Source organism: Jaculus jaculus, chromosome 17, assembly GCF_020740685.1.
Source record: "Jaculus jaculus isolate mJacJac1 chromosome 17, mJacJac1.mat.Y.cur, whole genome shotgun sequence".
In the NCBI taxonomy this organism is placed as follows: domain Eukaryota; kingdom Metazoa; phylum Chordata; class Mammalia; order Rodentia; family Dipodidae; genus Jaculus; species Jaculus jaculus.
In genome coordinates this window covers 56,176,905-56,242,296 of record NC_059118.1, presented here as the reverse complement: position 1 = coordinate 56,242,296, position 65,392 = coordinate 56,176,905, and the positions used below count along the sequence as shown (strand labels likewise).

General features: G+C 46.8%; 1 protein-coding gene across 1 annotated transcript; it reads left to right on the top strand.

Annotated features, from left to right (window-relative positions):
- The first annotated feature begins 13,263 nt into the window (after positions 1-13,263).
- Cd83 (CD83 molecule) lies at positions 13,264-35,306 on the top strand. Its single transcript, XM_045136612.1, has 5 exons — positions 13,264-13,301; positions 13,388-13,503; positions 29,046-29,277; positions 31,430-31,536; positions 33,741-35,306. The coding sequence occupies exons 1-5, from the start codon at positions 13,265-13,267 to the stop codon at positions 33,867-33,869; spliced, it is 621 nt and encodes a 206-aa protein (XP_044992547.1). The 5' UTR covers position 13,264; the 3' UTR covers positions 33,870-35,306.
- The last annotated feature ends 30,086 nt before the right edge of the window (positions 35,307-65,392 follow it).

Genomic DNA, 65,392 nt, shown 5'->3' with positions numbered 1-65,392 from the left:
TGGTGAAAGTGTTTCTAGAAAGGATTAACTGAAGGGACAAAAGACCCTTTGGGTGGCAATACTCAGAAGCTTCTTGTTGCAATCAGGTTTGCATTGCTGGCAGAAATCACCTGATCAGGAGCAGCTTGTGGGAGAAAAGGCTTATTTTGGCTTACAGACTTGAGGGGAAGCTCCACAATGGCAGGGGAAAACGATGGCATGAGCAGAGGGTAGACATCACTTCCTGGCCAACATTAAGGTAGACAACAGGAACAGGAGGGTGTGCCAAACACTGGCAAGAGGACACTGACTATAATACCCATAAGCCCAACCCTAACCACACACTGCCTCCAGGAGACGTAAATTCCCAAATCTTGATCAGCTAGGAACCTGGCATTCAGAACACGTAATTTTATGAGGGACACCTGAATCAAACCACCACCTTCTATCCCTAGCCCCCATAAACTGATAAACATCCATGATGTAAAATACAATGCATTCAGCCCAACTTAAAAGTCCCCATAGTTTTTTTTTATCAATCCTAATAATGTGCAAACATCCTCATAATCCAAGGTCTTTTAACTGAGCCATAATACCAAAAACATCCCCCCCCAAAAAACTCATAATGGCACAGAATAACATTCACACTGCAAAAGATGGCATGCAGCATAGCAAAGGAGTATTCAACCAATACAAGATTTAAACAGGGCAAACATCAGATTCTGTAGCTCCAAGTCCAATAACTCTAGTCAGTGACAAATCTCCAAGTCTGATAATTCTAACCAGCAATGAGCCTCTGGAGTTCCAATTCCACCCCTCCAGCTAGGCTACTCATAGTCCTGGAAAACTTCATCCAGGGCTGGCAGCTTTTCTTAGCAGCCGTCTCATGGTCCTGGCATCTCCACTGGGTCTCTACTGCAATCTGTGGTCCATCCTCATGGCTCCACTGGGTCTCCATGCAGGCATCCAGCAAACCTGCTTCACACTGTCCATGGCTGTTTCCAAAACATAAGACTGTGTTGCAAACTCAATGACCCTCTCTTTCCTGCATTTCTTATACTTTATAATATAAGGTGGGGTGCCAATTTGTTAATCCAGGGGGGAATAAAACAGACTTTGAAGAACAGGGCATTCCTTCAGCCTTCAGGTCCCTTTCAAAGACTGCATTCTTTCTTTTGTCCCAGTGCAGGTCAGCTGGCCCAATCTCAATGGTTGTCATCTCTCACATAATTGCAGCTGAATGGGCAGAAATTTCAGCCTAAAGATTTCTTTCTGTGCTATATCCCTCTGCTCACACCTGTCCATTTCTATGCAATGCAGCCCTGCACAAATTCTGAGGACATGGGCATAACAGCAAGCCTCTCACACAAACTGCTTCTAGCCCTGTCCAAGCAAAGCTCTTTCTCACCATTACAAGCCAAACCTCACAGTCCCTAGCTCTTACTTCATTTAGATCTTTAAACTGACCAGAATAGTCTATCAAGCTGTACTTACAGCATTGTAAGGCATCTCTTAGGCCAATGTTTCAAATCCTTCCACATTCCTCTTGAAAATCAGCTCCAAAAGGCCAAAGCCACACAGCCAGGTATCTAGCTGCAACCCCACTTCTGGTACCAATATTACTGTTGCAGTCAGGTTTGCATTGCTAGTAGAAATCACCTGACCAAGAGCACCTTATAGGAAAAAGGTTTATTTTGGCTTACACACTCAAGGGGAAGCTCCATGATGGCAGGGGAAAATGATGGTATGAGTAGAGGGTAGACATCACCCCCTTGCCAAACCTAAGATGTACCATAGCAACAGGAGAGTGTGCCAAACACTGGCAAGGGGAAACTGGTTATAATACCCATAAGCTTGCCCCCAGTGATAAACTGCCTCCAGGAGGCCTTAATTCCCAAATCTCTATCAGCTGGGAACCTGGCATTTAGAACACCTAAGTTTATGGGGGACACCTGAATCAATCCACCACATTGCTCTTCAGAACACAAGCAAAGGGAGAGAGGCAGAGGCCAGCAGAGTGCAGGATTCTCCTCTCTGCTTCCTAGTCCTCTGAGATATGAGGATTTCCAGCCACATGCTTCCACCACCACGGTTGCAAGCTGCTTCTGCCACCATGCCTGCCCTGCTGGGAAACTGGGCTAAGATAAATCTCTCTTCTCTTAAGTTGATTCTTGGCAGATTTCTGGTTTCAGAGAAGAGAAAATTAACAAATGTAGTGCCAGTATCTGACAGAACCCTTACCAGTGAAATGCACTGTTCTGACTGGCCACAACTGCCACATGTCCACCACGTATGGCATGTGTGACACTCCTGGGCTGAGTATGTGAAATGTTTTCCAAGGAGAGTCAGGCTGTGACCCCTCCCCCCAAAGAAGGGCAGATAGGTAAGTTTCTTATAGATTTTTTTCTCTTTTGTTAGACAAAACATTAAGGTGCTATCTAAAGTCAAGACCACGGGAACAGGAGCCCATGCTCAGAGAAACATCACACCATCCAGTACCCCATCCCCCACACTCCACAGAGGAAACCAGCTATGGGAATTTTCTGTTCTTCCTGCATTTCTGCTTGTAAAGAGAGGCAGATGGACTCTGGCCTTGTTATCTCCATTCTTTCTTTCTTTTTTTAAAAATTCTTTTCTCTTGTCGTGAATGCATATGTGTGTGATGCATGTTCATGTGTGAATGCATGTTTGTGGGTGGAGGTGGGCGTGTATGCATTTGTATGTGCATGTGTGTGTGAGGCCAGAGGTCCATGTTGAGTGCCTTCCTCAATTGCTCTTCAAGTTATTTATTGAAAGTCTCACTGAACCCAGAACTCACCAGTTTGGTTAGTATAACTATCCAGCTTGTTTTGTGGATCCCCGTCTTTACCTCCTAAGGGCAAGGATTACAACTAGGCCACCATATCTGCCTAGCATTGACATGGGCACTGGAGATCCAAACTCAGGTTTTCACACTTGCACACAAACACCAATTGAGCCATCCCTCCATCCCTCTATTTTAATTTAAATGTGGTCATTTATAACATATATTGAGAATACCTTTCTGTCAGGTTTCATTGTGTCTTAACTACGCTTTGGGGTTTTTCTCTACCGTTTCCCCCCTTGTTGGTGGTGAAATTTACCAGTCTCTCCTTTGTAGCATTTTGACTTTGAGTCAGTCAAATTTTCCCAGCCAGCTACAGCTTTATGTCATATCTGGGTCTCCAAGTCACTTAGTAATTATTTTGTGTAGTTTGAGAAAAAAGAAATATGACTTTATAAATATGAAACCTGGAACTCACTGATTTAGCTCAAGGAGTTAGCCAGCAAGCCCTAGGAATCCTCCTGTCCCTGCCTCTCCAGTGCTGGGATCAAAGGCACACACTGCCATGCCTGGCTTTTGTATAGATCATGGGTTCTCACATTTGAGCAGCCAGCACTTTGCTGACTGAGGCATCTCTCCAGCCCCCAAAGTGGGTATTTTACCACCCCCACTGGAATTATCATAAGGATTAAATGGTCTGATGTGCACGTCTGATGGGTCTCACTCAGGAGATGTTGGTGTCTTTTCTCTCCCTGGCCCTTCTGGAATGTGTTTTCCGTGGCATTGCTGACACACGTTCTTGTAAACGCAGCCCTGAAGTGACTTGAAGTGCTTTTGTACATGACACAGTCTCACTGCCATCTCAATTAATGACAAATCCTCTCCAGTCTCAGCTCTTCCTGCTAACAGCTGCTGTCGGGTCTGCTGGGGTGGGGTGGGGGAGACCTTGTTGGCTTTCCTCTGAACCATCACACTCGCAACCTCCCTAGGGCTGTGCTCAGCAAGGAACGGAGGGAAAGCAAACACCACCTGGCCCTAAGCAAACAGCATCATCTTGCCGGTGACTCGCTTTTGGAATTGTGATGCTTGCACACACACACACACACACAGAGACATCAACATCAGGACTGGAGAGGGGAACGGAAACATCTGGAAGCAGTCGTTGGATTTACCGACAGCCCTGCTGCATCTAGGGCTGCCTTCCACTGCAAGGAACTTCTGATGTTCAAAGGTTTTAGTGCTGAACAGATAAGAAACTCTCATTGTCCTTTAAAAGAGCCACTTCTAGGCTGAAGAGATGAGCTCTGTGGGTAAAGTGCTTGCTTTGCAAGTGTGAAGCCTGGAGTTTGGATCTCCAGCACTCATGTAAGTGTCCAGAAGGCATGATGGCCCAGCTGTAATCCCAGTGCTGGGGGAGTAGAGATAGAAGGATTCATTCCTAGGACTCACCGGCTGCCTAGTCTAGCCAAATTTAGCAAGAGACCCTACCTCAGAGAGTGAGGTGAAGAGTGACCCACTGAGATGCCAACGTCGATCTCTGCCTTCCACGTGCATGTACGCATAGGTACATGCACGCCCCATACATCAGCACACATATGAACAGGCATACATGTATGTGCATGGACTATGCACACCCATTTAAAAAGACCCAATTCTGGGGCTGCAGAGATGGCTTAGCGGTTAAGGTGCTTGCCTGCAAAGCCAAAGGACTCAGGTTGGACTCTCCAGGACCCACGTAAGCCAAATGCACAAGGTGGTGCATGAGTCTGGAGTTCATTTGCAGTGGCTAGAGACCCTGGTGTGCCCATTCTCTCTCTCCCCCACAAATCAATCAATCAATAAATAAGACCCAACTCTGCAACTGCAAGAGGATGCTGGAGGGTTACCACCTAGGGTGGTACCTCGTGGGAAGGAGCACATGTGGGGGCTGGGATAGCATGCCCATCTTGCTCCTTAGCCCTAGCTAGAGACCATCTCTGCTGGTGGTTCCTGGTGTGACGTGGAGTTCCTGAAGTGTCTATATCACATGCAGAGTTTGTACGAGATGAAGATGCTTTGCCTGCTTATTATGAATGTTGCATTTCAAAGAAGGAAAATGTGAACACCTCGTGTGGTAGCCCTTACATGTCTCCACCGAAGCCATGATGGAGATAGCCACGGCTCACATGGTGGAGAAGTCTACCTTTCGCATATATTTGCCATGTCTTTTCTCCTCTTAGTGGGGTTGCTTTTGCTTTCAAGTGAAACCCATCACTCAGCCCCACACGAGGCCTCCTGTTGAACTCCTCCTATGGCGCCAGATCATTGAGGATGCTTTCCCAAAAATGCACACCCCACATTGCACCCCATGACATACAGAGGAGACTGTGTTCTGCAGTCACGAGCACATCTGTTGTCTTGACAATACTTTGAATTGTGTGCAGCATTTCAGAAATTTCATATTGGGGCCTAGATAGTTCAGTGGTTAAAACAGTTTTCTCCACGAGCCTTCTGATCACAGTTTAGTGCCCCAGCACCCATGTAAAGCAGGACACAAAGTGGTGAATGTGTCGATAATTCCAACCTGCCTATGGCAATGGGAGACAAAGGGTCAACTAGTCTGGTTTTCTCAGTGGCAAACCTTCCCTCCAGTGTGAAGGTTTCTTCCTCCTATTCAAACCTGAAATCACTAATGTCTTTTTTTTTTGGAGATGGCCCAGGATGACTTGGAATTCTCTGTGTAGTCTCAGGGTGGCCTCGAACTCATGGTGATTCTCCTACCTCTGCCTCCTGAGTGCTGGGATTAAAGGCGTGTGCCACCATGCCCTGCTACTAGTGTCTTAAGGGAAGAAAGGGTAGAGGGGGGGCTGGAGAGATGGCTTAATGGCTAAGGCATTTGGCCATGAAACCAAAGGACCCAAGTTTGATTCCCCAGGACTCATGTAAGCCAGATGCACAAGGGGCACATGCATCTGGGGTTCGTTTGCTGTGGCTAGAGGCCCTGACATGCCCATTCTCTCTCTGTGTGTCTCTCTTCTCTCTCTCTCTCTGTGTCTCTCTGCTTGTAAATGAATAAAATTTAAAAAACAAAACAGAAAAAACACCAAACTGACAAATGTGGACAATAGAATTATTTCTACTAGTTTATTTGGTCCATTCAGTGAACAGATAAGTCCCTAGCTGGAAAGTACAGGGTGACTAAGACGTAACCCTGAGGGAAAAACCTACTGGGGAAATTTGTCTAAAAAATTCTGATACGCCCACGCGCGAGGTTTCCCTTTCAGTCCCTCTGTGGTTCTGAGGATGTGTGTGTGTGTCGGGGGGTGCTCAGGCGTCCAGGCTGCTGGACGAAGCGTGGGAGGCGTGCGTAGCAGGTGAAGGTCACTTTCTTTAGGGGAGGGCTTGGGCTGAGGACCTGAGACCTTGTGGCCAGCAGACTAGAGTTTACCACACAGGTTGCTGGGGGCAGATGGTGACCTCAGCGCTTTGTCTTGCCAAGGGCTCTGCTGGCAGAAGCTGGTGTGGCGATTTTGTCACCTGAGCTGCTCAAGGGCTCTTTCTGCCCCAAAGCCCTGCTCTGAAGAAGAAACTCAGAAGTCACACTTGGGGCACAAGGGGGATCTCCCTCCTGTAGGACTTCCTCATCTTTCAGGCCAGTCAGTCAAAGAGGAGAGAAGGGGAGATGTGGGTTCCGGGACGGGGGTGACTGTGGGTGTTGTCCCCCACCGCCAGCCCTTCTCAGGGAAGCTGCTGTCAATCAGCCTCCAATAGTTCAAGAACTTGTGCTGACGTCTAAAGACCACCACAGATGTGCCACACGCCTTCCTGCAGGACTCCTCACAGGGCGAGTCACATTCTCACTTCCTCCTCTCTCCCCTCAATCCCCAAACCATCAACTCACATATTTCTTCTTTATTTTTAGAACTGTTTATCCTCCAACCCTTCTGCCTTGCCCCAGACCTCTTCCCCAGACCTCCAGAGAGAAGTTGTGCAAAGTGGAGCAAGCCATGTCCACAACGGGAAACTACCCTCCTGTGAAAACTTCGCAAGGACACTCTTTCTCCTGGGCATCCTTCCATGACGCTTAGTAAACACTGAGCAGTGAAGTAAAACACCCTCCTCTCCACACTCATCCCCTCAGCCCCTACCTTGAGGAGGAGAGAGCATTACCTTCTAGCACTTTCTTCCTTGGCCTCCAAACTGATGAGGTTTTCAAATGGCTATGTTCAACATCTTACGACATGCTCCCTTGGTGTGCTTTCTAAGAGAAATAAAACAACATGAACCCCGATGTTTGAATCAACCAGACAGGAAGGTGTCAACGTGAGCAGAGACAGTGGCAGACACAGGCTGGCTTGGGCTGTGCCCAAGGTTAATGAGCGTCTTCCCTTGCAGTGAGAATGTACAACCACAAGGTTCTCTACTGATTTTTTTTTTTTTCCTTAATACAGAGCAGGAAGAAGCAAAGGTGATGGCTGATGGTTCAGGAAAGCCAGAGGCACTTCATTTTTCTTTATATTCCCTTTTCTTGGTCCTTCATATTACAGAAGCCTCTTGAAGGCAGACCTGGCCCCAGTCAGGGATTGGACTGGTGGCTTTCCTGCCTCTGAAACATGCTGTGAAAAACTGTTCAGTTTTCACTGAAATGTGGCCAGAGTTGCCCTAAAAATGAGTCATACAGAATGATCTTCACCAGCAACAGCGTCATGCTCAGCGCGGGAGGATTTAGAGCCTAAGGAAGAGAAGGAGAAGTGTACACATGTGACTTAGGGCTTCTGTGGGGAGAATGGGGCTGCTGGGCACCATACAGATTGGATACTTCTGTCTTCAACAACAAAGGTCTCTGTGGGTTATGGAAAACATGTTAGGTTGTTTTCTAGAACTGCTGAGTAAAGTCTACCACATCCACTGCTACAGCAGCAAGAGAAGAAGAGATGTCTGAAGAGTCAAAAATGAATGAAGAGCTGAGAACCAGCCTGAGCTGGCCTGGGCTGTGGGGAGTGAAGGGACGTCAGTGGCCAGGCTTGGGAATTGGAGAGCTTGGGCCGGAATGACCAACAGGAGCCCAAGAGGATCGCTAGGCTAAGAAGAGGAGGAAATTAGAGCTGATGTCCCTCTTTGAGGATGAACCGGAATCAAGAATGGTTCACATGGGAGGTGACAGGGATGCTCATGATTAAGGAGAAATGCTCTCCTCACAATTCATGGCCAAGTCTGTGCTCTCACATGCATAGGATATTGAGTTTTTATTAGGCTGTTCTAGGAAATTAATACCAATTAATAACAAATGCTGTCACAGGCTGATGTTATTCTTGGAACACAGGTTGACAAAAACACGAGATCTCTGGGAGGTCACAGTCTCATCCAAGGTCCTTTGACATTCCCACACGTGTGAGGTCCCAATTGAAGATGAACTCACCATTCAAAACCACCAAATGCATCAAGAAACAATTTAAGGGCTGGAGAGATGGCTTAGTAGTTAAGGCACATGCCTGCAAAGCCTAAGGACCCTGGTTCGATTCTCCAGGTCCCTTGTAAGCCAGATGCACATGGTGGCACATGCTTCTGGAGTTTGTTTGCAGTAGGAAGAGGCCCTGGTGAGCCCATTCTCTCTCTTACTCCCTCTCTCTGTCTCTAATAAATAAATAAAAATTTAAAAAATCTTTAAAAAGAAACAATTTTATAAAGCAAGAGTTAGCAAACAACATTAAAAGTAATTTTAAATCTCAAAATCATCTGATAAGGCCAGATGTGGTGGCACTTGTCTTTAATCCCAACACTTGAGAAGCAGAGGGGCAGAGGTAGGAGGATTGCAGGGAGTTCAAGGCCACCCGGAGACTGCATAGTGAATTCCAGGTCAGCCTGGACTACAGCGAGACCCTACCTCGAAAAAACAAACAAACAAAGAAGCAAAAAAAAAAAAAAAAAAAAAAAAAACCCAAACCCAAACCAAAAACAAAAAACCCATTTGATAAGGTGTAGTTACCAGGTAGATTATCAAATAAGTGTTTAATAAGATAAAAGTTACAGAGGACATAAGCCATGCTGGGGAAATGGCTCAGAGGTTAAAGGCACTTGCTTGCAAGCCTGCTGGCTGGAGTTCAGTTCCCTAGCACCCACATAAAGCAGACACCAAGCAGGGTGCATGGGTCTGTGGTCCCCAAATGCCTACATCAATGAGAGGCAGAGCCAGGAGGACCAGGAAGCTCGTAGACCAGCTAGTGCACACACACTGACAAAGAAAGAGAGACTCTGTCTTGAAAACAATGTGGCAGGAGAAGACAAATACCCTATGGTTGTCCTCTGACCTCCACACATGTACTGTGACATGTGTACATACACATCCACATGTACAGACACATATACAGAGTTTTTAACATTATTTTTTTATCTTATCTTAACTTATCTTATCTTATTTTATTTTGGTTTTTCGAGGTAGGGTCTCACTATAGCCCAGGCTGACCTGGAATTCACTATGGAGTCTCAGGGTGGCCTCGAACTCACAATCTTCCCACCTCTGCCTCCCGAGTGCTGGGATTAAAGGCGTGAGCCACCACGCCTGGCTTAACATTGCTTTATTTTTGAGAGAGGGATAGAAAGAAAGAGGGGGGGGGATGGGTCCCCTGGGCCTTTCCACTGCTATGAATGAACTCCAGACATGTGCACCCCTTGTGTGCATGTACAACATTGCGTGCTTGCATCACTGTGCATCTGGCTATGTGGGGCCTGGAGGTTTGAACATGCGTCCTTAGGCTTCACAGGCAAGCACCTTAACTGCTAAACCATCTCTCCAGCCCCAGTTTTTTTCACTTATTTTATTTGCAAGCAGATAGTCAGAGAGAGGTGGGACGGCGGGGGGTGGGGGGGGGAGAAAGAGAGAGAGGGAGAGAGGGAGGGAGGGAGGGAGGGAGGGGGAGAGAGAGAATGGGTGCACCAGGGCTTCTAGCCACTTCAAATGAACTCCAGATATATGTGCCGCTTTGTGTATCCAGCTATATAGGTTTTTTATAGAACATAATTTCATTAAAAAAGACCCAGATGGAGTTAAATAAGAAAACATAACTCAGAACATATATAATGACTAGAGAGCAGAGAGAGATTTGATGAGAGGAGGTGGGAGCCGGGCGTGGTGGTGCACACCTTTAATCCCAGCACTTGGGAGGCAGAGGTAGGAGGATCACCATGAGTTCAAGGCCACACTGAGACTACACAGTTTCCAGGTCAGCCTGTACTAGAGTGAAACCCTACCTCAAAAAACAAAAAGGGGGTATGCATGGGAAGAAGGCTTCTTACCAATGAATGAGGGGTGTGAAGGCCCACACACATCTCTTCCAGCTGCTCCGGACAGAGAAAATCAAGAGAAAGGCAGTCAGATGATCTCTCAGGAGGGAACACATGAGAACAGATAAAAGCTGTGCCTTCAAGACCCAGCACAGAGCAAACATCCTGCATCAGGAGGTCGCGATCTCAGGAGCGCTAGCAGAGGGCAGCCAGTTGCCATGTGAGCTGTGTGGATTGTGCGGCAGCAACAAAGGAAAACAGAAGACAAGGAAACAAGTTATTCAGTGTGCTTGGAGGGAAAGGCCACCACCCAGGGCTATCATTCATGAACATGTTGCGGGGGAGGGGTAGGGGAACTCTTCAGACAAATCCTAAGAGTGTAGGACACTGAGATCCTTGCTAAAGAGTCAATGTAGAGTATTCCTCAGGAGAGGCTAGCCCCCAAAGAACCGGGGAGATGTGCTTCCATAGTGTGGTGGTTTGAATAGGTGGCCCCCAATATATTCAGTTCTTTATTGTTTGTAGTTTGCATCTGTAGCTACCTGGCTGGAGGCAGTGTCACTGGGTGGATCTTAAGGTGTGGTGGTGGGTTTCAGGTTTCAATCTAAAGATAGGCAAAGTGTGCCTAGCTGGAGTTCCTGAAGTGTGCTGTGGCTTTTGGCTTTTGGGTTGTGGCTTGTGGCTTGTGCTTCTCTCGCTCTCTGCATGGTCCTGTGAAGGCAGGTCAGTTGCTTCTGCCATTATGGAACTTCCCCTGGATCTGTAAGCTTCAATAAATATCCCTTCCTCCATAACTGTGCCTGGTCCGGAAGTTCATCTCAGCGAACCTGAAGCTGTCTGCTACACATAGGTACACATGACCAAATAGTTAATATGTAATGAAAAGTATCACAAAGAGGGTCTGAAAACAAGGTGTGACAACACTGGCTGTCATAGCATGAGAGGGTACGCAGGCATTCAGGTGTTTGAGATACAAGGGTGGCAATCCTGGTTGATTTTAGAATTGATGACGGCAAGACTGCTTAGGAAAATATATGGTGGTAATGGCCCCAGAGCGAGAGTAGCTAGGTGTAGTTTGTATGCCTGGAATCCCAGCTGGGGAAATGGAGGCAAGAGGATAGGGAGTTCAAGGTCATCTCTTGCTATATGAAAAATAAAACAGCCCCCATTAAAAAAAAAAAAACAAACAGAAGAGCTGGGGCGATGTTTCAGAGGCTGGGGAGAGTGAGGCAGGAGGATTGTGAGTTCAAGGGCAGTATGGGTTCCTTTGGGTGTCTCCAAACAGACAGGGCAGGGGGAAAGGAAGTGGCATTAGAATGGCTGGCTGGTCATATAGAAAAAATAAGTTCATCAAGTCATATAATATGCAACATGCATGGGTCGAAATGTGTTGAAAGAAAATGAAGGAGAATGTTTTTATGATCTTGGGGTAGGAAAAATTTTGTTAAACATGTCAGAAACACAAACCATAAAGATGGACATGTTTGGCTAAATATTCTTAAACTTCTTTTGAACACTAAAAATGTCATAAACAATGTGGAAAGCACAAACCTTAAACTGGGAGAAGGAATTTGGCATGCACCTAATCGAGAAAGGGTTGGGGACTGGGGAGATGGCCTAGTGGTTAAGGGGCTTGCCTGCAAAGCCTAAGGACCCAGGGTCTATTCTCCAGGTCCCATGTAAGTCAGATGCACACTGGAGGCCCTGGCATGCCTATTCTCTCTCTCTCTCTCTGTCTCAAATTTAATATAGATAGATAGATAGGTAGATAGATGGATAGATAAAAGAAAGGGCTGAGCCTAGCATTTATGGACAGCTCTAATGAAAGCCCAAAGGCTCTAAATAAGCAATGAGAAGGGACACTGGGCTGAGAAGATGGCTTAGTGGTTAAAGCACTTGCCTGAGAACTCAGGTTTGATTCCCCAGTACCCTCATAAGTCAGACGGCCAAAGTGGTGCGTGCATCTGACTTACATGGATACTGGGGAATCAAACCTGGGTCATTGGGCTTTTCAGGTAAGCACCTTAACCGCTAAGCTCTCTCTCCAGCTCTGCATACTTATTTTTGTAAGCCTCAGCATTGCCTGGGTGGGGGTGGGGATCAAGAGAAAAGACAGTCCCAGCATAACTCACAGGACAGTGTGTTGGTTACAGCCAACTCCAGGGGCAAATTGAACCTTGTTTGATATCCTCTTTAAGTTCTGAGATGGGCATTGATGGCAAGCCACTGAAAATATGCTGAAATTTTTTTAAAAAAACTTATCTATTTGAAGCGGGAAAAAGAATGGATATTCCAGAGTTTCTTGCCATGACAAACGAACTCCAGATGCATGCTCCACTTTGTGCAACTGGTCTGACAGGGTACTGCAGAAACGAGCCTGTGATGGTGGGCTTTGCAAGCAAGTGCCCTTAACTCCTGAGTCATCGCTGTAGGCCAAGATGCTGAGACATTTCATGTTGTGGACTGCTTGCAAAATATTAAGCTAAGTAAGATAAAGGACAAAATAGCCAGAAGAGTCAACCATTTAAAAAGATAGATACCTATGCACTGGAGTCAACTCACTAACCTGTTAGGAAGTTACTTCTGGGTAGATTACAGGTGCCTTGATCTCCTGTAATTCTTTTGTCTTTTTCAAAAATGTGTGTGTGTGTGTGTGTGTGTGTGTGTGTGTGTGTGTGTGTTTTACTTTAACAGAAAAGGGGCTTCTTTGTGGAAATCATGTACCGGGAGAATAACCCCAGGGAGCCAAGGACCGCGGCTTGGACCATTCCTAAGGATATCTAGGGCTCCGTCGCCTGCACAGCATCCGGAGCCAGGACTGGGTTCCCGCCAGTGACGTCAGCGCGGCAGGGCCGGGGGGCTGGGGATGCTGCACCCCCCGTGACTCTGGTTTCGCCTCTGTGAAATGGGCACGACCCGCCCGATGAGGCCGGTTGCAGGCCTCGCGGTGTGGGTCACCGAGCCGGGGTCACGCGTGCGGCCACGGGGCGTTCCGCGGACACGCTGCTCGCCGCGGCGACGCGAACTTGGGGCGCGCGGGGGGCGGGGGCCGCGCGGGGGGCGGGGCCGCGCGGGGGGCGGGGCCGCGGACGGGGGCGCCCGGGCCACCCGCTTCCGTCCGCCCAGCCCGCCGGGGAGTCCCCGGGGCCGGGGCGCGGGGCGGTCCCCGGGCGGGCGCGCGGTACAAGAGCGCGGCGTCCCCGCGGCGGCGGCGCTCCGGCCATGGCGCTCGGCCTGCGGCTGCTGCTCCTCGGCTGCGGTGCGTCCCCGGCGCGGTGCCCGCTCCCCCGCCGCGGTGGCCGGGGCCGGGGCCCGCTCACGCCGCTCTCCCCTCTTCTCTTGCAGCCTGCAGCCTGGCGCCCGCCTCCCGCGAGGTGAAGGTGGCTTGCTCCGAGACGGCCGACCTGCCGTGCACCGCCCCCTGGGACCCCAGCCTCTCCTACGCCGTCTCTTGGGCCAAGGTAAGCCGCGGCTGGGGGTTTGCTCCGGAGCCCGGCGACCCCCTTCCTCGGGGGGCTGGAGTCGGGAGTGGGGGCGCCTCCTGAGACCGAGCTTGCATTCTGACCCGCCTCTGCCATCCGCATCCAGCTCCGAGGCCCATTAGGTGATTCCCCCAAAGATCTCCTCCAGGTGGCTTGGCATCGGGGATCCCAGTGGGACGTTCTCAAAGGGATTAGGTATCTGCCCTGGGCCACCTGTGGGTGTGGCCAGTAGGCCTTGAAAATAAACCACAAGGGCCTAGATTGGGTTGGTCGCTGCTGAGGATGGAGTTGCAGAGGCATTTGAAAGGTTTCCTTTCTGCTGGAACAGTCTTTTTTTTTTTACATCCGAGATTGCAATTCCTGTGGGGTTTTAAAGCCTATTCAGGGTCCTTTGTACCCCCTTTTAAAATGTCCTTACTGCTACAGCCACCTCCATTTTAAGGCAAGTGAATGAAGTTGCAGGTGGCTTTCTCTGGAACTTGCTGCCTTACCATGCAGGAAATCTATACATTGTCTTCCATGTATTAAGGGAAGGCCTTCTTTGGCCCATCATAACAGATGCTGTCAACACCTGTGTGTGTGTATGTCTGGCTACTTAGCCTGGCAAAGCAAGATTGGAACGTGTGTGTGTGTGTGTGTGTGTGTCTCCCCGTCCTCCGTCACTGGTTTGCCATGGGCCGAGGGAGTATATCTCCGGGGTAGAATTCTTGCCTGACATGCACAAGATCTTCCATCTCCAGCACTAAAAAACAAGACACATTAGTGAAGTGAATGGTTAGATCCCAAGGGCAGTAATTGGCCTAGTGATCTCTGTCCAGACCCACTGTTTGCCTTGCTAACTGCAGAGCGCACGCAGGGATGCTACCTGGTCTGCCCAGTGAGGCACCGTGGATTGCTGGGCCCCTGTGCTCTGTGGGCCGGGTAGGGCAGTGAGCATCGCTCATGCTTCTAGTCTCCACTTTCCCCACGTGGGCGCAGAGAACACAATTCCAACATTGTTTGCATATTCAAAACGACACTTTAAAATATTGCAAAAACAACATTTGAGAGTCCACCATATGCCAGACTCTGGGAATAAATATTTTCATATATCATTTAATCCTCCTCTTTCAATTTGGACAGAATAGGTCAGAATTACTACTGTTCCTACCTTGCAGGTGAGGAGACAGCCCAGGGGAGTGAATTAAGTGGGCTTTGAACCAGGTTGCCAGATTCCAAATCTGGAGTTGTTGGAAGACTATCTCGGTATCTTTATTTTCTCCCTTAATTACTTGGAGTAAAGAAAAATCAAAGTGTCCCTGGGCTAGCCAGGCGTGGACTTAGTTATCTCCAGAAAGGAGCAAAACAAGAAACCATGATTTCTCTCAGACATAATTAAAAAAAAAAAAAAGAAGAAGAAGGCATCATTAATATCCCCAAGGGAGTAATTAAAAAGTACTCATGAAATAAGTGGGTGAAATTTCAGACTATAAAGTTCAAACAGTTGTCAAGTTAAATCTTCTTGTGCAGGGTCGTTTGGAATGGTTCAGTAAATCATGGCAATTAACCTTTGGCTTCGCTTTGGATGTCAGCTGATGATGTAACTCTATAACGTATGAGCTTGTTTATTGGTGACTGTTCTTGCAGGGTCTGCCCTGAAGGTTTCTTAAAACAGTCTTTAAAAAAAAAGACGGCAGTCTATTCTCATTCATATTCTCTGTCTGTCTGCTTTTCTCCCTCTTCGTCCATGGGATTGGTGGTTAGAAGAGAGGCTGCCAACCCACCAATCAAGCATATTGAAAGAGATATATGTTATTTCTTCCAGGACTTGACAAGTCTCTGCATATTCTGTAGACATTGGTTATTTTCCAGCTCAGTAATTATACTTTTACAATGATGGTGCTTGTATACCAAAAACGGTAAGCTTCTGGAAATAAGGCCCATGGTAAAACACTGAAAGTACTTCATTTTACACATTAAACATCTTGTCTGTCCCCACTATTTTCTGAGCTTTAAGGTGGGTGATTTAACTCTGAAACCGAGGCCAGCCTAGCTCTCCCCACCTCTCCTCCTTGTCGCCACCCTGACTTTGCTTTTATTTATTTCTGCATGTGCACGTGCGTGGTTTATGCACATGGGCGCACGTATTCATGTGCATGTGTGTGTGGAGGCCAGAGGTTGACTTTGAGTGTCTTCCTCTATCACAGGCTATCTCATTTTTATTTTATTTTATTATTACAGATACTGTTTATTGGAACAGTGAGGGACTTCAGCTTTCCACCAGGGGATGAAGGCTGAAGCCCTGAGTCAGGCTGGGGTTCAAACTAATAAGGAGGGTCTTAAGGCAAACGTACTGAATTAGTGGCAAGTTCCTACCTTATTTATTTGAGACAAGGTCTCTGAATATGGAACACGCCGATTCTGCTAGGCTAAACTAGCTAGTAGCATTCCTGTCTCTGCCTCCCAGCACTGAGGTTATGTGTACACGCCGCCTCACCTGCTTATGGCTGGTGCTGGGAACCCACACTGAGATCGTTATCCATGCACAACAAGCACTTAACCACAGTACCCCCCCCCCATCCTGGCTTGGTGAAAACCTGTGTGTGCACAGGAGAGGGATGTATGCCAGGCAGATGCCGCAGAGCCCCTGGGAGTGGGTTTTCAGTCTGTCACATTGAATCACATCCTTACAGGCTTCCTGCGTTATCACAGTGGTGGCTGTAATGACACACCACTTAAAATTCCACTTAGCACTGGCTCCGCAGAGCATCCTGCCACTGCCCAATGACTTGTGCCTGACCAGTGACCCGTGTAAGCCATACTTTTAAGAGATCGTTTTCCTTTGACCAAAAACTCCAAGCAGATGGCGCCCAGTTAGTGTTTGTACAAACATTGATGGGCTGGGCAGGAACAGTGTCTGTTTTAGCTTCTGGGTCAAAAAGCAGTGAGAGGAGGCTAGAAGGGTCTGGAATAGACAAGCCCAGGAGATCAAAGGCAAAGCCAAAGCTACGAGAGCATCACCCCAGCTCGTGTGAGGCCAGCTCTTTCTTCTGTGGCCAGTGTCCTCCTAACTAGAGTCCACCAAGGGTTCCACTTGCCTTCTTTCCTTCCTTGTGCCTTTAAAAGCATGATGGGTGCTAGAGAGGAAATAGAAACAATTATCATATGCTATCTTTTGGGAATGTAGTTCAATTTAGCCTTTTAATTTAAATTTTGCCCGTGTGTGCGTGCGTGTGTAATCCAGAGTATAACCTCCAGTGTTACTCTTAGGAACACCTTCCATCTCCTTTGAGAGGGTCTGTGAACGGCCCAGAGCTCACCAGCTAGGCTAGACTGGCTGTCATTGAGCCCCTGATCTTGCTGCCTTTGCTTCCCCAGCACTGGGGTTACAGGCGTGCATCACCATGCCTGATGTTTTATGTAGGTACCAAGGATTGAACTCAGGTCCCCATGTTTGTAGGGCCAACACTTTACTGGCCAAGCCATCTCCCCAGCTCTGATTTAGCTTAAAATTTTTTTGTTTATTTTTCTTTATTTATTTGAGAGAGACAGACAGAGAAAGAGGCAGAGAGGGAGAGAGAAGGAGACAGAGAATGGGCGCACCAGGGCCTCCAGCCATTGCAAACCAACTCCAGAGGCATGCACCACCTTGTGCATCTGGCTTACGTGGGTTACTAGGGAATCAAGACTCGAACCGGAGTTCTTAGGCTTCATAGGCAAGTGCTTAACCACTAAGCCATCTCTCCAACCCTAGTTTAGCTTTTAAAGCCACACTAGATGGTGGTTTAGTGGGGGAGATGTCTTGAGAACATGTGCAGAAAGACTTTGGCCATTCACTCTTGTTGCTGACGGTGATGTTTGCTTACGCTGTGGTATTGGAGGGACAGTGTGGTGTCTGCGGTCAGGGTCCTTCTCTAGTAAGAACAAGTGGTCACCAGGCAGATGCAGTGCCATCCTGTAGAATGCCGGAAGCTCTGCCAAGCTGCTCAGAGGCAAAGAGGATACACCTAGGGTCAGCCCTGGAGATGGTGAGGGGCGAGGACAGCCAGGTGTCACAAGACACGCTCTAGTGAGATGATTTCCAAAGGACGGGGGAAAGGGGAAGTGAGACAGTGATTGCAGAGCAGAGGTCAGACTTGAACTTAGCGTCAGAAAAGCCCAGCTGGGGCAAGATCATGGGCAGTCCTGAGACGTGTTCTGTTTCTGACATTCATGTCAAGGGACCTGTGGGACAGCAGGGTGATGGCTTGTGTGAGGCTGCAGACCCCCCAAGGGTGGCCACAACACCTGCGTCTCTTGCCCTGGACTGCTCGGGAAGCTCTCTCCCCTGTATGTTGATAAATCCTATTGAGTGGAGTTACGTTCTCCATCGCTAGCAGGCCAGGGGCTCAGAAGAGCCAAAGCCCGTGCACCCCAATGGCTCCATGCAGGAGCTGACAGGTGCCACTCATTGTTTTTCTCTGACTCTAGAATGATGTCTGCCGACACTGGATTTAATAATATTTTTAGGAGAAAAAGGAAACATTTCCACATTAGCTTTAGAAGAACCGAAAACTTCATGTAAAAGCCATATGCATATTAGAACCAAAGGCACATCCTACTGGGCCCATTGGCACGTGCCCTCCTTGGCTTGCTGGAACGAGCTCACACTGTGAAAAGTGTAAAATTGGTTTTCAGATAGCTTTCATATCCATACTTGCATTATTTAGCAAAGTCCCAAATGTGTGCCAAGTCCTAGGCCTGGCACTGGCCAGTCCCAAATCAACTCAGAAAATTTGCCAGATGGCTGTCCTAAGTACACTCAGTGGGAGGGGCTGGGGAGATCGCTCAGTCAGTAAAGTGCTTGTCATGCGGGCACGCGGACCCGAGTTTGGGTATCAAGCATCCACGTGGATGCGGGGTACGCTCAGCAGCCTGCTTGGTATCCCAGTGCTTGGGCTTTGGCCATCTATGGGTTCAAGTGAGAGAAGCTGTCTCAATAAATAAAGTGGAGAGGGATTATGGAAGATAACCCATGTCAACTTCTGGCCTAAACACTACCCCCCCCCCACGGATGGGGACCCACAAAGCCTTGGGGGTGATGAGTAGAATAGCTAGTAATGGAAATGATACCGCAGGACACAGAGATAATGACAGAAAGTAGGGTTCAGACAGATTGCAAAGGACCTTGAATGCCAAACTCTAATGAGTTGCGACTTACATTTTGGCAGTAATTTTTGAAGAATTTGCTGAAAACTGAAAAATTTTCAGCAAAGAAAATGATGTCATGCAGACCTAAGAAAAGTACATTTCTCAAAGTAGTGGAAAAAGTGGAACTCACTGCAGGAGATAAGTCTCTGGGAAGCCTTCCTTCTTTCATGGCATTGACATTCCCACCAGGTGAGCTCAATGGAAGCTCGAATATGTCCTGCCTCCTTAGTCTCTGTCTTTCTTTCTCTCTCTCTCTTTCTTTTGAAGGTAGGGTCTCACTCTAGTTCAGGCTGACCTAGAATTCACTCTGTAGCCTCAGGGTGGCCTTGAACTCACTGCGATCCTCCTGCCTGTGCTTCCCAAATTCTGGGATCAGAGATGTGTGCCACCATACCCAGCTAGCTTTTATTGATTACTGGTCTGATCCATGTTGTTCCACAGCAGAATGGGCAAGGAAGGATGAGGATGCCTCAGAGTGAGAAGAAGTCTCAGCCAGCTGAGAATAGTGGATTGCTGAGGTGTTTACGTGTGTTTAGGTCAGAGGTCAACGCTGGGTGTCTTCCTTAATCTCTTTCCACCTTGTTGTTTTTAGACAGGATACCTCACTGAACCTAGAGATTGCCCATTTGGCTAGAGAAGCCACCCAGCGGTCCCTAGGGATCTTCCTGTCTCTGTCTCCCCAGTGCTGGGGTGACGGGCATGCACCACTGTACCTGACTTTTACATGGGCGTACCGCACAGCAAGCATGTGACTGACTGAGCCATTTTCCCAGACCCTCACTGAAGTTTTGACAATGGTTGAACAGAATATTGGTTAAAAATCTTTCAGCTTGAAAGGCAGTAAGATGAAGGCAGCAAGACTTAAACAGAGAAGCAGACAGAGACCTCATGTGTTTTCACAGAAACAAGGGGAACCAGGATCGCATAAGGACCGCATTTTCTGTTACGGTCTTGCTTATGTCACTGCATGAAAAGGAGGAAGCTTGCAAGGGTTTTCAGTGACGGAGGAGAAGGTATTATGTAGGACAGGACTAAAATTGGATGCATTACCTAGAAAAGGGGTTTCTTTAAAGCTGTTTCCACGGTTCCTTTCTGGCTTCTTCTGCAGTGATCTCAAATTTTCTACCAGCATTCCTGAGTAGAACGCTGCAGAGAGCGGAGCCAGAAATCCTTTCTCAAGAGTCTTTAGGTCCTTAAGCATGCCTTTGTATTTCTGTTTTGTTTTGTTTTGCACTGAGATACGCAGGGCGACAGTGTGTGTGCCAGGTAGAGCTAGTCCTAACTCTGAAGCCTGAGGCTTATTAATATCACTTGACCTTTTACTGGGGCACCACCTAGTCTATTGCATATTCCTCTCCTAGTTCTCCAGAGAGGGGAAATTCCAGAAGAGCTGGCAACTGGCTAGGATTATGGGGGAAACCTTTGGGGGAGGAAGGATGCTAGTCACCATCAACTGACTGTAACCCCCTTGGACCAGGCTTTGTAGGTCAGCTGTGGAGAGCACAGTTCTGAATTCAGTCAGGCCTAAAATGTCATTCTGTGAGAAATGAAAGAGCATGGGTCCAGGGGGAAACACACGGCTGGTTCCAAGGCTGCAGCCATGTGGACAGAGTCCCTGTGTGTCACACTCACATGGCAGAACAGCAAGCAAATACTGTGAGACTTAGAGGTTCATAACTGTCCCCTGGGCTTGGTGACATCTCATCTCTCAACACTTTCTGTCCTTAATGTTGGCTTTACTGTAACTACCTGTCAGGGAGAGAGAGAAGCTGATAGCTGCAGACTTGCACATCTTCCCAGAAACAGTGAGAAAGAAAGGATTATGATTCTTCTGCTAGATTAGTGAATGTCTGGTTGTTCACAGGGGCCTTGGTCGGGTCATGTGCCCATCAGAGCCAGTCTCAGTCATGGGATGTCAGACCTGAGTTAAGTGGGCTTTCTGTAGATCCACGGGCTTGGTAGAGGACGTGAACTGAAAGCTCATGATGGTGGCCCTTTCAGGACCAGCAGACCCCACAAGATGCCAGCAGAAGCACAGTTGGCATGGAGAATGAATGGTGCAGCCCTGCCCCCAAGTCCTAGCCCCTAAGGGCTTGTCCACATTTCCATGATGGTACTTTAGAGAATAAATTCCGAATGATATGGGCATTTAGGAGACAATGTGGGCAAGAAAATAATTTCTTCTTAGACAGTTAGGTTGAGGCTTGTTGGACAACCTGGCCAGAAAGGATCCAGGGCATATCTACTGTACGAAATAACAGAATATGGATTGGGAAGAAATCAACCAAAATAACATTTTCTATTACCAGCACTTCCAACTATATAGCACCTGGAATGTGCTTTCGCATTTGATTTTTATAATAAACCCTTTCCAGACAAGGAAATGAAACTCAAAGATAATGTGATTTTCTGAAGATGACCCAGTCAGCTAGCGCAGAGGCTGGGAATGAACTTCAAGGTTGTTTTTCTGGCTTGTGTATGTATGTGTGGTGTGAATGTATGTGTATGTTGGCATATACAGTTTCTGTGTGTGTGTGTGTGTGTGTGTGTGTGTGTGTGTCCATATGTGTGTGCACACATCCTTGTGGAAACCTGAGGTTGATGTTAGGTGTCTTCTTCAGTTGTTTTCCATCTGACTTTTTGAAACAGGTTCTCTCACTGCATGTAGAGCTCACCAATTCCACTACGGTTAGCCGGAGGCCTCGGGAATCTTCCTTGCTTCTGCCTCCCCAGCACTAGCATAATAGGCATGCTCCATCGTGCCCACCATTTTCTATGGGTACTGGGGATCTTAACCAACTCAGGTCCTTCTGCTTGTACGGCAAACACTACCCACTGAACTCTCTCCCCAGCCCTGACTTTTAAGCTTTTTGATTTCAAAGCCAGTGTTCTCTTTACTTTCTCATTGTTTCTCAAATTTACTCCTTTATTCAGAAAATCCATTCTTAGCACTTTCCGCATGGGAAGAGCTGTGTAGCATGCCGAATGAAACCATGGTTATATCGCAGAAAAGAAAGGGTAGTAACATTGCCAGGGCTTTTCACGTGATCATGCCATGCTCAGGGTCTCACCACATCCGGGTAAATATCTTCACACCCACTCTGGGATCCAGCCCCCCCCCCCCCGCCAGGGGGGATACGGGAAAGTGAACAAACTGGGAGAGTGGTTCAGAGAAGCAGGATCTACAGGAGAGAGGGAGGGAGGGAGGAGGGGAGGGAGGGAGGGCTGGGGATGGCTCTAGCTCTGTCCCACTCCAAAGCCTGTGCTCTTAATTAGGCTGCCTCTGCGATGCTCATAACTCTTGTTAACAGCGGTAAATCCCACTCTGTCTGTTAAACCCAGTAAATTTCAAAGTGGAAAATCATTTTTCTAATAAAACTACACTTAGGAAAAAAACGACGTTAATGCTCATACATTTTACCCTCATTATGACATCAACCTTCGAGCCAAACTATTTTGCACATTATGAAGAGTCGTTTTTATGATGAATGGGGATTATATTGGCACTTTAATTGAGTTAGAAACCAAGGTACCTGAATGTTAGTGCACAGAAATGCCATTAAAAAAAAAGCTGTCCCAATGTGCTTGGAATATATCAGATTAATTTAATGACAACTTTAGATACCTAGTCTCTAGTTTTAAATATATTTTATCAAATTGTTCAATGAAATGTTTACATATCTCTGAACATGCCCACATTTTTTCCTCTCAAAAGAAAACCCTTTTTTTAAAAAAAAAAATGTGTGTATCTGTACATATGTATGTGTGCCTGTATCATGGCGCATGTGTGTGGAGGTCTTGATGTCACGTTCTGCAAGTTAACCAGCCTTGAGGTGCTTGCCTGTTACCCTTGATTATTTGGTTTTTGCTGCTTCGCTTTGTGGAGTGAGTTTCTGGATTCTCCTGGCTCTGCCTTACATTGCTGTAGGTCTTTGTGACCTCAGATCTCAGAGGCATGCATTGCTGTGCTCCCAACTTTTCTTGGGTGCAAGGGAGTTGAACCTGGGCTGGCAGGCTTGTAATGCAAGTACTTTTAATTATACTTCATCAGTTTTAGCAGATCTAATGTCTAAGGTCAGACTTGTGGCGAAAGCTTTTTGCTTTCCCGACATGCGGAGTCCTCTAAGAGACTCTGTATGCTGTGTCCTTTTGTTTATGGTTTTTTTTTTTTTTTTTTTTTTTTTTTTTGGTACATGTGTGCTGTGTTATTGAACCTAGAACTCACATACGCTGGGTAAGCCGTCTGCTTCTGAACTGTCTTCCTTTTTATTTTGAGACAGGGTATCAGAGCTGTCCTTGAACCTGTAATCTTCCTGCTTCAGCCTCTTGAATAGCTAGAATTACAGGCCTGTACTGTCATGCCTGGCTGGTTGGCATACATTTAGATGAAATTATTTAATTTTTTAAAAGTCCTTGTCACAGTAGCTTTTGGTTGAAAGGTTGGTTCAGTTCCAACCATATTTTCTTATGTTGTTCTAGTTCAAATTTGTCCATCGTTAAAAAATAATCCATTCAATTCACGTACTCTTTCTTGATGTGACTTTCAGCAAATTAGAAAGACAGTTTATTTTAATTTAGGTCTTGTGGTTTTCTTAAAGTCAAATCCTTATTTCAGAGTAAGAATACGGTATTTAAGTTATTGAGTCAAATTGGAGGGCTTGAGACAAGTCAAAGTCCCTAGGCATTCTGAAAATGACATATCCCATGTTTTGCTTTCTTTTTTTTCCCCCTCCCAATTCACTAAAAAGAGTTGTCAGCATAAAAGTTAATCCACGAAGTGTGGATATATAAAACACTATTAGGATGAGTGTTTTGAGGAATTAATTTGCCCAAATTGTGTTGTGCTTTAGCGTTCTATACCACAATATTAGCGTCGTGAAGTGTGCATCCAATAGCTCCCATCATTACGCTTGCCTGTGAATGAGGCTGAGGGCCCCTTTTGTTATAAATTACTATTTCCTAAAATGCTTTTGCAGAGAAGCAGCGAAACACTTTCAGATTTGGAATGAGTGACGAGCTGCCCTTGCCAGTAGTTGATCTCGAGCCAGCTTGTAGGAAGGAGCTCACAGAACGAGCGAAGTCCAGGGCGGACCATTTGCTGCTCTGAATCCTCCCTTCTGCCCTTGGAGCTGCCCCTGCCACGGCTGGCTCACTTCACCTGGTGGTGACTGTGTGCCTGGCCGCATACCCATTCAGGATCAGTCGAAGTTTTAAACGAAACAGTTGAACGTGAGCAATTTTACCCTTGTTTTGAACATGCACCGTTAATATAAGAACTGCTGCCAGGTGTGGTGGGGCACGCCTTCAATCCCAGCACTTGGAAGGCAGAGGTAGGAGGATTGCTGTAAGTTCGAGGCCTCCCTAAGACCGCACAGTGAATTCCAGGGCAGTCTGGGCTAGGGGAGACCCTACCTTGAAAAAAAAAAATATATATATGTATACATACTACTAATCTGGGGCTGGAGAGATGGCTCAGCGCTTGTGTGCAAAGCCTAACAACCTGGGTTTGATTCCACAGTAACCCCATAAAGCCAGATGCACAAGGTGGCACATGCATCTGGAGTTCATTTGCAGAGGCTGGAGGCCCTGGTGCGTCCATTTTCTCTGTCTCTTTTCTCTCTGTATCTTTCTTCCTCCATGCAAATAAATAAGTAAACAAAATATCTTTTTAAAAAAGAACTGCTGCTCTTTTGCAATGGCAGGCAAGTCTCCCATGGCTCAGGTGTATATGCATGAGAAAAAAGTATATACATACATAAATATATGTACATACATATATATATATACATATTAGAAATTATATTTTGAAATGGCAAAAGGAAGGGGAACAGACATTATAAATACCTAGAACTTGAAACTAGAGGGTGGGCTGTTGAAGATTCCAGATACACTATACAACTTTACAGAAGGTCTTCTATGTTTCACTGTGGTCCTCCCTTGTCCATGATTTCACCACCCATGTTTGTGACCTGTGGTTAACCACAGTCTGAAAATATTAAGTAAAAAAAAAAAAAAGCTCCAGAAATAAGCAGTCCGTCAGTTTTAAATCGCTTACTGTTCTGACCTGCATGATAACACCTCACATTTTGTCCCACCTGAGATGAGAGCCATCTCCCTATTCTGCATATCCTTGCTATTTGTTGGTTACTAAGTAGCCATCGTGGTATCAGAGAACCTGTGCTTTACTGAGCAATGGCCTCAAAGCCCAAGAGTAGTAATGCTGGTGATTCAGATAGGACAGAGAAGCTTTGAGTGCTTCCTGATATGGAAAGGTGACAATAAGAAAAGAGAAAAAAAAAGAACAGAAAACCCCCACATGCTGAGGTCCCTAAGGTGTATGGTAAGAATGAATCTTTTACCCTGGCATCGTGGAGAAAGGAAGATGCCCGCGGGCATATCCCTAACTGTAAATCGTAGACTTGGCATGTGGCAAGGACTGAGGCGAGATGGAGTGTTCATTACCCTTGCGGGTGAGAGATACGGGCGGAACCGACGTGCCCTGCTTACAAATTAAACTTGGTCACGAGTATGCGTAGATGGATTAAAAGCCATGTCTGGATGGAGTTCAGATCTATTCATGCTTTCAGATATCCCCCGGGGGTCTCGGAGTAGACTCCCCATGGGCAAGAGGGGAACTTCTTAGTTATGAGGCAGTGCACAGTTCACTTGTTTAGCGAGAGGCCTTGGCGTGTGTAGTCCTCAGTGACCCTCTGCAGATAGGAAGGTGACCCTGTGACCTTGCTTCTTGTGAGTCCCACAGCTGCGCTGCGTCAACGTCAGAATTTCGCAGAGGTTGCTCAGGCATTCTTTGCCCCTCATTTCCCCTCATCCCTTCCTTCCTTGCGGCTTAGGTTCAGTTCCCCAGCCACTCACATAAGCCAGCTGCAGAGAGTGGCACATATATCTGGAGTTCAGTTGCAGTAGGGAGAGGCACTGATATGCCCATTCCTCTCCCCTCCCCTCCCCTTCGCTCCTTCCTCCTTTCTCTTCCTTCCTTCCTCCTCCTTCTCCTCCTTCTTCCAATCTCTCTCTCCCCCTCTCCCTTTCCTTCTGTCTGTGTCTCAAATAAATAAATCAACATATTTTACAAAAACAACCAGAGGCTGGAAATTGACCATCAAATGCACCTTATATATATATTTTTTATTTATTTATGAGAGAGAATATAGCATGCCAGGGCCTTTTGCCTCTGCAGTTGGCCTCCAGATGCGTGTGCCACTTTGTGTGTCTGGCTTTACTTAGATACTAGAACCCCAACCAGCAGGCTTTGCAAGCAAGTGCCTTTAACTGCTGAGCCATCTCCCCAGCCCCCAAAGCACTTATTATTCGGTTAGCTTTCTAGCTTTAAGATGACTTCTCCTTTGCAAATAGGTAGAAGGCTCCTGCCAGCTAGCACTGACCTCCTGGGCCAACTTGCTTCTTATTTCCCAGCCTCTAGTTCCATAATGGGATTGTCTTTATGAAAATAGGCACCATTGTTCAAATGTCCACCAGCCTCAGTGAGCTCTTCAGGTTTTGATCTTAACTTTTCCCATGGGCTTTTCTGAGGGGTTTCTGGATGGGGGATGAACTCCCAAGGAGAAAAACCAAAGGCAGCTTATGTGAAGATGCTTGTTGCAGTCATATTTGCATCTGGAAATTAAGTTAGAAGTGAGTTGGGCATGGGGTATTCATGGGATTGAGCAGAGACTGGGCTGAGCTAGATGGGGGTCCAGTAAGAGGGGAAGCTCTGTCCAGTCAGAGGAGGTAGGAAGGTGGGAGCCTAAAGGAGCTGCACTGTGTGGATTTCTTTAGCTTAGAAAGTAGAAAGCTGGGCTGGAGAGATGGCTTAGCGGTTAAGCGCTTGTCTGTGAAGCCTAAGGACCCCAGTTTGAGGCTCGGTTCCCCAGGTCCCACGTTAGCCAGATGCACAAGGGGGCGCACGCGTCTGGAGTTCGTTTGCAGAGGCTGGGAGCCCTGGCGCGCCCATTCTCTCTCTCTCCCTCTAACTGTCTTTCGCTCTTAAATAAATAAAGAAAGAAAGAAAGAAAGAAAGAAAGAAAGAAAGAAAGAAAGAAAGAAAGAAAGAAAGTAGAAAGCTGCTTCCAGCCTGACGTGCTCTGGAATCAGTTGGATGCTTTATGTCTCCTGGAAGATTCCTCAACTGCCTCCTTTTATTGTTTTTTCCCCTCCCTCCCTCCCTTTTCTTCTTTTGCTTGTCTGTATGTGTGGTGTGCACATACTTGTCTATGTGTGTTCACATGTGCATGTATGTGCGTTACCCATGTAGAGGCCAGGGGTTGGTGTCGAGTTTCTTCCTCAGTCGTTCTCACCTTGTTTCTTTCTTTATTTTCATGGTGTGACAGGGTCTCTCACTGAATGTGGAACTCACCAATTAGGCTAGACCAGCTAGCCAGGGAGGGCCAGGGTCCTGTTTGTGCCACCCAGCCGCTGCCGTGTGCCTCCATGCCTGATTTTACATGGGGGCAGGGGAGCCATCCTCATGTTTGCAGTGGCAAGTGCTCTGCGCACTGAGTCATGTCCCTAGCTCTTACGCTTTACTTTTTAATCTTTTCCTATTTTTATGATTTATTGTGTGTGCGCGTGCGCGTGCATGTGCATGATGGGTGTGGGGGGCTGTGCATGTGGAGGTCAGAGGGCAGCTTCGGGGGCTTCCCCTCGCCTCCGCCTTCTTGCCGTTACCTTCTTGTCTTTCTTGCCATTACCGCTCCCAGCCTCAGCTTCTCCTGGCTCCGCCTCCCATTGCTGTATGTGCATTGGGACTTCAGACCCCGGGGCGCTTTGTGTCTGGCTTTATGTGGATGCTGAGTAGGATCCAACTCCGGTCACTGGGCCTGCAAGCGTCCCCCTCTAAACACCGAGCCATGCCCCAAGCTTGTAGTGCGTGATTTTTGAACACCCAAAGGCCCCAATCTTTTGGCTTCCTCCTGAAAAAATTTTTTTGATTATTTAGTAAGGAACCTTTAAACACGAGAAGGACTGTCTAGAAATTGGATTTATGTTCGTAGACTTAGCAGAAGAACCATTCGCCTTCGCGTGGTGCTAGGAGTGAGCACAGATCTGCCAGCAGATGTCGCTGTAGCCCACCCCATAGGAGTGCCGGGGCGCTGAGAGCTGTAGTGTCTGGCCTCCTAAGTTAAACAGGGCTCTCTCTCTCTGTATTATCACATAGGCGCACATTTTCTTTCATAGGGTGACTTCATCCCTTGCTTATCTGTTTCTCTGCCAGAGTTTCCTCTGAATGTCAGAGCAGAGCAACATAGAGTGTCCCTTCACTCACTCATAGGACATTCTCCATTGGATGGTGCCCTTTCAGAGATCTGCTGACCTGGTCCTTTTCCTTAACGCAGATCTTGGCTGTTACAATGCTCGGGACACAAAAGGGATGCCACCTGACCCAGGCCTTCCTGCCAGTCCCAGCCAAGCAGCTAAGGACAGTGTCATAGCTGCTGGGCTATGATGCCCTTTCTGACAGGCCACCGTGAGCCCTGAAGGCCATGAATGGTTTGCCTTACTGCTTGGGGAAACAGTTAGTGAACTCAAATGAGATATATGTCCAGGAGAGAGACTAGATGGTGAATGTGGTGTATGCCACGTCTTGGAATAAGAGCTGCTGAAAACTTCTTGTCTGAATCCCAACAACCATTGAGGAAGAAAAAAAATCAATTAGATTGCTTGATTCACCTGAGAATCTACCTGGGTAAGGTTGGCCTGTCCAGGGTGTGGGCTCTTCCATGCGTGCTTTAACATGACTGCCCAGTAAGCCTTCACGTGGCATTTTCCTCAGCTGTCTTCCTGCCTTAGTAGAGAGATAAAGCATGGTACATTTCCTTAACCTTGGCCATGACAAGGAAAACCAGTCCTTGAAGAACAAGGTGGTTGTTTACAGGAAATATCGCACATCTGTTACCTCTGGTTTCAAAGGGTTTTCTGACAATTATCTTAACCAATTTAGGAACTTTTCCAAGTACAAGGTTGGCCTCCCAAATTAAGAACCAGTCAGCGAGTGAGCTGGCTTCGGAAGAAAACAAGAGAACATTTAGTGGAGAACTGACAGGAACAAAATCCAACTCGGAGGGATACTCAAAGCTTCATTAACGGAACTAGCTGCAGGCTGCAGGCTGTGGGTGGGGTCCTGGTGCTCCAGTGTGGTCTGATCTTGCTCCAAAGCAAATATAGGCTTGAACGGTTTTTATAGATTTTCTTCTCCCCCAGAGTTCACACATATAAAACAAAACAAAAGCATCACGTCTTCCTTAAGAAACATGCATTTTGGACACTTCTGTGAAAACAAGTTGTGGAATCTTGGTTCCCATTAGTGAGAAGGACATGCTGTGGTTGCTTCTTGGCAGCTCTCAGAGGGCGGTGATGAGAGACTGGAGTCCCCCCAGGAAGGCTGGCACCACAGCGGACCACACGCCCAGCACGGGGGGCAAAATAGCTCCGCCGAGGCCCCCAGGAAGAGACCCTATTCCCTGAAGATCCTGAACACCACCAGCTGCAACTCGGGGACGTACAGGTGTGCTCTGCAGGAGCTTGGAGGCCAGAGGAACCTCAGTGGCACGGTGATTTTGAAGGTGACAGGTGAGGTGACCTGTTGGGCTTGTTTTCTTACCGAGTGAGTGGTGTGCTTCACACACACACATCCCTACCTTATATTCATCCCAATCTCTAGTCCTTTGCTCTAGTTTCCTGCCCTCATAACACAGTTCAGCTGCCTTGCAACGTATGGATGGGATTAATGCCCGTATCCCCACGAAGAGCAAGAGCGTCTGTCTTGTTCTCTGCTTGTCCAGCACACAGTAGGCCCTCAATGAATATTATTCACATGACTGACAAATGAGAACAGCCTTGCAGGAGGGAGTCTGCAGGCAGCAGAGAGGAAATGACCAGGGGAGAGCCGATCACCTCTCCTTTTCCTCGCCCTGCGACATAAAAGGTCAGACTGGAGTCACTTTCATCTAGTGCATCTGTTAACTCTGCCACTTATTAGCGTGTGGCCTTGAGCATGCCACTGATCTGCTCAATTCTCTTATATTTAAAATGGGTATAATAACATCTTCCAAACACAGGCTTGCTGCAAGGGTTAAAGAAGGTATTGCATTGAGATGCTAAGTACAGTTTTGGGGGCAGACTGAATGATCAATCAGTGTGGAGGACCCCAGGACAGTGGCTCCAAGGTTTTTCATGAGTTACAAACCTTGGGGATCTAGCCTGAGACAACTGAAAGCAACTTTGAATTCACTCTCACAGCCATAACCTCCACTGGAGGAATCACCGCTATCATCTGCCTGATGCCGCCTGGCCTGTAAGGAGGTCCCATTAGCAGCTTCACCATAGTGCAAGCCAGACGTCGGGTATTGTCCTTGGATAGGCCGAGACCATCGTCTTTCCATGGGTGTTCCTGGTGGAGCCTCCCTTCTCCTCTTGGGCTGTAGCCACAGACTTCAATGTCTGGACAGAGCTGTGCCCTCCAGCCTGTGCTTACTGTCCTTTTTTATTATTTATTTGAGAGAGAAAAGGAGAGAGAGAGAGAGAGAGAGAGAGAGAGAGAGAGAGAGAGAGAGAGAGAGGGAGGGTGGGGGAGAGAGAGAGGGAGAGAAAGGGCACACCAGGGCCTCCAGCCACTGCAAAGGAACTCCAGATGCATGTGCCCCTTTGTGAATCTGGTTAACGTGGGTCCTGAAGAATCGAACCTGGGTCCTTTGGCTTTGCAGGCTAACGCCTTAACCACTAAGCCATCCATCTAGCCCTGCTTACTGGCCTTCTATAAGAACTCCAGTTGGGGGGAGTTGGAGCTTAGCTAGTAAAGCTTGTCTAGCATGCAAGAGGCCCTCTCTGCCCAATCCCTGGCATTGCATAAACCTGGGCATGCTGGCTCACACTTGTAATCCTAGCACTTGGTATGTGGAGGCAGAAGAATTACAAGTTCAAGGACATTCGTAGCTCCATACCAAGTTGGAGGCCAGCATGAGCTAGATGAGACCTCACTTCAAAAAAAAATAATTTTAAAAAGTCTGATTTCTTGGGTAATGGTGGGCTCCTTTGCCTTGTTTCATGGCCTGAGTCCTCTTGGCGAGGCTACCACCTAGCAGTCCACAAAGCCACACGATGGATGAACCGTCATGAATGTTTAATACGGTGGTTCACCTGATATGAGGGGAAGAGCCAGGAAGGAGCCAGCGTCTGCTGCGAAGACAGGAAGGAGCAGGAGGAGGCTGAGCCTGGCCCTGCTGCCTGCCTGTCCTTAGCCTCTTTGGGCTCGGCTCTGCGTCTGTAAAGTAGGTATGCTCAGACTTGCCCTGGATGCTTGGGAGATGCCACGTGGACCACACAGTGCCACAGTGAGCGCTCGCTGCTGCTGTGATGAGCCTTCCTTGAGAGGACAGCCGTGAGGCTGGGCATGGGGCTTGGTAAGACCAGAGGAAGGAGCAGAGCAGGATAGAAAAGGCCAATTAAAATGTCTTCATAGGGCTGGAGAGAGGGCTTAGCGGTTAAGCGCTTGCCTGTAAACCCTAAGGACCCCGGTTCAAGGCTCAATTCCCCAGGATCCACGTTAGCCAGATGCACAGGGGGCGCACACAGCTAGAGTTCCTTTGCAGTGGCTGGAGGCCCTGGCGTGCCCATTCTCTCTCTCTCTGCCTCTTTCTCTCTCTCTCACTTTCAAATAAATAAATAAAAATAAACAAAAAAATTAAAATGTCTTTGTATATTACTTTTTTGTTGTGTTTTCAAGGATGTCCTAAGGAGCCTAAAGAAACAACTTTTAGGAAGTACAGAGCTGAGATCGTTTTGCTCTTCTCTCTGGTCATTTTCTACCTAACGCTCATCATTTTCACTTGCGTAAGTATCTGCTGAACACATCTGTTACTGTGAACCGGTCACCTGGGGGCTGCCAATGCACATGCATCCTGGAGCTGGTGTGCGTCGCTGAACACTGGAGAGAGAGGTTATTCTCTGAATGCTGGGCTCCTGAGAGCCCCATCCAGGCAGTGGCCAGGAAACTCCCTAGGAGTCCTGGTGGAGGGAGCTTGAGGTAGGCCCGAGGACCCCACTGAGGACCCCAGGCCTTGTCGTAACAGCCACAGTGTCATCCCAGGACAGAGGTTTTACTCTTCCAGGACTGGGTTAGTCCTATTTGTCTGCTCTGTTTTCTCTTTGTAGTTCCCCACTTATATTTTAGTAGGTGACCCCAAGAAGTCAGAGCAGAGGAGCACGGCGACTGTCCCTGCGGTGGAAGTAGCCGGAGGCACTTGGGCATTCTAGATATTCTCTTGTGCTCTTGGTCCCGGGCTCCAGCTTGACACTTCTGTAGGCTGTTCACCTGGAAGGGTCACCGTGACCCTTACCTGCTGGGAAGTAACCTATCCCATGTGCCTCAGGGCCACCAGAAAGGCTAGTGACACAGGGTCCAGGACGGACCCCTTCAGGCACTATTCCAGGGCTGGGTTTTGTCATCCACTGTGCCCCTATGTCCAGTCACCTGGTTCTCTGGCTGTGCACACCTGTCCCTGATTTCTGTTGTAGATACCAGCCAACAAACATTGCATGTCACCCAATACAGTTATTACATGTCAATCAAAAAATGTAAATCTGCCAGGTGTGATCGTGCATGCCTTTAATCCCAACACTCAGGAGGCCAAGGCAGGAGGGGGTGCCATGAGTTCAAGGCCACCCTGAGACTACATAGTGAATTTCAGGTCAGCCTGGGCTAGAGTGAGACCCTATCTCAAAAAACTAAAAAAAAAAAAAAAAAAAAAAAAAAAAAAGGAAATCAATTTATTCAAAAACAAACATTTCAGCAAGATGAATACTGAGTCTTCCATAATCAAAGATGAGATCATGATTTTATACTGAGCCATTGACTAATGCACTAAGATTTTTCTGGATGCTATCAGTTTCTGAAAGAATGATCTATGTGAATTAATATGAAAAGAATTCTTAAAGTGATTTTTCTTTTTGGTGGGTATCATGGATCAAATATAGGGTCTAGTATACGTGGTATACTAGGCATGTGCTATAAATAAAGTAAGGGCTTTATTAAAAAAAATAGAGCTGGAGAGATGTCTTAGTGGTTAAGGTGATTGTCTGTGACGCCCAAGGACCCGTGTTCTACTCTCCAGATCCCACGTTAGCTAGATGCAAAAGTGAGACAAGCATACATGCCCACTAGGTGGCACAAGCATCTGGATTTTGATTATAGTGGCTGAGGCCCTGGTGTGCCAATTCTCTATCTCTCCCCTCCATCTCTTGCTGTCTCTAAATAAATTAAATTAAATTAAATTAAAAAACCTAAAAAGTATATACACACAAACCAAACAAGACTTCTGTTAGTAACTAGTGTATACAAAGCACTAGATGCTGCACGGGATAGAAAACATTGTAAAAACATGTTCCTGTCCTCACAGGGCTTATTGCTGGGGTTATTTGCTCCCACGAGGGTAACTAGAATTATCAGGCAGCACATTTTATTTTTTTAGTTTTTTTTCTTATACACTTTAAAATTTTTATTTGAGAGCGACAGAGGGAAAGGCAGAGAGAGAGAGAGAAAGAGGGCGAGAGGGAGAGAATGGGCACGTCAGGGCCGCCAGCCGCTGAAAGTGAACTCCAGATGCGTGAGCCCCCTTGTGCATCTAGCTAACGTGGGTCCCGGGGAATTGAGCCTCGAACCAGGGTCCTTAGGCTTCACAGGCAAGCGCTTAACCTCTAAGCCATCTTCAGCCCAGATGGCACATTTTAAAATGGCTGTCATCAGTTTCATGTTGGCAGGTGCCTGCGTCCATAGGCACTGACTTCCCCATGTTCTGCAACAGCAGAAGCTGGAAACCATGGAAGTCTGCAGTCAGAGGATATCCTGACCAAAGCTCTGAGACATATGGAAAATAGTCTGAGGGTCTTGTAGAGTCAGTGAGGTACTGCGTATAACAAAGACTCCCAGAATAAGATGTCCACTGAGCTCTTAGGGAATGCCACTTACATGGTGACAATTATAACACCTTCCCACGTACTCACTTTTCAAATTGCCTTTTGTTTTGATCTTTTTTCAGAAGTTTGCACGACTGCAGAGTATTTTTCCAGATTTTTCTAAACCTGGCATGGAGCAAGCTTTTCTTCCAGTCACCTCCCCAAGCAAGCATCTGGGCCCAGCGACTCTTCCCAAGACAGAAGTGGTCTGAGGAGAGACTCTTGATTTTTCTCAATTCAAGGGCACATTGGCGTCCCTGAATGTTGCCTGGATAAGACAAGAATGAGCTGCACCCTGAGATGGCATCCTTCCCGGGAAGTCCTTCACCTGGCAGTGGGTCCCAGCCCGCTGTCTGCCAGCAGGGTCTTAAACACCATTACATCACACAAAGCATGGGGCCATCTCCGCTCTCCATGGCTACTATCTTAGCGTTTTACGCAGCTATCTGGTCAACCTCTTGGGCACTTTTTCAGTCATATAAAAGCTATGGTGAGATGCAGGTGGAATAAGGTCATGGGAAATTTGAGTGCCCAGAGCTGGCCCTGTGACAGACTCCTGAGGACAGCTGCCCTCTTCCACATCTGGAAACCATCTCTTTGAATTTGCCGTGTTTTGTTGCACTGGCCCAGATGTCTCACATCTGGGAGAAATTGACAGGCCAAGCTGTAAGCCAGTGGGAAATATTCAGCAAATAATTTCCCAGTGTGAAGGCCCTGCCATTACTGAAGAGTGTTATGTGTGCATAGAAATAAGAGGTCAGTGAACTATTCCCCAACAGGGCCTTTTCATCTGGGAACGTCACCTATAAAGAAGCAATAAAGAAGAACGCCACATTTATTTTTATATGTACTTACTGGCTGAAGAAGGGTTTTCGTGTTTTCTGAAGAAGCATGTTTCTTCTCTTAAAACTCTGTCCAGTTAGATGGCATTGCTGGCTGACAAGCACGCTGAGTGGATTTGGAGAGAGCAGAACGCAGAGCAAGGCTAACAGGCCCCAGCACCGTGCAGCGCTCTGTTGGAAACGCCGAGCCAACCTTGTTACCTGGAACCCAGCCCCACTTGTCTCGGTCTTGCCGGATGATCTTGGACAGGTTCCTGGTGGTTTTTACTTTCTTACTTGTGAACCTGAAAGCTGTTGCGTGGATTCATTAACATACTGTATGTGAGAATGCTTGAAGAAGCTGAAAGCACTGTACAAGTTCAAATCCCCAAGGAGTCATCATTGCTTTTGCTTTTATGTGGGGCTGGGGAGGCCTTGCATGTCTCCCCTGTCCCATCCTTCCAAATAAAGAAGGCTACAGAGAGGACATTCCCACAGTTTCGATGGGAACTCCAGGGAAGTGCGTAGAGCAAGTCTGCCCTTGAAGCACCAGCTGAAAGTTCTCACGGGTGTGCATGCAGGGGAGCCCCCTGGACCATGGCAGAAGGGAGTTGGCAAATGTTAAACTGACATGGCAGTTTTGGGGTTCCCTAATAATCATGACCCCTTTCCCACTTGCTTTCCAAAGAGACTTTTCCCCTTTAATAATGTGAGCATCACTTACACTAATGCGAGTGATCCGATCGCGGAAGGGAAGGGATCCTGAGCTGACTCAGTGTTTCGGCATCTTTGTCATTACTTTCATGTTATTAAAGGTATGCACGTGAATAGGGGCTTTTTCTCTTTTGCATTTAAAATGATTCCTAAAACTTTGGGATGAGTGTTTGAATGCTGGTGAACACGTTAGAGAAACAAAAACCCAAGATATAATCATAGAAACGAAGGATTGCCTGAGTCTTGTCCTTCCCCTGGGAGGTCAGGGCACATGGCAGACAGAGCTCTGCCAGATCTGTCCTGGGGCTGTGCCACCACTAGCTAGTTCATGGCCAACGTGCCCATCTGTTTGACCACAGTGGGAGGGATAGCCAGAGCGAGTTCTCCTACTTCCGAAAGGTGTGTCAAGTCAGGTCTTTTTTTTTTTTAACCTGGAATACATGAGGTTTTACTCAAGATTCTCAACTAAGTCCTTAACTCCTAACTATTAAGTGCAAGGTATTATCCTGGTCATGAAAGCATTATAGTGAGACTGGGGAGATGGGTCAGTGGCTAAAGGCACAAGCTCCACAACCCTGCTGACTTGAGTTTGATCCCCAGCACCCACGTAAGCCAAATGAGAAGTGGTGCGGAGTTTACATGTCTAATGTGCCAATGGCAATGGACAGCAGAGTCGGGATTCCTGAGGCTAGAAAAACAGACTTGTGCTTGCTGAGCTGGAGAGATGGCTTAGCGGTTGAGGCACTTGCCTGCAAAGCCAAAGGACCCAGGTTCAATTCCCCATGACTAATGTAAGCCAGATGCACAAGGTGGTGCATGCGTCCTGAGTTCATTTGCTGTAGCAGAAGGAGGCTCTAGCACACCCATATTCTGTCTCTCAAAAATAAAAAAATAAAGTACACAAAGAATTATAAAAAATGACGTGTTTGCAGTGGCAAAACCAAGGTGAAAGGAACTGGGTGTGGTGGTGCACACTTTCAATCCCAGCACTCAGGAGGCAGAAGCAGGAGGATCCCGTGAGTTTAAGGCCAACCTGGGATACAGAGTGAGTCCCAGGTCAGCCTGGGCTAGAGTGAGACCTTGCTTTGAAACAACAACTTACAAAGAAAAAGAGGTTGAAAGGAGAGGTCCCCAAGGATTGTCCTCTGACCTGCACATGCCCACCATGCGCCTTTGCACACCCGGACATGCACACAAAGTTAAAGGGTGACAAGCCTCAGAAGCAAGTGGGTCTTTATGAAGATGAGTGCCCACAAAACGGCTGCAAAAGGCACAAGTCTCCTTTCAACGCACCAACTCCATTCTCAGATTTTTAAATATATTTTATCTATTTACTTGAGAAAGAGGAAGAGAGAGAGACACTGCAAATGGACTCCAGATGTCTGCGCCCCCTTGTGCATCTGGCTAACGTGGGTCCTGGGGAATCGAACTGGGATCCTTTGGCTTTGCAGGCAAATGTCTTAACTGCTAAGCCATCTCTCCAGCCCTCAAATGTTTTATCAAAGATGCCTGGGGGAACCATTTGGCAGGACAGTGAGGAACTGAGAGTCCATTCATCTGAAGTTGTGTAACTCAGTCAGGGGTCTTAAGTAAGAATAGCATCTTGCTTGGTAGCAGTATTAGGATTAAATGAGTTAACGTATGGAAGGCCTAGAGTCCAGCAGAGTTCCACTGATGGGAGAAAGGGGAGTCGAGAAGATGTCAGCTCCCACACATCTTTGACAACCTGGTTTTGTTAACAGAAATAAATTGACTTGAGTGGTTCACGTTGCCCCCAGGGATTAAGACCCCGCGAGCTAAGCACTCAGTGGCTATTAGGGCTGCAGCGCAGTAGCCAGAGAGGAGAGCTGCTCTTGTCCGTCTGCAAAGATGGAAGTAGAAATGTGGTCAAGATCAAGGAGCAGGCCAGTTCAATGTCTCACACCTAGGGTCTAGGTATGAGAAAAGGTGTGAGTTGAGTGTGTATGGAAGAATGGGAGAGAGAGAAAAGGGGAGAGAGGAGAGAAGGAAGGAGGAGGAAGAGAGACAAAAATGGGGGGGAGGGAAGGTGATATAAAAAGGGGTAGGTGAGAAGAGGGAGGAAGGGGAGGATGGAGGGAGGGAGGAAAAGCGAAAAGGGGTAGAAAGGTAACAAGGAGGGAGGGTGAGGCTGGAAGGGGAGAGAGGGTAAGAGGACAGAGGGAGAAAGGGGGAAAGAGGAGAGGGACAGAGAGAAAGAAGGGAGAAGATTAGAGGGGGCAGAAGAGGCACAAGGGAGAGGAGGGGGAGGGCGGGAGGGAGAAGGGGGGAAAGGAGAGAGAACAGGGTGCCCCCGTGCCTCCACTGGTCTTTGCGATGGTTGTGGCCCATATTATTTCCTGTCTCTACTGCCAGCAAGAGCTTTGTTCCCAGGCCTTCCTTTGTCTGTGGAATTAAATTCACAATTGTGACATTTTTGCCTTGGGATGCCCACAACACAAATGCAGTCATGAATATCAGCCCGATGCTGTTCCGAAAGACAGCCTGTGGTTTCTTGTGTTCATCATAATGCTCTGCAGTCTTCCTCCTGGAAGAGCCTGCGCCGCACTCCTGGAATCCAGCAGAGCCTGCTAGCTCATGGCCCGTGACACACAGACAGAAAAGGGTGGCCATGTGTGACCCCACAGCACAGCGAGGCCCCATCTCACAAGAGCTCTGAACTCTTCCCTTACAGACAGCTTTGCTTGGTTGCACGGAACAGACCGGGCAATTGTTTTAGACTTTATATTTCCTTTCTAAACATTGGACACAGCGCCAGGACAGGAGCTACGCACTGAACTCCCCAGCAATTGTCCTCTGGAGTCTGGTGACTGATTATTTGCAGAGCCACTTTTCATGTAATCAGATGGTAAAATATGCCCCAGCAGCTCTTTGTCAGAGCCCATTGTTGGTGCTTATTGTCCCCTCTAGATGAGAAGTGCCTGTTTTCCAATTTTCACCTTTAAATTACATAAGAAATTAAAATTTTACCATCTGCCTTTCTGTATGCTCTCTCTTGGTGGGCAAAATGAAACATAAGTACATTGGTTAAGCATTTACTCTGGACAAAAAATACTATTGTTGGGCTGGGGAGATGGCTCAGCAGTTAAAAGTGCTTGCTTGCAAAACCTGATGACCTGAGTTCGATTCCCTAGTACCCATGTTAAGCCGGATGCACAAAGTGACATCTGGAGTTCATTTGCAGTGGCTAGAGGCTCTGGTATACCCATTCTTCTCTCTCTCTCTCCCCTTGCAAATAAATAAAAAGTACATTTTTTTAAAATACTGTTGCTGACACTAATATTTTTAGAAAAGCCACATCCAGTCCTTTCAAAGAGCTTACATTCAACAGAAGGAGAAATGAACTCAGTGCTCTGCACAGTGACTTGTTTCACTGATATCATGGAAGTTTAAGAACAGTAACAGGAATACACAAAAAAGGAATGTCTAAACAAACAGACAAAAAAAAAAAGGACTATTGTGGTGGCACACACTTTTAGTCCCAGCACTTGGGAGGCTGAGGTAGCAAGATCTCTGTAAATTTGAGGCTGGTTTGAGACTAATTCCAAGTCATCCTGGGCTACAGTGAAAACAACCCCTCTCTCCCCCAAAAAAGAGTGTGCAAGTTTTGCGAACACTTTAGAAGGTGCATTGGTTACTCTCCTCATTGCTGGGATGGAATATCAGATTACCTTGCTTGAGGGCAGAAGGATTTATATGGGCTCATGGTTTAGGCAGGGGGTACAGCCCATCACAGCATGGGCGGCATGTCGGCAGGTGTGTGGGGCTGCTTGTTCACATCTTGGAGGAAGGGAGGCAGCAGGAGAAATGCTGGTGCTCACTGGCTTTTGACATCTTCTTCCTTTATTCAGCTTGAGACACCAGCTCACAGGATGGTATTGCCCACATCCAGGGTGAGTTTTCCCTCCTCAGTTAAATTCTCCAGAAATGCCCTCAAAGACAAGTCCAGAGGTCTGTCTCAGTCACACTGACAATGAAGATGAACCATCACAGAAGGTTTTGCATAGTGAACCCCATTTGAACTTGAACTTTCAAGTCAGGTAGGATTTTGAGTGAATATGATGGGAAAGGATAGCAGGACTAGAGAGGAAGCAGGTCATTTTGCGTGTGTGGTGTGCCTGTGGGGGTGTGATGAGTTTGTGCATGTGTGGGCGCACAGGCGTGTGCACATGTATGCATGTGAGTTCGGAGCACAGAAGTCTTAGTTGACTGCTGTGCATTGCAATCGTGGAGACAGAGCCTCTTGCTGAGCCCAGAGTGCATCAACTCAGCTAGATTAGCGAGCAGTGAGCTCCAGGGACTCTCTTATCTCCAGATCCCAAGCTCTGAGATTACGAAAAATGCCACTAGACCCAACATTTAAAAATATAGCTGGGCGTGGTGGCGCATGCCTTTAATCCAGGCACTTGGGAGGCAGAGGTAGGAGGATTGCCCTGAGTTCGAGGCCACCCTGAGACTCCATAGTGAATTCCAGGTCAGCCTGGGCTAGAGTGAGACACTGCCTTGGAAAACCAAAAGAAAAAGAAAAAGAAAAAAGAGTAAAAAGTCGGCTTGAGTTAGTGGAGGCACCTCCAGGCCAGGTGGAGTGTGGAGGAAGGTAAGGTAAGAGGCGATGCAGTGTTCTAGACAGCTGGCACATACAGCTGGGTGCCATACTGATGGATCCAAGTTGGATTAATGACCAGGAAGACCAGGTGAAAGATTAAACAAAATGGCTGGAGGAGATGTGAGATACCAAGGACATATAGGGGACGGGGAACCTGGGGAAGTACAGCCACTATGGAAGGAAGGAGGGAAGAGATTGCATCCATAGGTTGAAACCATCTTTTCAGTTTTCAGTCTTGATTTATCTTATGAGCCTAGGTGCTCTACATACATTTGTGTTATTCTATTTTTGCTCGTTTTTATTTATTTGTCTGCACTCAGAGAGAGCTAGAGAGAAGAAAAGCAGAATGAATAGTCATAGCAGAGCCTTCAGCCACTGCAAAAGAACTTTGTGCATCTGGCTTTACATGGGAAATCCAACCTGGGTCGTTAGGCTTTGCAGACAAGTGCCTTAACCACTGAGCCATCTTGCCAGCCTTTTTAAAGCCCGCTTTGCTTTTTTTTTTTTTAAAAAATACAATGGAAAGAAAGAGACTTTCTCTTCACCTCTACACAGCAGGCAGAACCTAATCATGTCAGGCCCCGGGAAAAGTCCTCGTGTTTCCCAGCTGTTACTCTACGTAATGACCCTGTCACTGCTGTGATCAGACACCTCGTGTTCCAAGCAGATTCTAGTCTCCTTTAAACCTACCTCAACTTCCCTGAATACTCCCACAGTGCCTTCTTACCTAACTTGGTCCTGATTTGGTCGGTGACCGTTTGACTTACAAAACATGACATGTGCCGTCTGAGCTCTTTGGGTTTATTTTGTGTGTGTTTCCAACCACATAACTGACACTGTATTCTTTCCCTGATCTGAGTCTTTAGATTTTTGCCCAACTGATTATGTGTTATGACATAACTCCTTAGCGGTTTTGATAAACAGCAGACCCCACTAGCAGCAAATGCTGATAAACCAAAGTTGGGCTGTGTGTGGGCAGTGGGAAGGGGAGGGGCTGCAAATGAATACGTCCTAGGGGAAGGCAAGTAGTCCCAGGGAGCACTCACTGCTGGCTGCTCTAGTGCTTGATAAATTGCGCCCCCCCCCCCCAAAGTCCTTCAGAGCCGAGGCATTTCCCTTGCACACATACCTCCGTTCTTTCCCTTTTCTGTATTTCTTTCTCCCCATGGGACTCCAGGCAGTGCACAGTTAGGTAACAAAGAACTATCAGGAAAACATCATCCAGGCTGGACGTATTTGTTTCCATGGTTCCTGAGAAGTTGGGGTGAGGGAAGGAGGTGCGACACGGGTACTAAAAGCAAATCTATTTTCTCCTTTCAATGCATAAACACGTACAGTGTCCCTCTGGGCAAAAGAGCCAGACCCCACTTACTGGCTCATTTAGATTCTGCATGAGAAGGAGATATTGTTTTTTTTCTTCATTATAAGAGTGACTATTTCTTCCAATTGACCATTTCCCCCTCACTCTTATGCCAAAGTAGCCTGTTTACAATCTATTCTTGCAGATTATAGTACTTAGTAGAGACAAGTAGAGAGAAATATTCAGACTCTGAAAAGCTTTGAGACATCCCACAGAGTTGGAATGCTTTTCTCAAAGAGGGGGGAAAATCTGCAAATGTGTATGTGCTTGCCCAAGTCCCTGAAAAGCCAGCCGCTCAGCGACTCCCATCCAGGGACAACAATAGCCCATGTCAGAAGTCAAGGGACAGGAGGCTGAGAACTAATAATAATTTTGCACTTACACAGCAGTTCTTATCCGAAGACCTCAGAGTGCTTTATAAACATTAATTAAATTGCCCAACAGCCCTGTGAGGTGGCTGTGTATCACTATTTCCAGTTGGCAGGGGGCGAGGGAGGAGAGGTGTTTACATGGAGTGAAGTTGGAACCAGGCCACGCTATGATGCATGTGGATTGGAGCTCAGAAAAAAAAAAAAAATGATCGGGAAGTTTTCGCTGTGAGCCCAAGGTTGTGGTCAGGAGTATGGTACCCACTGAGCCAAGGACATGGTTGGGTGACTTCCCAGCAGATCCCAGCTCCTGCATAAGTGAAATAGACCACCATCCCCAAAGGGTGCTAGCTTACCTCCATGTTCTAGGTAAGCATCATACATACTCCCTTTCTAGGGCGGGGCCACTCCAGCAAACACAGTGGTTGACTGCGTGACTTTTCCTGGATAGACATGGGTACATATCTGTTCACTCTAGGTAGGGCACTGAGGACACACCAAAGCAACGGTTCCACCCAGGTCAAGCTTAGTGAAGCAATAGTGAGTTTATCGGGGCTATTCCTGGGAGCATGGATGAAGGCTCACTCGGAGGCACATGAGTGACTCAGTGGCTGCTCTGTCGCCACCACCAGGCCCGTCCTAACGTGGGTGAGAACTCGTGCAAACTGCGTCTCTGCAGCAGTCTGCTCCCCACGCAGGTAGCGTCTCCTCTCCCCAGCAACTGCTTTGTCTGGGGGATTCGCCTTGTACATCCTGGAACTTTCATGAGCTTCCTGAACCTTCCACGTTTTGCTTGCTTCCTAGTCTTACGAGCCTCTCTCCTCCCTCATCTAGGGGGACGTGCTTCAATTCAGAAGAAATAGCTGCACAGCAATGGCCCTGATGGCTTGTAAGTAGGGCCAGGAGGGTAGTGTGGCATTTAGTCTGTTCAACAGAACATGCCAGGGTGGCGTATTCACATCTGTCCCGCATGTGGCCTAAGGTGGGCATTGCATAGGACTTAGCTCCCCCAAAATATACACTGAGACTGTGACTTTTGCCTGGTCCCCATGAATACACCGTTCTTCAGAAGGGAGTCTTTGGAGGTGTAGTCAAGACGAGGTCTCACTGGATGGAGCTGCTGTCCTTCCAAGAAGAGGCGGTTTCGGATGCGGACACATAGATATGAGAAGGCCTCATGAGGAAAGAGGCAGGAACGAAAGTGCTGCTTCTGCAAACCAACGTGGCCGCCAGCGCCGGAGGCTAGGAGAGCTGCTTGGAAGAGATCATCCCAAGGGTTTTTGGAGGGAATGTGGCCCTGCATGCACCCAGAACTCTGGTGGAATGCCTTTCGTTGTTCTGTGTGGTATTTTGTCATGGCAGCCCTAGTCATGATTGGAATGGCTGAAATATAAATGCTCCCAAATACAGGGTGACTGGAGCCCTTGTCCATCGAAACTCACATCCCACCACCACGGTAATGGGGGAAGGGCTTCTGGGGCTGTGGTGACGCACACTCCAGCTGGTGGCCATGACAGGTGGGTGAAATGCCTTGTGATGGGGGTAGTGGTGACATCACAGTGGTCCTCTGGCTCGGTAGGTGTTGGTTCTGACACACAAGGTCATATCGAATTGCAGTTGTTACATGCCTTCAATGCATTCCATTCCATCATCCCTTCAAGAGCATAGAAAATTGAAGATTTCACCTCAAATCCAATGCTCCTAGATCAAGGGAAGCAAAAGGAAAGCAAAAAAGGAAAATCTATCAAGTAAGACCCAAACACTGGAAATGCCATTAACTTGTCATGGGTGAGTTTTCAGGACCAGACATCATCTGTTGTATTCATTCTTAGTCCTATCCTTTTCAGCCTCTTTCTTTCAAAAACACAAGCAATCCCAGCAGGGGCAGCATGCAAATCAATACAGCAAGGGCAGAATACATGCCAGTCTGAAAAAGAAATGGCCTTTGGAGTTAGATGGGAACTGGAATGTAGCCACTGCCATTCACTAGCTCTATGGTATTAGGCAGGTCACTTGACCTCTTGGTGCCTCAATTTACTCGTCTGCTAACTGGCTGTAAAAATGGTTCTCAGAAAAAAGAAAAAAACCCACAAAATAAAACAAAAGGGTCGGGCATGGTAGTATATACCTTTAATCCCAGCACTCACTTGGTAGGCGGAGGTTAGGAAGATTGCCATGAGTTGATGGATACTACATAGTAAATTCCAGGTCAGCCTGGGCTAGAGTAAGATACTACCTCCAAGATAAAATTAGAAGTTGGAGAGGTGGCTTAGTGGTTAAGGCGCTTGCCTACAAAGCCTAACAGCCCCGATTTGATTCCCCAGGACCCACGTAAGCCAGATACACATGGTGGTACATGCATCTGGGGTACATTTTCCAGTGGGTGGAGGCTCTGGTGCACCCATTCTCTATCTCAAAAATAAATAAATAAAAATTAAACTAAATAAAAAATAAAAATTACTCTCAGATTTGTAGAATTAGGTAAAAAGCTGATCTAGGGAAAGTGATAAATTATCATTTGCAATTTCTCCTGTCCAGCACCGAGGAGTAGAAACTACGATGTCAGGCATGCAAGCGGGGTGGAGGCAGGGACGGAGGCCCACCCAAGGTAGTGCCCAGTGGAAAGATGTTGCATAACTGGGTCTGTCATTGAGATGCCAATCAAGGAAACAAAGATTGTTTCCTTCTCCACCCAGCTTTAGGGAGCCCCACTCCAAGAACTTCCTCCTGGGGTCCCCCCAGACTGGGAATGATAGTACCCCATTGCTTTCAGTAGGCAAGCAATGGGCAGCGGGGCTCCCTTCTTTGCTTTTTCTCTCTGAAGCTAGCTGGGTCCACACCCTGGGGAGACGGAGGGATGGTGTGAGGGCCAGCCCACGGCCGCTCCAGCTGCAGGCAGGACCCTCTGCAGGCTGTGTAACAAGCAGCCCCAAGGCAGGAAGTGGACTCGCAACCATTATCAGAACCTCATCTTCAGAACCCTTTTATTCTTTTCCTTTTGGAGTGCTGGGGATTGAATCATGCCAGGTAAGTAGGCGCTCTACCACTGAACCATTGTCCCAGACTTGGCCCAAACTAAAGCTGAGGGAGGAGCACTTAGAAATCTGACCTTCTTTGAATGTACTCATTGAACCCCAGTTAAAGCCATGAAGTCCAGTTTACCCAAACTAAAGTCATCTTCATGAACTGCCTCATCATCTTTTAGTATATTAAACATTTGGATATGCGTGAGGATAACTTTATTTCTCCAGGCTCTCTATGGCCCAAGGACATTGGTAACAACCTTGATTAGCCACCCCTCTGAATGGGGTGTGGTGGCACACACCTTTGATCCCAGCACTTGGGAGGCCGAGGTAGGAGGATCCCCATGAGTTCGAGGCCAGCCTGAGACTACAGAGTGAGTTCCTGGTCGGACTGGGCTAGAGCAAGACCCTGTCTCTTACAAACAAACAAACAAAAAAAGTCCCTCTGATGTTATATTCTCCATATCCATCTATCCATAACATAGGCATGACTCTTGCCGGCCACATGCGGGGTCCTCCCCTTGCCTCTGGCTGGCCTTGCACCTCTGCTCCTTCACTGCAGGGTGGGCTCAGCATTTCCTCCCCACGCCCTGTCTTCCTGGACTAGGAATGTAACACTTCCACATCTACAGAATCAGCTCAGCTCCCCTGGGTCATTCATGTGGTTTCCCATCCAATACATGCAATAACCTCTGAGGTGACAGACATGTCAGGGAGGGGTGCAGGGAAGCCACTGGCACCATCTCCAAGCTTGGCCCATATCTGCTGTACACCACAGGTGGCCTGAATGAGACACCCGGGCCAGGGACAAATATGAGCAAAGTGACCTCTAGACCTGGGAGGTTCCCCAAGAGAGCCTGAGTGACATGTCTGTGACAAGCCCGGTCTGTAGAGCAAGCCCATGGGGAGTAGCTGACTCTGTCTGACAAGTAACCTTGAGAGACTTACACTGGTAATATTTTCAGTTGGTTGGAGCCAGCCTAGGCCAGTGTCTCCAGGGTGCTGGGTGTGAGTGGAAGCCTGTGAGTCCGCATTGCACACGCATGGATTTGCCTCGGCCCCTCTGACATTCGGTGTGATTATCCCACGGAGGGCACAAGCGACATCTCTCTCTTCCCTGCTCAGAGCCAGTCTCCTGGCCTCCTCCTCTCTCCTCTGAGGTACAGGGCAGCACTGTGGCCAAGGATCTCGTTCCAAGCCCACTGAGAAAGTGCTTGCACTTGGTGACCTTTGGCACTAGTCAGCTGTCCTCTGGAAATTGAAATTGATCCCCCCTCATTCTGTGTGTGAGCAAGACCTGCGTGCACATCTCTGTTACAAATGCCCACCTCAGCTGTGTGCTGGAAGGGGAAAGCCTCTTTAACAAAAGAAATGGGAAAAGTTGTTTCAAAGAATGCTCTCAATAACCCCTGTGGATGGACCAGACGGTGCTTGAATTTTCAGTGATTTTTAAAAAATTTCTCCAGGCCATTTATGTGGGTGCATGCATGTGCATGTGTGTAGTGTGTAGTGGTGGGATGGATGGCTAAAGCTGAGGCTACAAAATGGTCCAGATTCTTCTGCACGTGGCTTGGAGGATGTGTTCCTTGATATAACAATGAAAATGTGTGTATAAAATATCACAACTCAAGAGAAAGTTTCAATAGCATACATTTTTTCAATGATTTAAAAATCAAAATGAGCACCACAAAAATTTGTGATAAGCAAAATTTAAATGAATAAACCATCAGTATCACTGATTTTTCCCTCTGTTCTCTACTTTAAGCACTGCTTAAATTAGGGAGCAGGTTTTTTAAAGAAATATTTTATTCACTTATTTATTTGAGAGAGAGAGAGAGAGAGAGAAAGAGAGAGAGAGAGAGAGAGAGAGAGAGAGAGAAAGGCAGAGAGAAAGACAGATAGAGAGAGAATGGGTGCAACAGGGCCTCTAGCCACTGCCACCCAACTCCAGATGCATGCACCTCCTCATGCATCTGGTTTATGTGGGTCCTGAGGAATTGAACCAGGGTCTTTTGGCTTTGTAGAGAGGTGCCTTAACTTAACTCGCCATCTCTCCAACCCAGATTTGTTGTTTTGATGAGTCAAAGACATTAGCTCACGTTTATTTCCAGTGAGCAAACTGAAAAGGAATCCTGAAGTCCAGAATGATATTCTTATTTTATCATTTGCATTGTCATAGCTAAAGTTATTTTGAATGCTTAGTCCATTTGGGTCACTATAACAAAATATCCAAAGCTGGGCATGGTGGTGCACACCTTTAATACCAGAATTTGAGAGGCAGAGGTAAGAAGATCACTATGAGTTCGAGGCCAGCCTGAGACTACATGGTGAATTTCAGGTGAGCCTGGATTAAAGTGAAACCTTACCTCTAAAAACAAAAACAAAAACAAATCTGAGAGTGGATACTTTGTAAAGAAAGGACATTTGTTTGGCTCAGAGTCCTGAGATCCATCAGCATGGCCCTAGCCTCAGCTTGCAGAGAGGACTCTTGGTAGATAGTACCACATGCCCAGGTCATGTGTGAGAGAGTTCCCAATGTGAAAGAGGAAGTAAAAACTAGCCAAGAAAGCCAAACTCACCTTAAACCTACCTGATAACTAAGTGTGTTAAGTCAGCTTTCTATCCTTATGACAAGATATCTGAGACAATTTATGAGAAGGAAATATTTATTTTGGCTCACTGTTTTGGAGGTTTTAACACATAATTGGACTTTGGGCAGGAAATTATGGAAAGGGCATGTGGTAGAACAAAATTGCTCCTTTTAAACACATGCCCCCAGTGACCTAATGTTGTTTTACCAGCCCTACCTTCTAAAGATTCCACCACTTTCCACCAGTGCCACAAGCTGGCTGACCAACCTTTCTGCTGAGGGAGATTAAAGAACCAAACTGTAATACTCCTACAAGATGAGCAGTAATCACTTTGGAAAGTTGTAGTCCAATGACCTAGCTCTTAAAGGTCGCCATTACTTGATACCATTACACAGAGACCAAGTCAGAAGCACGGGAACCTTTGAGGGACACATGGAATGCCAAGTAGAATAAATGAAGAGGAATAAGTTTTCTTGGGGATGGGCCCAATTCTGTATATCCCATGGATGCTCCAAGGATTCCCAGCCATGAGACCCCCCCAAGTGCTTCCCAGACACAGTCGTCATCAACAACCTTGTGGGCCCCAGGAACAGGACCGCAGGTGTCACTTTAATCACAGCTGCCCTTTGAGGACGTGCTCTGATGGCTTCTGGAGTTCACAGAGAAGCTGGCTGTTTCTAATTGCGAGGTTGACCTCCACGCCACAGCTCCACTGCACACTGGAGCGTTTCCTGGCAAATCCATCTCATCCAAAATGAAATGACATTTCCTGGCGAGAGATGGACCAAGGGTTGAAAATACTGCAGCGAACACTTTGCTCTGTCTGGGTTGTGACTTCTCATTCCCTCGCTTAGGTCTCCCTGGTTCTATTAACAGTGTCACAGGGAGACACTGGGCACTTAGAGTCTGATTTGGAAAAAGAGGTCAGTGAGAGACTGCCGGTCTGCCTGTGGTTGTCAGTGTTCACGTTTCCTTTATACCCTTTCCCATTTCAAACCTACTTTTCTTACTCCTTCGGGAACTACCTCATGTCTGTAACAGCCAAACAGATCTTTCCAGTCTGAACTCCTTAACCACTTAGAGCCCTCCTGCCCCCACAAGGATGCTTTTCAAATACTGCTGTGATCCTGCCCATCTAGTTTTCTAGAATTTTCTACAGCTCCTAGACAAGAAGCAGAGGAGCAAGTAAGTCCGCATTTTGGCTCTGCCCACCTCAGTGTGCTGAAGGCTCTCTGCCCGACACCATCTCAACCTCTGCACGTTAGTACACACATGGCTGCCCCGACCCCGTCACGATCCTGTACACACACGGCTGCCCTGACCCTGTGATGATCCTGCATCCTGCCAGGTACCAGCTTTCTTAGAGCTGGGCGAGGAGGTCTTAGGGACCTGCATGGGGACTTTGATTGGCTGCCCTGATGTTAGTTGCTTACCATGCTAGCCCATTGCTTCCCATTTCATAAGCTACATCTTGACCTAACGTTTTTATGAGTAGTTATTGAGCTTCCTTTTTCCCCCTATAAGGGTTCACTGAAGATGGTGGTATACAGGCTGAATTAGCAGGAAGTGGTGAGGTAGAGCCGGGCTTATCGCTTCGAGAACAGGCTCCTCTAGGTGGATATAAAGTACCGCCAAGTCCTTTGAGTTTTAAGAGGTAGCTAGTAGTTCTCTGGCGGGTAACCTTATTAGGTGGCTCTCTGTGTTTAGGGCTAGGCATAATGGGTATCTATCCCAGTATACCCTCTGATCTGCCTGCTAGGATTGTTTCAGGAGCACTCTTGTCCATTTTATCCACAAATAAGATCTTGCGTCTCTCAGTGACTGTGTGTAAAGACCAGCTCCCTGGCTGGATAAGGCTCCCTGCCTGGCTCACAAAGTCCATTCAACCCCCCCATGCCCTGGTCCCGCCCTTCAGTGACAAATGGATCCAGTTCTTCCTGAGCCTGTCTCCGGCTTGAGAGGCAGAGGGGTTTCCTTACCAGTGATGTCCCTCTTTGAAGGCACGTAAGATCAGCGTCTCGGTTCACTTCATTTTTCTCACCTATAAAATGATATCAAAATTTTACAGCATTTCATCAAAGGGGTGGAATGAGCTAGTAATCTCCCTGGTGGCATCTGAGCCTCACACTACCTTATAGTTAGTGAAGGAAGTTAGGTATAGTGAGTGCCGCTTAGGTAAATTCATTTGGAATTACCAGGGCACTGTAGTGAGGGTGCATGTGTCATAGCAAACACACACCTATAACTCCCAGGCTGGAGGCAGAGGGGTGCAGATCGTCTGGCCCAGCCAATTGGTTGGACTAGCGGAATAGATGAGCTCTGGGTTCTTAATCAATAAAGCGGCCAAACAACTGAGGAAGACACCATGTGTCAACCTCTGGCCTCCACACCCATGTGCATGCCTGATACGTGTGCACTCTGATACGTGTATACCCACATGTATATGAACACACTTGCGTAGGCACACAACATACATCTGGATTTTTTTTAGTTGTTATGCCAGCTGTGGTGGCAGCACTCAGGAGGCAGAGGTAGGAGGACTGCCACGAGTTCCAGGCCCCCCTGAGACTACCTAGTGAATGCCAGGTCAGCCTGGGCCAGAGCGAGAGCCTACCTCAGTGTTGTTGGAAGGATGTTCTTGCAGAAGGTTGTAGTGATCTTTGTGTTAGGCTGTGTGGTGAGTGGTCCTTGCTAGCACAATACATATGTGACTTCTCATCCTTAGTAATGTTCCTGATTCATGTAATTAATCAAGCAATTATTGCTTTTCATGGTGGTTTTTTTTTTTTTTTTTCAGATACGGTCTTATTACGTAGCCCAGACTCACAAAGCCTCCCAGATGCTAGGATTCCAAGGGTACACCATAGCTCACATTTCCTTATTATTATTTCTTGTTGGGGCTTAACAAAAGTGACTCCTCTTTGATTCTGACCATTTTCATAGGAGAACGCTGTGTAGAGTTTCTCTTTCATGGACTGGCAGTGTGGCTCAGTGGTCGAGTGCTTACTTACCCCGCACGAGGCCCTGAGTTCAATCCCTAGCGCTGCAGGGACAAAACAAGAACCTGTTTCTTTTGCTTCCTTACTGAGCTCTAGTCACAAGCGGCAGCCTGGAATCACTCAAATTACTTCTCATTTACTTTCAGGGTAAAGAAACATGTTGCTTGGATGTGAGAAGACTTTGCAATGATTCTCTAGGTTAGTAGACATGCTGGTGAATGGACTCATGACGTAGCGCTGGATCAGAGGGTTGTTTTGCAGAGGGTTGAGTCAGCGCAGAACTGCGGGGCCGTCTTAGAGAGGTGTGCGTGACATCACCCTCTGGCAGGGGCAGGAACCACATAACCTGTGTCCCCTCTGTGACTTGGTGGGTAATGGCTCAAGGTTCACGACAGATGTTATTGGGCTAATTAAATAGCTTAGAGCCCTTAAAAAAAAAAAAAAGACCAAGTTTTCATTGTGCTTTCCCAAACGGGCTGTTATTTTTATTTAAGCACACGCACACTGCACAAGCCTGACCTGCAGTCCTGCTCAATGTGTGGAGCTGTTCTTTGGAGTATGTGTGATCACCCTCAATTACTACTTGGGGAACCACGTGCTGCCCTTTGCTGGCAGTGACCAAGTCACTAGGGAAGTGCCTCCCTGGCCAAGTGTGGACAAAATCGTAGCACCGCGGTGATTTTGGACAGGAAAAGCAGCGCATGCGCTCCTCGCTTTTCCTTGGGACTTGCTTGCGCGTTCAGTAGGGCTCCGATTCCCTACGACACACAGTGGCTTTTGGTTATTACTGTGTGTAAGAACGACGCTGCGTAAAAGTGCCAAGCCTTTCACATGGCCCCCAAATGGAAAAGTCATTTCCACAGAAGATAAAGTTTAGTTTGGCATCTGTCCTCACAGGTCAGTAGCCTGAAAATGTACCCTTGACATGACTGGCAGGTTTCAGGAAAGGTCTTGCAGCTACGCAGGGTTTGTAGGGTCTTTCCGCAATCTTTTGTCCACGGGTTTCACTGAGTTCTGAGCTGCCTAGCTCTCTACTTGGGCTCCTGTGTACCTTTCTCATCTTCCTTGTCACGGGAAGGCCTGTCCCTTCCTAGAGGAACCACACTTTCCTTGCTCAAGCATTTGACTTGCCTAGGCAAGCTCCCCCCGTCCTTCTCACCTCTACAGTCTGAACTCACCATCACCTCTTATTCCCCCTGCACCATCCATACCAGGAAACCACAAGTGGAAAGAGCTGTGCTTTCTTGTTCCCTGGGTGTCCCTTCTTGACAAGCGCACGACCTCAGAGGATTTGGTCTGACTTGGGTAACACTGCCCTGTGCGCAATTAACTCAGTGTCTGACGTGCCTGCCTTATGTCTCATGCAGGAAGCAGCGTACCAATCTCTGGACACACACTGCTGTGCTTGGGAGCATGCTGAGGTCACCGGTGGTTTCTGGCTTACTCAGGTTTACATGTAAGCTTGCTTGGAAAGCCACACCATCAGGGCCACGGGCCCCTGGCTTTCCAAGCTGTAACCAAAGCTATATGCATCTATCTCAGAGTGTCCTTTGAGAAGGAGTCATCGAGTTAGATGAAAGCTGATGCCAGGGTGAGAATCAGAATAGGTCAGTCAGTCTTGAGTTGACTCTGAGGGAAGGAGGGGCAGGGGTGAGAATGAACTCCTGGGGGCAAGAGATGTGGCTGGAAAGATGAAAAGGGAGGATTCCAAGGAGGAAAAAAAAAATATAGAACAGTCAAAATTGATCTCTGGGGCCTAGATAGATGTGGCTCAGCAATTAAAGACACTTGCTTGCAAAGCCTCATAGCCTGGGTTTGATTCCTCTGCACCCATGTAAAGCCAGATGCACAAAGTGGCCCATGCATCTGGAATTCATTGCAGTGGCGAGAGGCCCTGGCATGCCCATTCTCTTTCTCTCCCTGCCTCTCCTTCTGTGCTTGCAAATAAATAAATAAATAAAATATTTTCTTTTAAAAAATTGACCTCTGGGACTCCCTGTTGACATAGTGTGTACAGGAATTGAAAAAAAAAAATGAGAATGGGGCGGGACACCCCTTTCTGGGTCAATCTGTCGAGTCTGAACCCTGCCTTGGTCACTTACTTTGGGATGTGTCTCTGGGCCTGTTGTGGATGTCATGAAGGCGAACCCACGCTCTTCATATTCATTCATGGCACCCTTAGGAGTCTGTAGTAGTGTGGTGTGAGGCACCAGTGCCAGACGGCGAGACAGGGACAAACCTGCCCCTCCTTTACTGGCTAATGGCCACTGCCCTAGGCCCAGGGACATTCTACCCAGTTTATACCATAGTCCTTCTAAGATAAGCACAGTTGCATGAGCTCCCCAAGAGAAAGGGAGGTCGGGATGTCAGGCATGAGATGAGGGCATCAGCTGCTCATGGACAATAATCAGCAGAACGTGGGTGAACAATTACACAGGTAAATAACTGAGGAAGGCATGCACGTGGCAGCCAGGCAGCCTCTCATGAGGGGCAGAAAATTACTGAGTGTAATTTTCCAAATGTGGCACCAGCAGGGGGACATGGAATGGACACACTATCTGACCAGTAAAGACTTAGCCTCCACGCTGGGATCTGGACATTTAAAGCCTCAGTAATACAAGATTTTTGCTCTTCCCTCTTCTTCTTCTTCTTTTTTTTCCTTTCCAGTGAAAAGTTCAGATGGGTGGCAGTTATTTGAAGCAATGTAGGAACACAGCTAGGCCACTTCTTGATGTCATTGTGTTTGATTCTAATCATTCTAAACAAAACCCCAGTTTTAGTCCCACAAAATGTAATCTTGTTTGTTTTGTTCTATTATTTCAACTTCCCAAGATCTTTGTAAGATTCAGGCTTGTGGTGTGCTTTCTGATGGTTGCAAATTTGATATTCATGTTTGATATACTTTTATTGATAAAAATATTCAAAGGGGGCTGAGGCGATGGCTCAACACTTAAAGGCACTTGCTTGCAAATACTTCTAGCCCGGGTTCAACTCCCTGGGACCCACGTACAGCCAGACTCACAAAGTGGCACCTAGGTCTCCTTTACACTGGAAGACATGCTGCTGCACCCATTCTATTGTCTCCCTCTCTTCTCCTGTCTTTCTCCGTCAGATAAAATATTTAAAAAATTTTTTTGTTTATTCTTATTTATTTGAGAGCAACAGAGAGAGAAAGAGGCAGAGAGAAAGAAAGAGAGAATGGATGCTCCAGGGCTTCTAGCCACTGCAAACAAACTCCAGATGCTTGCACCCCCTTGTGCATCTGGCTAACGTGGGTCCTGGGGAATTGAGCCTCGAACCGGGGTCCTTAGGCTTCACAGGCAAGCGCTTAACTGCTAAGCCATCTCTCCAGCCCAAAATATTTTTTAAAATATTGAAGAATAAGGAGGAGAACATGATCTATAGAATTCCATTAAGAGAGCTATTTCCACTTTAATGTTGATCCATAAACGCTTTGGGAATTTCAACCAGCCAACTATTGACCACTTAACCTGATACGCAAAGCTTGCCCCACTCTCACAGCTAGTGGTCACCTTCTGCCCCATGTATGTCACATTTGTCCTAAGGGAAGCTTCTCCACCCAACTTCCCGCAGAGGAGCTCTGCTTTCTAGCCCCTCCTCATGCCGGCTTTGTGCTCCCCCTGACTTTATAAAGAACGATCAGTCTATGTCTGTTGGCCTGATATAAACAAACAACAAAAACTATTGTATTCCAGTTCTCTAATCTTAAAATTGAGCTTGAAAATGTGCAACAGTCTCCGAAAGATGTTGGGGGTGGAGTTGGGTTTCAGGCAAGCCGAAGATTCCCTCGCTGAGCAGACAAGGATGGAGAGGACCTACCCAACTTCTTTTGGACCTGGGAACCCCCTGTGAATCTTGGGAACACTGTGGACTCTTCCCAGAGAGAACACTGTGGTTATAATTTCAAGGTGTTCATAGCCCCTCCAGATCTTGGGGTTATTAAGCCCAGAGAAGATGTAAGTAATGAAGCTTGTTGGAATGGGGAAAATAAAGAGAAAGTGCAGAGAACAAGATGGCAGAGAAGCAGACTTTCCCAACACCACTCACTTCCTCTTCTTTGTGTGTGTGGTATGGGTGTGCCTGGGTATGTGTAAGTCCGTCTGCGTGTGGGCCTGGGTGCAAGTGCATTCGGAGGCCAGAGGTCTTCCTTGGGTGCTCTTCAGCCTCCTCTACGAAGCAGGGTGTCTTGCTGAACCCAGCGCTCCCCATTCAGCTAGACTAGCCAGCCCCAAGATTCCTTGTTCACACCTTTTGCATTCAGAAGACAGGTGTGCCCCACAACTCCTGGCATTTTGCATGGGTGCTACGTATCCAAGCTCTGATCCTCATGTTTGTGCAGCTGGGAGTTTACCCACTGAGCCACTCACCAGTGCCCACCCCATTTGCAAGGTGTCCTGATCTTCCTCAAGTCTCTTCTCCAAACCTTCTCTTTGCTGTGGATAAATTGAGGGAGGCCTCTCTCCTGAAACTAAAGGTGTCTGACTTCCAAAATCAGGCCAGCTTCTACCCTGCCACGGATGCCAAAGACATAGTGTGCATCTCTAACACCAACATGGCTGTCCAAGGCTGCATGGTCACCCTGCACCTCCTGACTGTGCCCAGGACTGAGACGTCCCTCCTGTAGCAATGATGTGTTCATATCCTGATAGTTTCTGAGCTATAGCCCAGGTTGGAGCTCAGACTTTACACTCAGTTCTCCAACCACTTGTTGAGCTTCTCTGCTTGCTGTCTCATACATACTGCAAATGCAATGTATTCAAATCTGAACTCGCTTTTCTCACTGTAAGAAGGAGAGACAAGAGCAAGGCATATACGATTACTCCCCTGGCAGTTTGTCAGGTCTTCCTAGTCCGAGAAGCGTGGGCACCTTGGCTCCCATTTCCTCATTGGTCCTCAATGAGATCCCTGAACACCACTGTGGAATCTACCCTTTGATGAGTTCTCCAGTGGACTCGTTTCTTTCTGCCCTTGGCAAACCTCGTTCTGCCATCCTGATCCATCACCTGTAGGAATCTGGGCATGGGGAGATGAATCTGTGGGTAAAGTGCCTTAGAACCCACGTAAAATGCCCATCATCATGGCACACTGGGGACCCAAGGGGCTTGCTGACTAGTTTGTCCAGCCCCTTTGGGTTCAAGTAAGACTGTTGTAAAATAAGGTGGAGAGTGATAGAGGAAGACGCTCGATGCTGATCTCTGACCTTCACGTGCACTCACATACATGTGTGTTCACAGTCATATGCACTTGCACGCACACACACACACACACACACACACACACACACACACACACAGTGTGTGTGGGATGTTTTACTCAAGTCTTGACCACTCCAGCCTCAGCCCCATGGCAGTCTACGTTATGGAGCTAAGACAGTCCCGCTCAAATCTTTCTGGTAGTCCCACGCATTGTTAGACAAAGTCCACATGTCTGTAAGTCGCAGGAACTTGAAGGTCTATGACCTTTTATGTACTTCCAGCCTCCTCTCCCTTCTCCCTGCTCATCATTGCTTGCTCCAACGGACTGACCTTCTCACACCTCCTGCCTACACCACCCTCTTTCCTGTCACAGGACTCTGCCAGTCTGAGGTTCTCATTGGCTTCTTTGCAGCTAAATTCTATTTGGAAGGGAGAGTCTGTCAAGGAACTGTAAATTACACAGCTCTTGGCCAATCATTACATCACATTTAATGATACCTAATACAATGAATGTACCAGAGGGTTATGGAAGGTCCCCAGTGTCCCTGCCTCCATGGTCTTTCTGTGGCTCCTTTCTGCCCCAATGACGTTTCCTTGACACCCGCCCCCTCTGGCTACGTTCACTCCAGCCCTTGCCCCATATTTTTGCTCACCCACCCTAATTTGTTCTTTTAACAGACACACATTTTTTGGATTTTCCAGATGGAAGCTTTTGGTTTAGGAGAAATAACATGTTCCTAAGGATCAGCCTTGGTTGGAAAGCAGGGAGAAATCATTATAGTATGTGAACTTTAACCAATAGATACATTTTAATAACATATAAAATTTACGATAGCAGTATTTTTGGTTGTTTTTGCTACAACAGTAATTTCTGTGGCTAGGAATAGAGACCCTGGTCTCAGTCTCTATGCATAAACTCCACATCTTGGAACCTGCCAATAATCCCAGCACTTGGAAGATGGAAGTAGAAGGATCCTAAGTTCAGGGTCATTGTGGTGGCTTCAATAGAATACCTGCTGCAGGTGTGAACAGCTGGTCCCCAGAAAAGTGGTGCTTTATTGAGCAGCTTGTGGGGCTTTTAGGTGGGTGTTGCAGTCCATAGTTCTTACTGCACTCAGGTTTTTCAGCTCTGACCAGAACAGTCCATCAAGCTGTACTTACAGCACTGCAAGACATCTCTTAGGCCAAGGTTTCAACTCCTTCCACATTCCTCTTGAAAATCAGCTACAAAAGGCTTAAGCCACATAGTCAGGTGTCTAGCAGCAATCCCACTCCTCAGTACCACTTTACTGTTGCAGTCTGGTTCGCATTGCTGGTAGAAATCACCCAACCAAGAGCAGCTTCTGGGAAAAAGAGATTTATTTTGGCTTACAGGCTTGAGGGGAAGCTCCACGATGGCAGGGGAAAATGATGGCATGAGCAGAGGGTGGACATCACTGCCTGGCCAACATAAGGTAGACTACAGCAACAGGAGGGTATGCCAAACACTGGCAAGGGGAAACTGGCTATAAAGCCCATAAGCCCGCCCCCAACAATACACTCCCTCTGGGAAGCATTAGTTCCCAAATATCCATCAGCTGGGAACCTAGCATTCAGAACACCTAAGTTTATGGGGGACACCTGACTCAAACCACCACAGTGGGGGATCCTTGCTGGAGGAAGTGAGTCACTGGGTGGGGAGCAGCTGCTACTTGCCTGCTTGCTATTCTCTTCCTGTTGATGTGATGATAAGTCACTGGCTTCCTGCTCTTGCTGTGTTTTCCTCACCAGGGTGGACTCTGCCCTCTGGAACTGTTAGCCAAATTGAACCCCTTTTCCTACCGTAAGATGCTCCTGGTTCAGTAATGTGTCCACAGAAAATAACTGAGTCATTCTCGACTACACAGTGAGTTCAGCCTGTGCTATATATAAGACTGCCTCAATTTTTTTTTATAAGTAATTCTGGTCAGTGAGGAATGACAAAAGAAGTGAGAGATGGCTGTCATAATCACTGCCATGATATTGTTTCTTTATTTCCCCTTTTTTCCTTTGGCTAGGACCCCCATCAGAAACCAGGAAGAGTCTCTCTCAGGACCCCTTAAAAGGCTAAAATAAAATGTACTTGGAAAATAATTCTAAAGAAAGTTGAATGCATTCTTTAAATAGAAGCAAGCTTCTGTGATATGGAAGCCCACTGCTTAGGCTCTTTCTTTAAAAGTTCATTTATTCAGTATACTGTGAAAACATCATGCATTCACATGATTCAGAGTCCTTGGGATATAGGACCTGTATGTGTGTCCCATCAAAAGGTAGCCAAATTCTCTGCCCTCCCTCCCCCGTGAGTGTGGCCTTGCCTTAGTGACCATGGCACCATTCTATGGGCTGGGTCGTCACAATACCAAGTAAAGTAACTAATACAGTGACCTGGGTATCCATTCAGGAATTTTATTTATTTATTTTTTTAAATTTTTATTTATTTGAGAGTGACAGACACAGAGAGAAAGACAGATAGAGGGAGAGAGAGAGAATGGGTGCGCCAGGGCTTCCAGCATCTACAAACGCACTCCAGATGCATGCGCCCCTTGTGCATCTGGCTAACGTGGGACCTGGGGAACCGAGCCTCGAACCGGAGTCCTTAGGCTTCACAGGCAAGCGCTTAACCACTAAGCCATCTCTCCAGCCCTCCATTCAGGAATTTTACACATTTGAAAAGTGTAGATATTATTCTTTCTGTGTGTGTGTGTGTGTGTGTGTGTGTGTGTTTGTGTGTGTGTGTGTCACTGTGCAGATGCAGGTGCACATGTGCATGTGAGTGTGTGTGTAGGTCAGAGGTCAGTGTTGAACGTCTCCCTCAATTTCTCTTCACCTTATTTATTTATTTATTTTTGAGGCAGCCTCTAGCTGAATCTGGACCCCACTGATTTGGCTAGAGTAGCTAGCAAACAAGCTCCAGATATTTCTTATCTCTACCTCCCTAGTGCTGTGTAGTTTGAACTTGTGTTTCTTATGTGAATGATGGTGAACATTTTTCATGTCTTACAGAGAGTTTTTATGTTTACTTTTCTATGAACTGTTTATATCCTTGGCCCATTTTGAAAATGGTTTGATGGTCCTTAAAATTTTAATTTGGAGGAGAACATACATGTTATAGAAATTACACCTTTGTCTGTGATGCAGAAAATATTTTATTCTGATGTCTCGTTTGTTGTTTGATTTTGTGATATTCATTGCACGAAGAATTTTCTCTTTTTTCCCTTCATTTTACAGCTTCACAATTTTTTAAATTTATTTTTTATTTTTATTTTTATTTGAGAGCGACAGAGAGAGAAAGAATGAGAGAGAGAGAGAGAGAGAGAGAAAGAGAGAGAGAGAGAGTGGGCACACCAGGGCTTCCAGCTACTGCAAATGAACTCCAGATGCGTGCGCCCCCTTGTGCATCTGGCTAAGGTGGGTCCTGGGGAATTGAGCCTTGAACCAGGGTCCTTAGGCTTCACAGGCAAGCGCTTAACCACTATACAGCTTCACAATTTTATGTCACTGTTGGAAACATCTTTCCCATCTTCAGATACTAAGCGATTCTCTAACGGTGTCCTTACTGCTTTGATGTTTTGATTTTGAGCATCTGGAATTTATCCAGGGGAAAGGTGTGAGGTATGAATCCAGCTTATTTTTTCAAGATAATTTCTGGATTGATCTGACAAAACTGATCAACTAAATCCACTTTTATGGTTCTAGATACCCAGGCAGGTTTTGATTTATTTCTAGACTCACTGTTTTGTTACTTTGTGTTTCCAAGATGGAATCATACCCTATAGTTGTTGAGGTTTCAATATGCATTTTAGTATCTGGTTGTGGTAGTTGGAATGGATGTCCCCCAATAGATTCAAGAGTTTTATTAAAGCTTCTTGGATTTCCAGATACCTGGCTGGATGAAGTCACTGGGCAGATCCTATGGTCCAGCCCTGAGGTGTTTGTTACTAGGAGCGGATCTGAATTCCAGCTGAAGATATGCAGCATGCTTGAGCTTCATCTGGGGATCCTGGAGAGTGCTTGCTTATGGTGCTGGTGATGGTTATTTCTCTCTGTGTGGACCTGTGAAAGGGGCCTAGCTTCTTTCAACATAATGGAACTTCCCCTGGATCTGTAAGCTTGAAATAAATTCCTTTCCTCCCATAGCTGTGTCTGGCTTGGAGGTTCATCCAAGCAACATGAAGCTGACTGTGACACTGGCCTATATTCATCCAGGTTCTCTCTGTCTCTCTCTCACTAAGGAGTGAATCTAGGACCTTATTTATGCATGCTAGCCAATTGCTGTACTACTGAGCTATATCCTCAACCAGTTATTTCTTTATTATTCATATTTTCTAGGTGTCCCTTGCTTATTGACCCATAAGAAAGTTTGAATCACTGTGTGTACATTTTTATAAGTGTAGGTATCTCCACGCCATCACAATGTGGGTGTTGCGGTCATTTTGTTTGGAGGTTCTTATTTGTCACTTGGTTCTCAGTTATCTTACTTGTTAGTCAGGGTCAAGTCTAAGGAACACAATGTCCATTTTCCCTGGCGATGAAACTATTGGCAAGATGAGTGAAAGAATCCTTACCTCTGGTATGCAGTGTTTAGTATTTGCCTGGGGAGTTTGGATCCCTCACTGCGAGAAGGCACATGTTAGGGGAGTATGAATATTATCCTCCCTTTGGTGAGGGGCTTCTTTAGGTTATGCTAGATGTCTCTACTTCCATGAGGGGCTTTCTTCTTCACACACATGGGTCTCCATACTCATTTACTCACTGGCTGCTTGGGAAGAACTCACTGTGTGCCTGGCACTGACCTAGGTAAGGGTGAATCATCGTTCATCATCAGAGTTTAAGATAGATGAAAATAAAACAAAAAACATTCTCCATTGTTCTAGGATGCTGATGTAGTTGGCTTTAATGTAAGCATATACATTTATTTTATAGATTCACACACATATGTGTGTATATAGTCTATGTAGATATTTTAAAAATAAAGGTGCTTTGTCCCGTCACCAAATCCAAGTCAAGAGCTACATAGACCAACCCTGTGGATATCTGCTATTCTTGGCTGCTCAGCACTGTTTTCCTGTTCTGTGGACAGAACCGTATAGATCTCCTCCAGGGAACCAGCCTACCCACCTGTGACAACAAGGAAGCCAGGTGCTAGGTGCTTTGTGATTAGAAAAGGCATGTGTCTTACTAAACCATAAGGACAGCCCAGGACTTTGATTCTTTTCAATAACTGAGCAAAAGGAACTTGTTATATTGGATTGACTGAAGGTAGACATGCTGTAGTTTCTAACAACTCTCTCAGTTACAGTCAAGTGTAAAGTAATTTATTCTTGCAACATTAGAGGTTGAACCTAAGTCTTTATGTATAGACAAATGCTCTACCACTAATATATATCTCAGCACTCCATTCTACTTATTTTTTTTGAGATAGAGCATGACTTGGAATTCACTCTGTAGTCTAGGTCTTATGATTCTCTTGCCTTATTCTCCTGAGTAGCTAGGATTAAAGGCCAATGCCACCAGGCCTAGCTGAAAATTTTCTTTTTTAAAAAAATACTTTTATTTTGAGAGAGAAAGAGAGAGAGAGAGAGAGAGAGAGAGAGAGAGAGAGAGAGAGAGGGAGAGTTGGTGCATCAGGGCCTCAGTCGCTACAATCAAACACCAGACACTTGTGCCACCTGGTGGGTACATGCAACCTTGTGTTTGCCTCACCTTTGTGCCTCTGGCTAACATGGGATCTAGAGAGTAGAGCTTGGGTCCTTAGGTTTCACAGGCAAGTGCCTTAACCGCTAAGCCATCTCTCCAGTCCAGAAAAAGTTTTTGAGAATAAAGACAATGTAGAAGAAAGCAAGACCAAGAGATATTATTTGTATTTTATCAACATCTCCTGGGCTTGCTGATCCAGGAATACATGCTACTGACTCTACTTCTAAATGTTTTAGTTTCATGAGCACTAGTCTCAGATTCACCCATAGGATTACATTTATGTTGAGGGGTGGTACTGTGCTGGGGGTGGTACTGTGCTTGGGTGGTGCTGTATTGGGGTGGTACTGTGCTGGGTGGTACTGTGCTGGGGTGGTACTGTGATGTCAGTGGTACTGTGCTGGAGGTGGTACTGTGCTGGGGTGGTATTGTGCTGCTCGTGGTACTGTGCTGGGGATGGTCCATTTCTCTGTTGTACCTTGCATGTTCCCTTCTCTGGTCTCTGGACGTTCTGTGTCTCTCTTCTGAGCATTGCTTTACCTCCTGGTGCTTTGTGCAACATTTTTCTACCACTCCATTAGGAATTCTTTATCCTTTCCAGTCACACAGAATTTAGAACATTATCCACACCCCCACCCCAACCAGACAACCTTGTTCTCTACAGCAGAAAACTTGCCCATACCCTGGGTGCTCTACAGGCCCTGGAAGTAGCTAGCTACTTTGTTCTACCCCTTGAGTTCTGGACTGGACCTAAGCTGTGGTTCTTTGTGCGTTTGTCCAGACGCTTGCCTTGAAACTGCTCTATGACTACTTGTTTTATTATTCACCAAAATGCACCTAGCTTTGAGGAATTTCTGGAAACTCCTTGTTAGTTTCCAGTGGTTTTCACAGACCTAGGTGCCCCTCATGAGGGTGGTTGTGTGTTTGCTTCATATGCAAATGGAACAAATCACTGCCATTGAACATTTAAAGTACTCCATCCCTCTGCTGATGACAATATCATGAAGTATCAATGAACTTCTTCTGTGAGGATGATGTCCCCTCTTAAGGGCTTCTGAATCCAAGATTGCTAAATTTAACTGCCAGAATGTATTAAAATCCTCTCTATTAGTTACTTTTCTTGTTGCCATTTGACATTGTTTTGCGGGGGGCGGGGGGCGCTTTGCTGGAGAGATGGCTCAGAAATTAAGGTGCTTGCTGGCAAACTCTAAAAGACCTGGGCTCTATTCCCCAGTAACTGTGTAAAGCCATTGCACAAGTTTGTTTGCAGTGGCTAGATGTCCTGGTGCACCAATTCTCTCTCTCTCTCTCTCTCCTTGCAAATAAAACAAAATAAAATAAAAAACCCAACTATGCTTCTGCAGTTGGGAAGCAGAACAGGAAGTGGGGCCAGGCTGTAAGAGTCCAAGGCCTGCCCCTGTTGACCTACTTCCTCTAATGAATCTCCACCTCCTAAAAGTTCCACAAGCTTCCAAAACAGCACCACCAGCTGGGGACCAAGGGTTCAAACACTTGAGCTCATGGGAGACCCCTCACATTCATACCACAGCAATTCTTTGTTAGCCAGGTGTTGTAGTCAGCTGCACATTGCTGGACACAATCCAACCAGACACAATTTATGGGAGGAATGGGTTAATTTCAAGCTTATAGATCCAAGGGAAGTTCCATTAATGGCAGAAGAAACTGGCTCCCTTTCACAAATCCAAGCAGAGAGAAACCACCAACAGTCAACACACACACACACACACACACACACACACACACACACACACACTAAATAAAACACCCAGAGTTCAAATTGCTCTCCATGCACCTTTGGGCTGGAATCCAAATCTGTTTCCAAACCTACCTTAGGACTGGACTCTAAAATCTGCCTCCAGTGACATGCCCCATGGCAGGAATCTGCCTGAAGCTGCAAACTTAATTTTAATAGAACATCTGAGTCTATTGGGCCATACATTCAAGCTACCACGGCAGGTATAGTGGCAAATATCTATCATCACAACACTCAGGAGACAAAGGCAGGAGGATTACAAATTTGAAGTCAGCCTGAGCAACATGACTCAGAAATCAATCATAGAAAACAAACAAACATTTCTTTATCAAAACAGCATTTATGAACATTACCTGGAGAACATTTAATTTATCCAATCACTTACCTTGCCTACTTGGTCTCAAGTCTTGCTCTATGTGTTCATATTTTATATTTTCAGAGGGTACGTCTGTCAAAAGTCTTCTCAATGTCTATGTCTACCCCCTTAGATCCATGCTGCTCTCACTCTTGGTTATAGAATCTGCTTTTTACAGATTGTGGTGAATGCCAGGGAGACTCAAGATCCATCAGTATGACAAGAAAAGAAAGACAACTGCTCAGCACAAGACAAATCATCTCTATCACATCTGCTGGGGCCCAGGAAGCTTTGCAGAGGAAATGGTGGGTTAAAATATGAGTACTGCTCTCACTGCTATCCTGAAACCCTACTTGAGGAAGATGGCGGTAGACACTAAGGAGACTCAAAACCCACAAAGCAGAAAATCAGAGGCTGATGAGAGCTCAACACTAAAGAAGACTTATCATATGCTTTCCAAAGCTCAGGGAATATTCCAGAAGAAAAGGCAGAAAAATCGTAAGAGCCACAGGGTGAGAAGGAGTACCTGAGGCATTGCCCACTACATGGAGAATGATTGCACTCATGACCCACAGTGAATACCAATAGCCCTGCTGGGGAAGGCCTTCAGTGGAATGGGGGTTAGGAAGAGCTAACATAGACTATAACCCAATGGGAATGTAACCAACATATAATATGTTCATACACCAAAGTTCTCAATTAATGAGAACAAAATTTAAAAATATAACATTGATTTGAGGAAAAATTGGGTTATTGGCGCTTTTAGATGGCAGAATTAATTTAACTCTACAATGCAGCTCCAGGAATCTGATTCAGTGGGTAGAAAGGGTTCCATTGCCTAGGCAGGGACTCCAGTCTGCAGGGGACTCCATTGTCTGGAAAAGTGCAATTTAGGCTGGGGATATAGCTAGTGGTTTCATACTTGCCTAGAACCCATGAGGACCTGGGATCTATAACCAGCACGGCAAATCTCCTCCACAACCATCTCCACAATAAGAAAACCCAGGAGATTTCCAAGCAAGGGTACCAGAGTGCACTATTGTCTATTTAAAACTTTAATCCATCCCAAGCAAAGAGTCTTCACAAGGGAAGATACAGGTATTCGAGGCATTGCTGAGGTTAGGCATGTTTTCATCTAATATTGGTGCTCATCCACCTGTACTCTGCTCTGAGGCGAAAGGATTTCATTTGCTTCACAGAGGAAGCCTGGTGTTCCTGTCCCCCACGTGGAGGCAGGTTCCCACTCTAATGAGGCATTGAGAGGGGAGGACACCAGCTTGGGAAAAGAGAGATGGAAAATCTGCTTTTAAAAATATTTTATTTATTTATTTTCAAGGAGAGAGAAAGAGAGGAGAGAGAGAGTGAGAGAGAGGATGTGTCAGGGCCTGTAGCCTCTGCAAACCAAGCCCAGATGTATGTGGCACCTTGTGTATCTGGCTTTATGTAGGTACTGGGGAATCAAACCTGGGTCATTAGGCTTTGTAGGCAAGTGCCTTAACCATTGAGCCATCTCTCCAGCCCCAAGAAACATCTTAAAGAGAGGAGGAGAAAAAAAACGACTGGAGGTTGTGACAAATCAAGACAACATAGAAACAAACACAGCAGGAGAGATGAGCAGTAACTGACTTGCCCGGTGTCCTCTGAAGTGTGCATTACTGCCACCATGCAGCCTCAGCTACAGCCTCATTCTAAGGAGTGGCGCAACGTGCTTACTTATTGCTGACTTATATTATCCCGCATTCCAGAGTTTTTGAAATTCACCTCCCAGTGCGGGGACAAGTGGCTGCATCTTGCCCTGAAGTTCTTGGAACAAAGTCTTATTCCTTCTGCTGCCCTTGAATGCTCTTGCTTGAGGGCCTTGGAAACATGAAGTACTTGCTTCCTAACCCTGTACTGAAGAAAAGAGCTGAGAAAACGACGTCTGTGCTTTCTGCAGTGGAGCTGAACATGGAAAAGCCCTCACGAGTACAGCAACAACCACCCAATTCTGTGTGATTGGCTCTCATAAATATTGGCTTGGGCAGAATAGATACATAAATCTCTCTCTCTCTCTCTCCATGTATGTGTGTAGGACAGAGAAAAATGTTAAATATTTATTTATTTATTTGACAGAGAAGGAGGGAGACAGAGAGGGAGAATGGGCACACCAGGGCCTCCAGCCATGGCAAATGAACTCCA

Excerpts from the sequence above, each read along its gene's own strand:
- Cd83 (XM_045136612.1), top strand. The coding sequence starts at position 13,265 with ATGGCGCTCGGCCTGCGGCTGCTGCTCCTCGGCTGCG. Across the intron at positions 13,302-13,387 it reads GCTGCTGCTCCTCGGCTGCG|CCTGCAGCCTGGCGCCCGCC; the intron begins GTGCGTCCCCGG and ends CTTCTCTTGCAG. Across the intron at positions 31,537-33,740 it reads CGCTCATCATTTTCACTTGC|AAGTTTGCACGACTGCAGAG; the intron begins GTAAGTATCTGC and ends ATCTTTTTTCAG.